The 72,089-nt window shown below is 36.2% G+C and overlaps 1 protein-coding gene across 2 annotated transcripts; it reads right to left on the bottom strand.

Annotated features, from left to right (window-relative positions):
* Positions 1 to 32,384: 32,384 nt before the first annotated feature.
* LOC131072574 (eukaryotic translation initiation factor 3 subunit I) lies at positions 32,385 to 69,136 on the bottom strand. 2 transcript variants are annotated; one of them, XM_058008761.2, is made up of 9 exons: positions 68,939 to 69,136; positions 68,362 to 68,549; positions 58,583 to 58,798; positions 55,243 to 55,370; positions 46,719 to 46,838; positions 46,539 to 46,628; positions 46,307 to 46,393; positions 33,313 to 33,392; positions 32,385 to 32,825 (listed from the first exon to the last, which is right to left on the bottom strand). In XM_058008761.2, the coding sequence occupies exons 2-9, from the start codon at positions 68,543 to 68,545 to the stop codon at positions 32,750 to 32,752; spliced, it is 981 nt and encodes a 326-aa protein (XP_057864744.2). In that variant the 5' UTR covers positions 68,546 to 68,549; positions 68,939 to 69,136; the 3' UTR covers positions 32,385 to 32,749. The 2 variants fall into 2 exon arrangements, with proteins under 2 accessions (XP_057864744.2, XP_057864743.2); XM_058008760.2 differs by lacking the exon at positions 68,939 to 69,136 and adding an exon at positions 68,713 to 68,932.
* Between the last annotated feature and the right edge of the window lie 2,953 nt (positions 69,137 to 72,089).

Genomic DNA, 72,089 nt, shown 5'->3' with positions numbered 1-72,089 from the left:
CCCGGGCAAGGCCGAAGGTTTTCTCCTCTCCGCTCTTTCCTACCGGCGCTTGCACTGAGTAGAGATTGTAATAAAATTTATTAATAAAATATGGCTTAGGCCTTTTACCGAGCAAAAAAAAAGTAGGAATTTTTTCAATTATTAATATAATCCACTTTGAAATGAAGAATTAAAGTGATTATAGGTGATGAGGCTGGGAGAGGTATAATTACAACTAAATACTTTTTGCATTTTGCAACAACTATCGATTAGATTGATTAAGCACCATCCATCTAATCAAGAAGCATCAATTTCATAATTTCTCCAACCACCATTATAAAGAAAACTCCTTATCACCACTCATATGCTTATACTAGGAAATAATAATCTCTCAATGTTAGGGTCACTCTTAGACCCAGAACTAACCTTGAGGGTTCATTTGTGATGACCCCACCTATGTATCTATTTTTGGAATCAAAGATCTTTGATCTCTTCTTTAATTCGTGACTATTTATTAAGTGTAAGCTTTCAATTTAGTCTAATTACAATAGAATGATATCAAATTGGTATCAAGTGTTGGTTCATATCAATCAATATCAATAATAAGTGTACAAATGCACACAAAACCACATAGGGATCAATTTCATTTCAAAGTCCCAAGTTCACAAGGATTGGATCAAGCATACAACACTTATACACAAGGTGATTGGATTCATACACACATTACAATTATAACAATGATTATATCATATGCACATCACATGTGTAATAGTGACCCGATCATATGCACATCATAAGTATAATAATGACTAGCTCATACACACATCATAATTACAATAGTGATTGACTCATGTGCACATCACAAGTATAATAATGAATAGCTCATATGAACATCATAAGTACAACAATGACTGGCTTAATCATTCATTACATATATCTAGTGTGAATGATCCACACATACAACACATGCTTACATAAAGAACTATTGGCAACATGGAACAGATGCAATCTATCACATGCATCATCCCATTATATGTTTTACTAACACATAAGCTCATAAGTAGATCCCCTCTTAAAAAAGAATGTTTATGCATCCAATACTACACCCTTGATCAAGAGATAGCTAAATAGATAAAGAAGGAGATAGGAGAAATTGATATAGAAAGAGCAATATATATATATATAGGTAAATGTAGGTGTGTGTGTGTGTGTGTGTGTGTGTTTGTGTGTGTGTGGGTGTGTGTGTGTGTGTGTGAGAGAGAGAGAGAGAGAGTAATGGAGCTTGATTATTCTCGTAATTTAGAGGTTTTGTTTCAATTGTGTTTGGATCTTAGTTCTTGATAGGGTTGTAAGGAGTACTTCCCCTCCCACTTATGTTGATAAGGGGTCCAAGGGGTTGACAAAAAATTTTAGAGCCTCCCACATGGAGGTTAAGAGGTAGTGCTCTTAAAGAAAATTTTAAACAATAAATTCCTTGTAAAATACAATAACGACTATGTAAAATTGATAGACAAAGAGAGATGAAGAGATAGAGAGGAAGAGAAGAAAATGGAGAGTGAGAGATAGAGAGAGATATATAGAGGATGAGATGGAATAACAACTATGTATTATTTTTTATGATGACATAACACAAGTGTGTTAAAACATGCTTACAATAATACCAAGCCATAATGTGAGTCTATTGTAACAAGCTCATGTTATGCCATAGATGGACCAAAAAGGTGGTCTCCATCTTTCTACACATACTCAATGAAAATGTTTGATTTTAGAAGACTTGGAATTAAATAGGCGGGAAAAGAGAGTGGTGCCTATCTATTGGACTATAGAGTCACATATAGCAAGAAAGAAAACCATGGAGGAAGTATAAAAGAAATGATCTAGGAATACATGTCATTAAAGAAAACATGACACAATAAACATACTTATTTAAATCGAACTTCATGATTAATCCGTATGAAAGCACCAAATGACTATTACAAAGCTTATAAAACATTAGAATTTTGTCACATTATCAAATGTTTATCATATCCACAGCCAACAAGTATGGCAAGATAATACCTTCACAACTATTGAATATTTTCTAAGAGAAATAAAAATAACAATGGAGACGTTCACTATATATCATCTGTAAATGTATTTTATTCTTCACATGCTCCACAAATCTGTAGTCTTTCAACAATCGGACATGGCTTGATTTGGAACCATAGACAATTCTTTGCACATGCAGACCCTCTGGTAGCTACCAAGAAGAACCGACCTCCTTTTGAATGAGAAAAAAATCACAACATATACACCTAGGCGCCCAACCCTAATTAGCAACATTGTAACATTATGAAATTAATGGCCAAGGAATCAGTCATGCCTAAAACGAGTACCATGTATTTAAGGAGGATGTTTAGTAGTAATGTTGTTCATTAGGGAGACCATCACCACTAATGTGGGTAGATGTATAGTAGGATGGCGAGATAGAAATTCATGGGCCCCAAAAATTCCAAAAACATATCATACGCCTATAGTGTCATAAATTGTAACCCCTTTATAATTTCACACTCCTTTGTTGGCCCTCTCTTCAGTTTTCTCTCCCATAGTTCATTTTAAACCTATTTCCAACCTTGTCACATCCAATGTGTCAACATATGATTATTTAGTGACTAGATCATATGTTGTAGGACCTTCTGCTCTACAACCATCCTTCTCTACTCCTTTTGAAGGTGGACTAGGGCACCTAGCGCTATAGTCCCTTTAAAAAAGGGTTCAAAATCAAACATGTGTGAGTCTCGATTCCACCTTTTGTGATCTAATCCCAATATTTTGATATGATCATTGAAAGTCAGCCTAAAGTAGGAAATACCTTGTGAACCCTATATAAAGGCATCATTTCTAATTAATTTTGATCCTAAGCACACTCTAGCATTATAATTCCTATTGAGAAATTATCTTCAAACTTTGAGCATTATGGAGAACCAATCTACAACAATCTACATTGAAGTATTCTTTTGTGATTGATCTTGTCATGTCATGTTACTGTATCACAACTTGAAGGACTTACCTTAAAAGCATTACATCACCACCATTATCAATTCCTAAGGTAATATCATTTCATTTCAGATTTAACCTCTACCCTACTAGGGGTGAGCTCTCTTTCTCATCATCATAGTTGTTCTGGAGGTATGTTTTGACTTATGCAAGACCCTTCTCTCTCTCTCTCTCTCTCTCTCTCTCTCTCTCCAAGTTACAGAGCCAATTGAAAGTGACAAAATTGTGCAGAGCAGACTAAGACACAGTTCTAGATTTTGAACAGGTAAAAACCCTAGGACTAATTTGATTAGTTACACATAGTTTAATGTTGTTTGGCTGAATTTTAAAGAGAGTGATCCACACAACCTCCTAATTCGAGATCTAAAGCCTTAGATGACAAGGATGCCTATATGACTAAGGCATCTAGCTCCATATCCTGGCATTTTCAGGCTCAAATTTCAGCTACAGGTTCCTCTCTATATCTCATCCCTAGATTTGTACTTTTGAGTTGACTTCTAGTTTTGTATCTATCTATTTATACTATTTATTGTCAATTTTGCATCATTTCTCATCATAATCATACCCAGTCAAAACTAAATTAAAAAAAAAAAAAAGGGAACAATTAACCAAAGTGATAAGCTCTTCTTGAGGACTTAACTTGAGCCTTAATTGATTGTTCCCTAATAAAAAGTGGAAATAATGATTTAATAATTTCTTGGTTTACATCTTAGGCTATGACTCCTATTTCTTCACCATTTCATTTTGGTGAACCCAACATGTGTTATACTTTCATTAATTCTGATTTTTCTTTTCAAAACTATTTTTTAGTTATGGATCCTACACAATTGATTACATTGATAATTAGGTACATTTATTAAAAGGAGACTTATTTCACTTCATGTTTCTTTCATTGATTCATTGCATCTTAATGTATTTCATATTGTTTTATTGTGATGTTTTCAAATATGTTAACATGTTTTTCTTTCATAAAATAATTATTGGATGTTTCATGTTTCACCTTAGATACCCCTCCTTCAAATGATGTTAAGACAAATCATGCTTATACTACCTCTCCTAGAGTTTCTCTTAGCCATGAGAAAATAATGAAGAATTCTATCAATGATCTCTTTACTAGAGATGAAGCATTGAAAAGTAATGATGAATCGTCTTCCCATAAGGTTACTTTGGTACAAGAGGGGCATGCTTTAAACATTGATAATAAAGCTCTAAACACATCTATAACCTTAGATTACACTTATTCTCATAGAGCTTATCTTAACTATCAACATGAATTGAGACAATATGATGTTGTGTTTCCTTAATGATATGTCACCTAACATTACATTGAGTAGAAATTAAACATCAAATGATGAAATAACTTCCTCTCAACCCAACAACTTAATGTAAAAAGACTCTCTTACCTCCCAAGTGGACATGAATGATGCTAATAAAGATGTGCATCTTCCTACAAGGATCCATCCTCGTTCATTTGTCCATCTCTTTGGTGCTTCAAAATATGCTTACACTATAAATTTCAATGAGGTCTATGATAAAATGCCATCCCCATCAAATTTGCAAACAAATTACAAACATGACTTTGACATGATTTCTAAATAAGGAAATAGAGGACATGCTCTTGGATGTATGGAACAAGGAATCAAGGTTCCTATAGACCCCTCATCGCAATACACTAGAGAAGGCATGGGATTCCATACTCCTTCCTTACCAATTCATTCATCAAAGCCTAATCTTTCCCTCCCATAATAGAGAAGGCTTATCCCCTTGGATACTAGTTTAACTCTAGTAGAAAGATCTTTATTTAAATTATAAATGATAGAAAGAATGATCCTAATGATAATTCTTAAATATTTTATGTTTAATTTCTCTTGGCTTTTTGCCTTTAAGTTTCTTTATATTAAGTTGTGTGCCTCTTTGACTCTTAAGACAATAATAACAACAAAAAATATGAATTATAGCTCACCATTGTAGCTTTGAATTAACGACTAGAGTATGCTACACAATAATCTCATAAAAAGATAGACACAACCTTTTTGTTGCATGAGGAGAAAATTATTCAACTACAAACCTCCTCCAAAAAGAAAGACCAAAACCCATATAAATATATTCACTCTCCTATAGCCATGAAGAAAATAGACTTGATTTAGTATCCAAAAGAAAATAACCAAATCAACCTTTTCAACACTATATAAAAAGTTTTAAATATATTTGGTTTGCAAATTAAAGTAAAAAAAAATGAACTTGGGTTTTAAAAAATTGTACTTTAGCTTTTGTGGAAAATGAAGTGAAATAAAATAGCAAAACTTCCTTTATTAAATTAGATTATAATAATTTATCCTAGTATTCACAGTAGTTCAATTGTTAAGTTTTGTCATTTCCTAGTGATAACATAGAGAAATTTCTATGATATTAACTTGCGTTTAAAGCCAGGAGGGGCTCTATGTTAAGACACTCATAAAACTATGGGAAATAAAGTTGGATGCAAGTTTATTGATGTTTTTCCATATTATAAAGAATAATATAACAATTCAACTGTACAAATCCATAATAGCTAAATGATATTTGAATAGGAATGATGAGTGAGAGAAAGAATAATTTTGATTAAGGAAGAAGTGGGAAGCTACAAGATGTCTCGACCAATGGAAATGATGATGATGATGATGATGAAGAAGAATATAATCAGCATTGCAATTGAGTTTTAGAGGATAAGGATGAAACCTTGTGGAATTTGTGGCTAGAGGTTTAACAACTTGTGAAAGAGTGTTAGGTGGTCATCACTCCATCAAGGCCTAATTTGAGGAAGTTTTTTGAGTATTTTGTTTCAAAGGAATCTCTATTTAATAGTTTCATCCTCTCCCTTGTATTGTCCAGTTGTCATTTTAATTTGATGCAAGGATCTTAAAAGAGGCTTGCCTTTCTTGTGGTTGTTAAGTTTGATTCTATGGAGGATTTTATAGGAGCTTCAAAGAGTGATTCTTCATTAGGGTTGTGTAGGGGTTTTCATTAGGTTTGAAATGGTTTTTCCCTACAGTGAGAATCTCTTGGTTGTTGAGGGAGCTATTAGTGTGGTTGGGAGCCATAGCATGTTAGGGAGCCCTATTGGGATAGTGAGAAGGAAGGATATTTCCCTACCATTGAGCTTGGGGATGCATCTAGGAGGCTTTGGTTCCTCTTTGGTGACACCTCCTTCTCTTGGTAGTGGCAAGCTTGCAAATTCAAGTCCCCCTTTTGTTCCAACTTTGCAAGCTTATAGGCTTAGATGTTGTGCAAGTTGGGGTTTCTTTAGTGGAGTCATCAATGGGAGGTCCATCTTTGTTTCAACCTTGCATACTTTTAATTTGAGCTTGATAGAAGATTTTTTTTCCTTGAATAGATCATTTACTATTTTGAAGGTACAAGATGTAGTCATAGATAGATCTACTACTTGCATGAGGAATTTCCTCATTGGAAAATTCTTGAGCTTTCATTTGAATATTGATGTTGTCTTTAATGTGAGGTTCTAAAAAGTGGCAAGTGAGTGTTCAAGTTGTTTCTATGACTATTAGTTATTTCTTATTCTCTTTTCAAACCCTTGTGGATAGTACTAGGATCCCTATGGGAGGTCCATAGTTCCTTGGTAAATCTAGGCATTTTTTGAAAAGATGGTCTACTAGATTTGATGTTGCCAAGGAATGTTTTAGCAAGATCTATGTTTGTGGTAGGCTTTGATGGCTTAAATTATAATACCAGGATGAAGAGATATTTTGATGTTTAGCCAATTCTCTTGGCCAATTTCTTATAATTAACAAAGTCATAAACATGTAAAACAATTAACCTTTGCTAGATTTTTTTTAAGTGTTGAAATTGATAAGGTGATTCCAACTACCATCAAATTGTGTTCCAAACTTGGGGTTTGGGAGCAAAGAATCTACTAGGACTCATCCTTGCATGTTTTTCTTCATTACCATAAAGTTGGGCACTTCTCACATTCATGTCAAATCATTAAGAAGAAATATCATATTCAAACAAGAAGTATCATTCCCACCCTTGATCATGGAAAAGAGATTTAGAATGTTCAAAATGCTTTAGAGTAAAGAGCACTCTAATATGAGGAATGAGGAGAAACATTTTAATAATGCAATTGTGGGGGTCATAGGGAATGCATGAGAGGCTCTCATTAAGGACAAGAGGGACCTAGATGTTGAGTGTAGTACATGCCTATATCTTCAAACAAAAAAGGCAAGATGGTTCCCCCTAGGGGCCAAATTTTGTCTCCACTTCAAATTTCTTTGGTGAGATTTGTATTCAAACTTCCATGATTATTATTTTCCTTGTCTCTTTGTTATAAGTTTGTTGTTATTTTCTTAGGGACCTTTTAATTTTAAGGTTCATTTCATTGTATGTTTTGGTCTCATGTTGTTTTAGCTCTTTTTTTGTTGTATAATGTTTTTGGGTTCTTTCAATGCCCTATTCTAGCTCATAGATTTCAATCAAAAATGTTTATCAAATAAAAACCTAAATGATATTTGGCTAGGATTTAATGTGATATTTAAATATATAATAAATTCATCTAAACACGTTGAAGGAGTCATAAGAGATTGTGAACGCGTTAAGAACATAAACTAATTCTAAACCTCTTCCTACAATAATGAAGCCATTAAACCCACTGGATATATGGTGAAGTTGTGATGTAATTAACATAGGGTACATTCCAGTGGAACCTAAATATTAAAATTTTGAAGATGTGGTGTAAGATTACTTCATTTTGCAACAAAGACAATTGATGATCTCACCCAAGATTTACTAAGTTAATATTACAGACAGTGGAAATTTAATCTTTAATTAGTACCCTTCATCGGAGGAAATTATGGACAATGCCAAACAGTCAAAAGAAGGGTCAAGCTTTCAAAAAGATTAGTAGACTTGGCCTTCCTAAAAAGATGCCACGACTCTTTTGTTAATTGATTGCCCCTCTTCCCTTCTAGCTTATTGGTTCTTGCCCCCTCTATATATTTAGATTGGATTGCTAATAAATATTACAATTCTCTTCTCATATTATCTATATTCTAATGACGGACCATAGAATATGATCTGAAACGTAAATAAATATACACAAAAAAAAGTAAACAGTTATTGTAATCTTGATAAAAATATCCTTTGTACATTAAAATAACTCTGGATTATAAGTCGTTGTCATTGCATGTTATCTATATTTGCTGTCAAAGATCCTGAGCAAAAATTGTAGTTTGAAGTGGACATCGCACAAACTTTAAGCTTTAAGGCTTTTACAGGTTAGCAGTAATAGTACCATGGCATCCAACTGGTCATGGGTTGACTGGTTGCAACACCAAAATCTTGTCCAACAAGCACAGGGAAATCTAAATCTTGAAATTGGGTACAATGCAATTAATCTTAGGGGACCAAAAAGAGCATTCAAAGAGAAAGCATAGTTCCAATTGAATCTGGCAGAATAACAGAGGACAAAACAAAAGTTCAAAACTTAGGTGAGAACCAAGAGTTACAGTTAGTCTTTGTGCAGGCAAAGCTTGTAATTAACAACTTTCCTGACAGAATATAAAGCTAATCTCCTCCCTTTTCAGAAAATCAACTGCTTTATCAAAAGCCTTGGCATTGAAGAGCTGTTCACCTGCCAACCAGTTTGTTGATGGCTGCTTTCTGGTCACTGCAAAGCATTTTTTGTAAATCAAATAAAGTCCACAATATAATGTAAAGGAAACAAATACACCAAGATCTTTTAGTACGAGTACCGAGCTGATAGCTGCCAGACAAAACGATCAAAATTAATAAACAATAGGTTATATGTTTAAAAAATATCAACAGTCCAATAGACAAATTACACATAGATCCCTTCTCTCATATTAGAAGAACCAATATAAGTGCTACCATGAATGATGTGATATTTATAAATCTAGTAATATAAAATTAACATTATATGCTCCTAAAAACATCAGCTAAACAATTACCCCAATAACAACCTAAATTTGTATTCCTACCTTAGAAACTGAACCATTGCCCCTCATCCAATACAAGGACATATAAGACTTAGGCAACGCATATAATGCCCCATGGTTCAACCTTTCTAAAATGAGTGTCTCTTTGATAATAGGTTACTTTATATTATTTCTATAGTATCTAATATAACATCTAATTGAAATAAGGTAGATTCTTGAAGATTGATGATCCCACGACTACCATTAGTCATTCCACCTTAGCCCGCATTTTAATCAGCATTGACATCTCGATTCCTCTCCTTGGGGATGTGGTTCTTATGGTTGGGGATAGGCCATGGACTCAATCGTTGGATTATGAAGGCCTCCCCTTTCGCTGTCAGAGATGCTTCTCAACGAGTCACTTAGCTTCGGATTGTTCTCTCTTATGCCACAAAGGTGTTGCTACTTGGTTGAAAGGCATTACTACTAATCACTTGACTGATAAAGCTTTTGATTTTGATGTTTCTAGTGATTCCTCTCAAGAGGATGATGACTCCTCCTGGGATGAGGTTGTGCCTCTTACTATTGTTGAGGCCTTTGTTGGCCCTCTTGTTGCTACTAATGTGGCCTCCTTTGGCCACGAGGTTCCTTTGAACCTGCTGCTCTCGCTTTGCAACATCAATATGCTCCTAGTGAATCTGCTCTTGCTCCGGACAGAAACTCTGTGGGGATCTCCCTTCTTGATTCTTCTTATGATGTTGCTAATAATAATATTGCTTGGACTGTTGTTTGTCATAGGTGGAAGAGTAAGTCTTCCCCCCCAACTCCTCTGTGTCAAGTTTTGGGTGTTTTTTATTATAAAAACACAGCCCAAAGGCAGTAAAAGAAACAACAAAATAGGGGTACGAACCCCAAAGGAACCAAGGTCAGACCGGTGAGAAGTTCACCTATCAAACCTGCAGCAACCCAAAACCCCACTCAAAGATTGGGAGAATCATCCGAGCCAAGGCAAATTTGGCGGAGAGGGAAGATTTTCCCTTCCGCCTGCGATGAACCACAGTCCAGGAAATACTATCATTAAGGCCATCAAAAGAAGGATTGGGCGGGGAGGGCCCCGTAGAGTTAGAGACAGCATCTGCAGTAGGCTGCTACAATAGAATGGCAGTAGGTTGTTGTGGCAAAACATTAGCAGGATGCTGCAACAGAACAACATCAGGAGCAAATTCAACAAGAGTGGATCGATGATGTAGAACAGTAGCAGCAATCCTAAGGCCAGAGGAGGCCAAGTTAGTAGCACCGAGGGGTTCAACAAGAGCTTCAACAACAGTAAGAGGCACAACCTCATCCCGGGAGGAGTCGTCATCCGCCTAAGAGAAGTCATCAGTATCGGCAGTATTGATCGTCAAATGATCAGCAGTAGCATCCTTCCACCAAGTAGCAAAGCATTTGTGTCGAGAGAGAGAAAGAGCAAGTCAAAGCCAAATGACCCGTAGAGAAGCACCTTCGACAGTGGAAGGGAATGCCCTCATAGTCCAATGATTGAGTCCAAGGCTTGTCCCCAACCATAAGAACGACATCCCTAGGGAGAGGCTTGGAAATGTCAATGTCGATTAAAATGCAGGCAAAGGTAGAATGACCCATGGAGGATGTGGCATGATCAACCTTCAAGAATCGGCCAATAGAGTTACCAATGGCCTCATAATAGGAGTGCTCCCAAAAATGAAGAGGAAGATTAGGTAGGCGAACCCAAATTGAACGCACATTGAGTGGTTTGGTAAGGGGGTTAAAGGAAGTTGTTCAGGGTTTGGTAGAGAGAGAGTGATCTCCCCAAGCCCACAGCTTTCCCAACACCAAATCACAATCATGGGAAGAAGCGAAATCAGCAATGAAAAAGCCTTTAGCACAAGGGAAAAGCTCAATGCTACAGGCAACCAAAGGTTTCCAGGAAACACTCACCCAACGATGGAGATCCGGGAGAGAAGGCCAGAAACCCATAAATCTGCATACCAATGCAGTCTGTTGGTAGTAATCAATATTCTCAACAACTTCCAGACCACAGACCACCACAGGAGAGGCCTTGGCACAAGGAAATTGTAGATCCCCTTGGCAGGATGAGCAGCAGATCAAGCCACACGAGCAAAGCTACGCCCACCTGCAAAAGGTCTAGAAAAACCCGCAACATTGGCAGCAGCAATGGTATCAAACAAAGCAACTCCAGTTTCCACCACAACATCCTCAGCAGAATGGGAGGGGGCATGCAAGCCATCCAAAGCATCACCAGAACTAGGGTCGACGACATCCCTGGCAGACCAGAGGGAAGCAATGTCAACGGCAACAGGCACATCAACCACGACATCCCCAACAGAAGGGAGGGCAGTAGCGAGAGCAGGGCAGTTCAAAATTTCCAGCGCGGGAGAGTCGTTGAGGGAGCAACAGCGGCAATTTCTCCCCACTCTTGAGTCAAGTTTTTTTGGGTTATTGCTAGTTTGGCAGGCTTTTAACAATGGTCTTTTGGCTTGCTATTAAAGACCTATCCTACCTAGGTTTGCTAAGGGTTAGCACCCTTGTTGTGCTGCATTTCTTTTTTGCCACCTATAGGCTATTTGTATATAGGAACAACACCCTTGTTTTGCTACTTATTTTAATAAAAACCATTGTCACATCCCACATTTTTCTTCCCCCATAAATCGAAAATAAAGATATATGTTATCTGGCATATCCAAATTAATGAGGCAGGGATTGCGTATGGGCCTACTATGTAGGTATTTATTGTGAGAAAAGGAGGAGACCTGATTTCCATTGGTGGAAAATAATGTACGAAGGATGATTGACCAATGACCCCAATAAAGGAGTATGGTGCCAAGAAAGGGTACGAGGAGGCAAATTTATGGCGTAAGTATGGGTGATTCTTATTTTCCATTAAGAAAGAATGGGCACAATGGAGTGAAGGGAAGTCATGCCATTATTACGGTAAGGAGACCATTTATTTGGCAAGGAAACAATCGATTAGTAGAAAAAAAAAAGGGGGGCAACTTACAGGACAATACTGGCAACGGACGCGTCTATTCTGACTCTAAAATGGTAGTACGGAGTGACATGCGTTTTACACCGTTGATTTTGCAATAAACGACTGCGATTGACTAACACGTTGCTATCACACTGTACGAAAGGTCTGTTTTGGAACCAGAATAGCTTCGACCCTCAACAACCATGTGAGCATCCTCCCTGTTGCTGCAAAAAAAAAAAGAAAAGAAAGAGCATTGAATGGGCTACGCATGCCATTCAAAAGCATCAAGAGGAAGGAATTTTGTTGAATGTTGAAGAGGCAACTGCGTTGGTAGACACATATGCAAAATGTGAAAGCACAGACCAAGCACATAAACTGCTGGACAAAATACTTGGAAGTTTTGTAAGCCACTTCAACAGATCCATTAGGTGTGTTCCCTGTAGTCGTTGCAATAAGCAAATAATGGAGGCCATCACAGAGAGCGGAGGAAACAACACAAACATCCATCCATTCAACAAGGCAATAATGTCGTAGAGAAGAGCGATAGAAGTGAGTTGTGAATTCATCGCCCCCTTAATGGCCGATTTCTTCTATTTGAGGGACATGTTTTAGTGTGAAAGACCAGTGGAGGGGCTTGAGAGTATATAGAGAGCAGGCCAGAGGAAATTTTCCCAAATAGCGGCAATAGAGCATATTTCAGCGCACACATTAGACTTATCTCCTTATTTAGAGCTAAGTACCCTTATCATACACTTCTTCCTAAATAGTTGTTAATTTTGATTTATCGATTTCCATAGCTGGAAAATAATTAATCTAGGATTATTTAGACATATGGGTATGGGCAGGTGTCATATACATTCAACACATGGTGTGCCTCATGTATGTTACTCATTCTAAGAGCATCTATCAAAATAGATCAAGTGCAGAACATAAGTCTGGTATTTCTTGAATTACTCAGTCAGCAATTTGTTTTAGTTGCCATGATTTTATAAATGAATTGGGTCGTTGGGTTTTGTTTTAGTATGGTTCATTTTGGACCCATGTTGTCAAGGTTCAGTTTGGATAGTTTTAGAAACTAATACATATATTGATATAAGGACTATGAGAATCTTCGGTTTGAAATTAATTAGATTGATTTACTAGTAACTATGGATTTTGGAATTCAAATCTTTTGTATTGTATAGAGGTAATTGGCAATATTTTAACAGAATACATAAGATTATTCCACTCATATCCTTGACACAAGTGAAATGACAAGGTATCATTATCACACCCAACATCAGATGTATGAAATATAGTTTTATCATAATTATATATGACAAAATCATAAACATTTGTACTTGGATAAGAGCTTGGCATGATTTGATTGCATGATATTATAATAAACGGGAAATAATTATTTTAACTTACTATTAACTTTGTTGAGTTAAAGATTCTCGCTATACAGTAAACCATTATTGAGGAAGTTTGATAAACTTTGTAAGGGATTATGCTTCATGTCTCATCACGATCATAGACCTAAATGGAGTATATGGGCATGGTGTCAATATGTTATCCATGAGCCAAGAACGTCTTTGAGAAATTCATCAAACATTGACTACACTATGTTGTTGCTATGGTAACTTGTTATACCAATAAATATTATTGACCCAATATTATGGTGGGAGGTAATTGGAACCTAAATGCTTGATTGACAATAGTCTCATACCTTACTACCTTATATCATGACAATTATTGTTATTGTCATATCTTGTATTAGGGTATTAATGAATCACTTGAGGATGGTGTAAGTTGATAAAGGGTCTCCTTTAGAAGGCCTAGGATGATTAGATTAAATAAAAGAATGGTAGCATTAATTCAAATATATAATTCCTTGACATCGTAGGAACATGTTAATAAAATTGTTGACCCGTGTTATGTAGTAGAACATCTTCATAAGAGCCATTTGAAGCTTTGCATAATTATTATGTTTCATAATCGAATATGTTCAAACCATATAATGTTGATTATGATGTTCTATATTCCCATATATGATTATATTTTAATAATGATAGATGATGATTGTATAAGTTGGGTGGCAATGAACTTGAATTTTATTTGGTGAATTGAAGATAAGTAGAAATTAGGGTTTCTTGAGATAAGTTATCTAGATTATTAACCTTATGTAATCATGCTATGAAACTTCTCTTGATACCTTATTGTTGACCATCAAGGTCGTATTAAGAATTCAAATGATTAAGTATGAATAAATTATCTCATCTATAAGCTAGAGTATCATAATAATAAGGGGTTATACCATAGGGCTAGGGTAAAGGAAAATTAGAGAGTTAAGAATATTATTATTCCTATTATTGAGTATACATCTTCATACGATGACATAAATGATATAGTGGATGTTATATATATCTTGTTATGGCTTAGGCACTAATCACACTTAATTAGAGCAGTAAGGGACCTCGACTCTATAATATTGTATTCCAAAGGGTGACCTAGTCTATTAAACCTCACATGATTTTCCCCAAGATATAACTCTTTGGATGTAGTAAGTGGGTAAATATGGCTATATTAGTGTAAATCTTGTTTATGCTCCAATTATGGAATGGTGTCTTGGTCCAGTGATAAGTGTAGTTTATATGAACAAAGGGAATTAGGAAATCACCCAACCTTTTTGTTAAGGAAGTGAACCTATAAGAGATTTAGAATACTCATGTTGAGTAATGGATTAGGTTTAAGTTGACATAATTACCCACGAGGATGGAAGATGATGTAATATGGGTTGCCAAATGGTGAACTACTTATGATTACCTAACTAAAGATAACTATTATTAGTCAAAGGGAAACATTAGCAAGTATTGGTTATGGGTACCCGAGTGTAGGTGACCTTGAGATACCTTAAGGAGAACCCGTTTGGAATCGGGAATGTAAGCAGTCCTTGGGCGAAGGATGCCCCTGTGACCTCAAGTTCGTATGGGTAGGGTCTGGGGGGGGGGGGAATAACTCCAAGGTTTGGGGTTGTTCCTAACTTGTCAACCCTTCCTCTTTAGTAGGCTCAAGGAGGCCAAATAGGCATTAGAAGAATATGAAAGAGTTAAGAAAGTGTTAAAACTCAGATTTAATATATATCATGTTTTGAATGATTAGTTGATAAAATGAAAGGGTAGACCACCTTATGGTTAATTTGTTTATCTATTGAGTGAAGGAAATCTTATGATGGGTTAAGTAATCTTAGGCGAATGTGTAGTTTAATCCTAGACCTATTATACTTTGTGTATACTCCTAGATTAGTCAATTATGATCTATCTGTACCGAATTAGAAACCTCTCTTCCAGTTATAGTGCTAAGTCATGTAAAGGTGTTGACCTTTACAGCTACAAATGGAGTAAGGGCCCTATGAGGGCATAGGTAGAGGTTGTATACCTCAATGCATAGGCTACCCTTCTCAATCTAAGGTGATCGTCGATGGAAATCCTATGGCCCACATAAGATAGGCATATCCGTTCAAGATTGACAATAGTCAAGGAGCGTACTATGTTGGTAGACTATCAGTCGTACCCCCTAGTTAGCAGATGGTTATCGCTAGTTGCATACAGGCAAGGGATGCCCCACTTGGATCTAGGCTTTTGGACAGATTCTACCAGGAGCATGTGGGTCTTGGGGCCAGCAACATGTCGGCGATGGATGTCCTTGTTGCTTAGTCATCCGATGGACTGTAGGGAAGAGAATTTCTAATGAAGAATAGTTAGGTAATAATTGAACCAAACCTTGTATAATTTGGGCATATATTTTTGTGGAAGTGGTATACTTGACTTGTTAGGATGACGATAGACACCCGGTATGGTATGGGATACATCAAACCTTGTTCCCACTTGCTCGTTGGTGCAAAAGACTAGACAGAAGAATGTGACCCACGGTGTAGTGTGCAGTGCACTAACATTTCTTTTATCTGGGATGCACTATGGGAAAGTGGTAGCTACTTGTTATGGATATGTTCGTTCCGCACTGTGTAAATACTAGTCACCAAGTATGTGATGCCTACTGAAGCAATTCACTATTTACAAGATATGTATATTGAAGCTAGTCCCTATGGAAAATGGGATGTATGCTAGAGCTAGTCACTTGTATATGTGATGTAAGTTAGAGCTAGTCAACATGTGTGTGATGTGTACAAGCTAGTCACCTTATTTTTATCAGAAGAATGCTTGAGTCACTTTCTATGGAATTGGGAATCTTGGAAGGGTAATAACGCATGTGTAATTGTGTATGTGGGTAAGCTACTTGAAGGAAATTAGATATTGTTTTATTATTGTTGGTCTAATTTTAATAAATAGTCCTGGTTCAAAGAGAGAGATCAAATATCTCATATGTGAGGAGAGAATGATTTCCCTCTAGACTTGAAGAACGAACTATGTAGCCTCTAACTTCCCTCGAAGGAATATGTAGGCAGGGTCATTTTGGAATGAACTCTCAAGGCTTAAGTCTAGGTCCAATAGGGATCTTGGCCTTAAGAGCTTACCACCTTGAGTGCAAGCATAAGTGGTGGTGTAGAACTTAACGACTAAGGCAATTGAAGAAATTAAGAAGTTGACTTTTCTAAGATTGAAAAGTTTGTTTAATTAAGTTGGTACTTGTAAAAACAAAATTGTAGTGACCAAGGGGTGGATATTACAAACATCTAAATGAAATAATGTAGAAATACAAATTTGTAGTTGATTTCAACATTCATATTCACCATTTTTTGTTGTAGAAGTTGGTTGATCCAATTTAATTGTGTTTAAGTTTAGTTATTTGCCTTGTCATTTGTGTCTTATTTTACGATGTTACCATGAAAGAGTTCCTTATATAAAACTTCTTAGAACTTAATATTGGTTCATTAATATTTTTAATGTAGTAGTGACATTTTAGAAAATATTTCTACAAATATCTCAATTAATGATAATAAAGTTCTAGATTGAAACCTAGGAGTGTTATAAGTTGCAATCTATAATGAGTCAATTTAAATTTTTTTTGTATCAATCAAAGTTCAATTACAATAGAGTGAGTAGCTTAAAATGTTGCAAAGAATCAAAAGTCCAAAAAAAATTGTCTATGACTAAATAAGAAAGAGCATATAATGTTCACAAATAAAACAAGATGAGTATATGAAACTATATAAACACTTTGGTTTACATAATTCTTCTATTCTTAATGTATCGATTAATTTAGAATTTACTGATTTTAATTTGTTCCACCTAATGGCCAATATCCTTGTTAATCGTTAGCATTAAATAATCTTCTTATATCTCCTTATTTAACTTAAATGTTTTTTATTTGGTAAAATGGTTTTGAGGGTACCATTAATTTATACAATAGATGTAACAACTCATAGCATACACAACATACCCAAAAGGGAGGACAATACAATGACAACCAAGCTACCAAGCGAAAACTAATACAACAACAACCAAGTTGTGAGGCCCAGAGGATTCATCCTAAACAACGCTAGGTGGAACCCTATTCAATCTCACGCCCTCCATTCTACTGTGTGATTGGGAGATAGCTTCAAGAAGACCTTTCTTCCACCTTTACACAATAGTTCATGATAAGTTATCAAGTCAAACCTAGGAGAAGTAGGGTGGTGGGAAGGGTGGAGGATGTTGATGGGTTTCCCTTAAAAAATATCATCTATGGGAGCAAAAATATTATAGGAGTATCCACTAGATGATGTCAAGGAGTATTTCAAGAGAAAACAAATGTAATACCAAAGTTGAGGGTATTACAGGAGCAACAAAAATGGAGCACTAAGAATTTAGAGTTGACAAAGTGTGGGCCTCACTAATACGAGTTGAAGGAACTAAAGGGTTGGAATTTCCCTAAAACATGACTCATTATAAGGGGAAATGGGGAGAGAAGATGTGGCATCCTAAGAAGACTCATCATCTTGAGAAGAAGCATTAATATTTAAGCGATCTTCATGAGCATTCATCCACCGTGTGGTTGTATGCTTACACCAAGAGAGTGAACAATCAGAAGCTAGGTAGCAAGTGGGAAAACATCATTTGCATCTTAAGGAGAGACCCCCATAGTCAAGTAATTAAGTCCAAGGCCCATCACTCACTATTCAAATAATATCTCGATGAAGATCCTTGGAGATATATACATCCACCAAGATACTGACAAACATGAAGTAACCCATATAAGTAATGGAGTCAACCTTCAAAAAATGACTAAAGAGGAAGGTTTAAAAGTTGAACCCAAACACACTAAACATCAAAAGGTCCAAAGAGCAGGTTGAAGGAAGTGGTCCAAGGCTTCACCGAGAGAGAGTGCTTTCTCTACATCCATTATTTGTCATTAAACACAAAGTCTCATTCCTTTGAGGAGGAAAATGTCACAATGCAAAAGCCCTTAGCACGAACGAAAAGCTCAATATTTTTCCTTTTATTTAATCACCAAATTAATAGATTTTTAACATAAAAAGTGCAAGAATTTTTTAGTTTCATGGTTTATAATTTACTTAAGTTAGTTTTAAGAATGTAAAATAAACCTAAATTTTGTTTCATTGAGAAGGGCTTTGATCAATTTATTCTTAATCTTACTATGAAATAGTTATACCATATTTGTCGTGTAATGGTTTTCCCATAATAGTTGTCATTATTATACCCACGAGTATAAATAATTGTTAATGACTATTGAAAACGCATGTGAATAAGTTCCTTAATTACAATATGGCACCTATTAAATGGTAAAGGAAATTCAAAATATTTATTTAGGTAGGTCACATTGTCTTTCAAATTTAATACTCATTGAAGATTAGTGAACTTCAAGACAAATTAAAATGTCATGGCCCATTTTCAATTATCCATTTTTAGTACCCATTTTTATGATTCACACACACACACACACACACACACACACACACACACACAGATATATATATATATATAGAGAGAGAGAGAGAACTTTGACTATTGGTACCATATTTTATTATTTAATTGATAGTCTATTGTATATATAGAAATCATTTAATAATAGATTATTTTATGATATCGAAGTTACTATATCCCACCTTAGATTAGTGAAGAGCATGAAATATTCCAAGCGAATAAAGTTAGTAAATGTTTAGAGAAGTTACATTTATATTAAGGTGAGATATCTTTATCATTTTATCAATTTATGTTGGTAATATGAAGATGGTAACAAAAAAGGTGGTTGTTGATCACTTGACAGTCAATGCTTATGATGTTGATTCAGTTGACTCCTCCCAGGAGGATGTCACTTCTACCTGTGATGAGGTGGTGCCTCTTACTGATGTTGATGCTTCTCTCGACCCTCTTGTCGTTGCTGTTGTGGCCTCCTCTATTCCTGAGGCTTTAGCTCCTGTCCTGCAGCCCCGATCTTCTTCTACTAATTCCGCTCCTAATGTTGTTCTACAGCAGCCACCTGTTGTTGTCTCTGATAGAATCCTTATGGGGACCTCCTTGCTTGATTCTTCTTTTGATGGTCCTAATGATTTATCACCCGGATTGTGGTTTGTGGCAAGTTGGGGGAAGTCCTCCCCCCTCCCCCAAACCCCTCCTTTCCAAGGCTTGGGTGTCTCTCCCCGTCCTTGAGTTGGGTTTGGCTTGTTGCAAGTTTGACAAGTTTTTTCCTTTTTCACCTATTCAACCTTGTTTTTCAGGGATTACTCCCCTATTTCTTTGTATCTCTTATTGCCTATGGATCATTGTATTAAGGGTCAACACCCTTGTTTCTTGTTGCTTTCTTAATCAAAAACAAAAAAGGTGGTTGTGAGACCTTACATGACAATTTACGTTATAAATTTATCATTTGCTTAGGTTTAAGAGACTTGGACAATTGTTGATAAACATGAGGGTGTAGTTAATTATTTTGTGAAAAAAAAAAATTGATAAATATGTGTGAAAGAATCCATTTAACCAAAGCTAATAACCATAATTATGCTCTTAATTTTAGGATGCTCAAAAAAAACCTATGATAATACAAGGACCACAAAACACCTAGTCAATTAGAAAGACCTATTAGCATCCACACCATACCCCTATAAATTCTTGCTTACTCTATCTTTACACAGCTTTGATTAACTCATTCCTATGTGATGAATAATTGTTTTGGTCATAAATACTCATAAATATATATTGCTTCTAAACAATCCATGTCAAGAAGAAAATTTTAACAATGTTTCAATGAGTTGGCCATTTTTGTGTGGTATTTGTAAGATATTGTGAAGATTGTTAAATATTTGTGAAGGAATCCATGTTGGTGAAATCCATTAGTATTGTTTGTCATGAGAGGTCTTTGAATATTTTTTATTCTTTTCAAGAGTATATCATAGGCTTTCCATGATGAGAACGCTCTAAATAATCAATCCCATCTCTCCCTAATATAAAAATTGTATCAAGCGGAAGACCATTATTTTCAAGTGCACTACATCTTAACCCATTTTCTAAAGTAGTTTTCATAAAAATCATTTGTATTATTCTTAAATGACATAAGCTTGGGAGGAGGAGGAGGACCATGATCACCATTAGTGTGGTACTCAAATTGATCAACATGGTCACCATTGACATGTTCAATAATAAGAACACTATCAATAATTATGAAAATGGTCACCATCATATGAACACGATTAGTGTGAACACAATAATTTTCTTCAATAACACAAGTCAAAATCTCATCACTGGAGTTAGGAACACCAACAATGTCATAATCAATATAGGTGGAAACATTGAGACAATTCCTTTTATGCATCGTGGTATCTCTGTTTGTCTTCATTAATTTAGCAAGATCCTTTACAATCCATAGATTTAGTTGCCACGACCATTTATCCATTTTCTCTAAATTAAACATCATGATCAAGCACTTCCAACACAAAAAATAGCTCTTGCACACCATCCAATATTTGAAATAAAATTAAGATTTAGATAAAATATGGATCAATAAAATGTCAGTATCATACTCCTCTTGGTTAATACAAACCTTGTAAATCTTGAAAGGAGGATTTTCAAGTCCCATACAATATTCAACACAAAACCATGGACCTCAAAACAATATAAATAGAAGATTCAAAGAACTTAAAAATTGTCTTGATAACATAGATGGTCATTGAAATATTCTCCATAATATGAGAAACTAGGACCATAAAATAATCTTGCAAGTTCAAATTAAATTATATTGCTATGAAGAACATGAAACTGGCTTTTAGAAATTCAAATATGGACTCAAAGAAGTTCTACATAAGAAAGTTATGGCCTTTAGAAGATCATCTCAAAAATTTCAAATGATGTTGCAATGAATGTCAAATTTAACGTCACTTTTGTGTACTTACAACATCCTCTATGATTGATTTTTTTTGCATGATATGACTACCCATTTCCCATGTTCATGATAGTTCTTTTCATCCTCAATGTGATCACTTGCTATCCCTATAGGGTGTCATTCTTGTCATAGCTTTGGAGCAATAATGACTAGATTGTTTTCAATGAATTGGAAATGGACCTTTCCCATATTTTTTTAAAGGAGGCCAAATATTTATTCAAATTTGAGCCATGATTCGCTTAAATAGGGTTTCCTTTTGAAAACCCTAATCACCTTTGTTACTCTAAAGATCCTCATAAATATAATCTTCTATGAATTATTTGCACTTAAGACTCTAAACTCCAAAAAAAAATACAATTTAGGATCTTCATTGAATAAATTGTTGGATCTCATTCAAAATCATGCTTTACTCATTAACAATTAGGATTGAAATTGAAAGCCCAATGCTCCATAGTTGCAGTTGATGCCATAAAGAAAATTAGTCACGAGTTTATGACATCGAGAAAAGAAATTTGAACTAAACACACAATTAGATTGCTAGATAAAGTTATATAGTTAGTGGCACCTTAGCTAGGGAATATAAGGGGCATGTATTGAACAAGAGGGATCATGTGAAAATATGAAAGGTCATATGCAAAACATGAGAGGATTGTTATAGGTGTTTTTTATAGTGTATATTCATTGTATTGTATTTAATATTAAGGTAAAACAATATTATTTGTTTTCAACATTTGATATTGAATGTTTCAAGAGAAACCAACATTAAAGAACAATGTCCCTAGTAAACACTCTTTCTTTGAATGAATTTGTATACTTTTAGAAATATCCAAAAAATAGTTTGAATGCTTTCAACATTTTGATAATTTGTTTAACCTTGGTAATGTTAAAATACATAAAGAAAATATATGTATTGCCTTGATATGTTCTTCATCATATTCATGAGATAATCTTGTTATGACCATTAATAGCACATCATTTAAATTAAAAGCTTTAGGAAGTATTTGTAGCCCTATTATTAAAAGAAATGGACCAAAACCCTATAGAAGGTCTTAAAAAATAAATGCATTGCTTGTGAGATTTTTCTTAATAAATAAATAAAAACAATTTATTGAATAGATAGTCAAATTATAGAGGTAAATCTCAATGTCTTGGAAGACTTTTGAAAATGGGAGAATTACAATAAAGTTTAGCATTTCAAAAATCAAGGAAAACTTTAGAAGATTGAGAAGACACCTAATGATTTTCATAAACAAAGACCTCCATGGATGTGGCAAGGGATGTATATTTGATGACTTAAAGTACATAATCATGTTTACAATGTGTGGTTTATCAATTTGGGTGCTCCTCATATGAATCCACATAAGGAACTAATTTGTGAATTGATTGTTCTAATGGAGATGTAAAAGAGTCAAGGTGTCAAGGTAATGTTTAAACATGAAAGAGCTAAAATTTCGCTCAAGTTATGCATATTCCAAGGTTGACTAGAAATTTAATATCTATATGTATGGTTAGCAATACAAATTTGCACTAAGCATTTAACAAAGATAGTTGCATTGTGCTTCGAGGAATAGTATTGTGAAGATGAGTCTACACTAGAACACGTTTAAATCTTAAAGCAATCACTATTGAGTGATGGCTGCAATAGTTCACGTTTCCTAAGTTGTAACTTCTATGTTGCATGCAAAAAAAAGTTTGATACCTTGGATACAATAGCTCATGTTTAATAAGTTGGGACCTCTATGTTTGTTTTTTAAATGATGCATCTTACTAGAATGCACATTGATTCTTGCCAAAAAAGAAATAGGATCATACTTTGTGGATTATTAACATCATAAATATAATTCTAGTTGTCGGTCTTTGACATCTAATGTCAACAGATATTATTTTTTATTAAAAAAAGCAATAAAACAAGGGTGTTGACCCTGTATACAAACAGCCCATAGACAACTTAAAAATAAACAACAAAACAAGGGTGCTAACCTTATGTAAATTCAGGTCAAATGAACCATTAACAGCGTGTCACAAGACCAGTGTGTAAAACAAAGGCTAAACAAACCTTCAAAAACACACTAGCAATACAACTAGGAACCCTACTCGAGAGTGGGAAGAAATGCCCACAACTTGAGGAAGACTATTGGGAGATTTACCTTTTCGCCTACGACAAACAACAGTCCAAGCAATAATATTATTAGGAGCATCATTACAAGTGGAATCAAGTGGAGAAATCCCTTTAGAAGGTGTGTCAACGCTTGAAGCATAAGGTTGCTACTGAACAGGAGCAACAGGAGTAAAAACCACAAGGCGTGAGGAAGCCACACCAGTAACAAGAGGGGAGTAAGATCCATAGGGACAGGGGAGTCCACAACAGCAGTAAGAGGCACAACCTCATCTTGGGAAGAGTCATCATAATCAGAAGCCATGATAGTCAAATGATCACCATTAGCTTCCTTCCACCAAGTAGCAGCACTTTTACAATGTGTAGCTAAGTGACTAGTTGAGAAGCATCTACGAAAATGAAAGGGGAGGCCCTTGTAATCCAACAATTGAGTCAATGGCCTACCCCCAACCATAAGAGCTATGTCCCCAAGGAGAAGCATAGAGATGTCGATGTCAATTAGAATGCAAGCAAAAGTAGAATGATCCATGAAGGAAGTGCTATGATCAACCTTCAAGAAGCGACCGATAGAGTTGCTAGTGGCCTCATAGCAAGAATGCTCCCAAAAATGAAGAGGAAGATTGGGAAGACAAACCCACATTGGACGCACATTGAGTGCTTCAATAAGAGGGTTAAAAGAAGGTTGTCCAAGGTTTGACCGAAGGAGAGTCAACTCCCAAACCAAGCAAAGCTTCGCCCACCAGTGGTAGAAAAAGGTCTAGGAGAGACTCCAACACCCGCAACAACCTTGGCAAGACCACCATCACCAACATGTAGCCCACCCACAGCCCAGGGGGCATGTGGAGGACAGGACCCTAGCATTTAGGCACACACAACTGGGCCCTTTGAAGAGTAACCCATCTTGTATCACAAAATTTTCATAGTCCTTATGAAATGAACCTTGAAATTGCTGGCATACTTTAAAAGCATCACTGAAATCTACATCAGTAGCATACATACCTCTAAAACTGTCTATTCCCACACTTTGGAGTTGCACTTCTTATACTAGTCCTACTCTTCTACACAATGCATCAGCTACTTTGTTGGCTTGACCTTTCTTATGTTTGATGGTGAATGTATAAGCCTAAAGATATTCTACCCATTTCATGTGTCTATGACTTAGTTTCTCTTGGTAGTTAAGAAAACTCAAAGCATGATTATCAGTGAATACTACAAACTCCTTAGGTAGAAGGTAATGTCTCCATTTTTTAAGTGCTTGTACCATGGCATAAAGCTCCAAATCATATGATGAATATTTCTTTTTGGATTCATTTAGTTTTTCACTAAAGAATGCAATTGGTTTTCCTTCCTGACTTAATACTGCCCCTGTTGCAAAGCCACTAACATCACACTCAATAGTAAATACTTTACCAAAATTAGGGAGTGTAAGGATTGGCTGTTGTGATACCTTTTTCTTCAAGAATTCAAAACTTTGGTCTATTTCCATATCCTTTTCTCCCCCTTAATGGTGTCAATCATTGGTGCTACAATATGACTGAAATTTTTGAAAATTTTTCGGTAAAAACTTGTCAAACCATGGAAACTCCTAACTTCTCCAACTATCCTAGGTGTAGGCCAACTGATTATCGCTTCCACTTTGGTGGGGTCCATCCTCAAAGTTCCTTGGGAGATTACAAATCCTAAATAGACAAGTTCCCCTTTCATCCACTCACACTTCTTGAGGTTGATCATTAGCCTTTCCTCATTCAATCTCCTTAACACCTTGTCCAAGTGTTTCAAGTGTTCTTCTTTTGTCTTTTTGTAGACTAAAATGCCATCCACGTACACTACTACAAACTTATTGATAAAATCCCTCAAGACCTCATTCATAAGTCTCATGAGTGTACTAGGGGCATTAGATAACCCAAAGGGCATCACTAACCATTCATAGAGGATTTCATTGGTTTTGAATGTTGTTTTCCACTCATCACGTTCTCTTACCCTTATCTGATGATAACCACTCCTTCAATCTATCTTTGAAAAATACCTTGCACCTGCTAGGTTGTCCATGAGGTCTTCTATCTAAGGTATAGGAAATCTATACCTAGTTGTGATTTTTTGTATAGCCCTGGAGTCTATGCAAAGTCTCCACTTCCCATCCTTTTTGGATGCCAAAACAGTTGGCACAACACATGGACTTAGCTCTTTCTTACTAAACCTTTATCCAGCAACTCCTGCACCTGATTTTTTATCTCCTCATTTTGTTGAGGTGTCATCTTATATGTTGCCTTATTGGGCAGACTTGCACCAGGTATTAAGTCAATGTGATGACTTACATCTCGGACTGGAGGCAAAGCATTTGGTAACTCATCCACTACTATATTCTCATACTTGTCAAGTAGACCCTGCACTTCATTTGGGACTTCTTCCTTGTCACTAGTTGCAGTATTGCAGATTGGCTTAGCTACAATGGCATATCCACATCCTTTCTCCTCAAGGTCCTTCAAAAACCCCTTTTCCTTCACCACCATGACACTAGGTCCTTCATGAGTTGCACCCATATCTTCTTGTAGTAGTTCAAAGGTATAAGACACTCCATCCTTCTCAATAACATAAATGTTTTTATGTCCATCATGTTGGGCTCTCCTATCAAATTGTTAAGGCCTTCCAAGAAGAAGGTGGCACACATCCATTAGAACAATATCACAAAGAACTTTATCCTTGTAAGGACCCATATTAAACTCTACCCATGCCTTCTCATTCACAAATACTTGTTGTCCCTTATTAAGCCATGATATCTTATAAGCGTTTTGATGAGGGATTCTCTTTGCTCATCTTTTGTTCCTATCTTTTGGAACATTCTTGTTTGGAGGCTTCTTAGTCCTTCACTTGAACTTTCATCTCTTCTTGGAGAGGAGTTTTGTTCCCATAGGGTTTTCTCTTTTTTCTCCATTTTACAAAGATTTCAGTGTACTTGGATACCTCATGAAGCCTTGTTGTCGGGACCCATTTTTTGGCTTTCATGCATCTAGTCCTTAGTTGTTTTTTAGCTTCTCCCTATCTTCATCTTAGGGGGGGGGGGGTGTTAGAGTAAAGGTATTAGTTTACTTGATTAAATAAATCATATTGATTTAATAATTAAGTCACCTTTTCTCTACTTCACTTAAGCTAAATTTAGGAAGCTAAACTTAGGAATATTAATAATTTATTTATTATTAATTATTAATTGCTTTTAAGGTTTTCCATTTTGAAGTTTGATTTCCTTTTATAAGGATTGATCCCTTTTGTAATTCATTAATCTGATTATCATTATTGCATGTTCTTGCTCTGGTTTTCAAAGCAATCTTTGTGTTTTGTGAATCTTCCATTGTTGTAACGGGTTATTTGCATACAGGTTTTCATTGGGTTCTGTGAGGTTGTATTTCACAACTTTTACAGACACTATATTATCTGTTGAACCTGAATCAACTATAACTTTGCATACCTTGCCTTGAGATTTGCAGGTTGTTCAAAACAAAGCTTTCCTTTGTGGAGGCTCCTTGATGGTTGGTACTTTTATTTGTGTCCTTTTAATCATCAGAGATTCTCCTGTCTCCGAAGTGACATGAACAGAAGGAGAGTTCACACTCCATCCTCCTCTCGCACTAATTGATTCCTCTTTTCTCTATCATAAGAACTTGTACCTGCTTTATCGGGACACTTCCATGTTGGATATCCAATTTAATTGCAGTTATAGCACTTTCCTAAGAATGTATTAGAAACCCTTCCTGGTCCATTGAATCTTCCTCTGCACGTCGGTCTCCTACCTCTAAAATTGCCTCTTGAATCACCATTAGACTTTTTGTTTGTATTCTTCTCACCTGGGTCCTTTTGTGGTCCTCTTCCACTATGATTTCCTCTGCCTCTAAAATTTCTTCCCCTACCTCTTCCTTGTTGTTCTTGCTTTCTCTTAATCTTTTATTCAGCCTTACAAGCAAGTTGATAGCATTCTTCCATAGTCCTTGGGGTGGCGAAGCTCAATTCATCATGTATGTTGAATCTCAACCCATTGAGATATCTTGCAATCTTCTCCACTTTATCTTCATGGTGTCTGAATCTCAAAGTTAGTTTGTGGAATTCTTCAATATTAGGACATAACATCCATATCCTTCTGCTTCAGATTTTGAAGTTTCCTAAATGTCTCCACAACATAATCAACTAGTAGTATCTGGCCTTGAGTTTTGAGACCATTTTGTCCCATGACATTATCTTTGGTTTACTTTCTTTCACCCTCTCTTCTTGAACAAAATTCCACCAAGTGAGTGATGGACCTTTCAACTTTGTTTTGGCATACCTTACCTTCTTGATATCCTCAACCTCCTCAAATTCAAAGAAATTGTCAAGTGCATCTATCCATGCTAGGAGCTCTTCACTATCTCTTTTTCCTCCATACATGGGCACTTCAACCTTCGCCATGGAAACACTATCCCCTTTTATAGCCTTGTGCATCCTTATCATTCTCAACTCTTCAGGTCCATTGGTGGCTCTGGCACATGCTGACCCACAACTGGAGAGTTGTTACCATCACCCCCTTTCTCCTCCTCATCACTTTAGTCACCACTGACCATTCCTCTTCTTTGATTATTTTCCAAAGTTGTTAATCGGACCAAGGTTGCTTCTTGAGATTCTTTGAAAAGTCTTTCCTTCAAGAGCATCTGATCTTTCAACTCCTGAATCTCCCTAACTGCAAAATAAGTTTTTGGAGGCATCTTGGTCTTCAACATACTAGCACCTAGTTTCATTCACTTCCCTCTTTTGATCTACAGTCGTGCTCTGATACCACTTGATGTAATAGAGGGTGAAATTATCTCTCTCTCACCATTCACCTATCCTTCTCATAGGGTCTTCTGACTTAACAGACAACAGTAAATTTCCTAACTTAGCACATGAAGATGTTAGGTCTATCTTTGAAGGGAGTCAATTCCCTCTCCACCATCTGCTGCAGAACACAAAACTACCATTAAAACTACTCTATCATTACCCATTCCACCCGGTTATATCCTACAGCAAGGTGGAATGGTAGACATTCACATCTTAGACTCTCAACCTCTTAAACTACTTTGGCTCAAACACTTCCTGTCACATAAATGACAGTAACTACTAATTTCCTTACCCTCGAAACTCCCGCAGAATCAAATGAACATTAATCCATCACACGATTAACCAAACTAAGATTCAAATCTGTAACAGACCGTACAGGTTGTGCAAGCCAAAGAAAAGAACACAGAACAACATTTTAAGCAGCAGAAAATGAAAAGCTTCTATTCGTTCCCCCTTCAATCTTTCAACAGCAATGTAACATTCAACAACCCTGCCTCATAGCTTTCGAGACATATAAAAACTACAGTTTCTGGACACCAACAGTCATGATTGTTGGTGTTCCAGTTACAATCGATTGAGCATCTTTATATTCCCTTTTATTATCATTGACACAAAACCAACCCTACAAGAAACAAAATGGTCACCATGGACCTTTATTCAAACCAAAATAAATCAAAACCCCTAAAACTCCTAAGTCACACTTAGACCAAAAATGCTAAGTTGGTGCTCCTGCACCACAACCATTATTGAAAGTTTTATTGAATAGGTTTTATTTTGAATGATGCAAATTGTGTATAGTCAAACATTGATATTTTATTACTTCCATATGTGGATGACTAATCTTAAGTATAAATTAAAATTTAGACATGAATAATTATTTTGGCAATGTCTCTTTTCTTTATATATATATATATATATATATATATATAAGGGAGGAAGAGTATCATCAAAGAGAGGATTGTAGACTTTGGAAGAGACCAAATTTACCATCAAAACTAGAGTCTTTGGATAAGTTGTTAAAAGTTTATCATCACCTTGCCTTTTAAGGTAGTCGTCCTGCCTTGTCAATCAGTAGGTGGTCGATCTTATCCTTTTATTGTCTTTGTGAGTTGTGTGTTGTTTTTCTTAGGCTTAATAAATTTAATAATATTTGAAATTGGATTGTTCTTGATTATCTAATGTATAGCGATACTATATATATATATATATATATATATATATATATATATATATATATATATATATATATATATATATATATATATATATATATATATCATAGTAGGCTGCATTGAAAGCGGTATCGCTATCAATAGCCATGACTATATGGTGATGTCGGGTTGGATCTAAAAAAGAGGCTTAACCAAACATGTTGATGTTGATGTACGTATAAATACGCATCTATGCGTATATGTACATCCAAATCATTAGGAAGTGATGTACGGATAAATACGTGTATATACATACGGATGTATCAAATATAACTCATACATGAATATATGTATACATATATAATTTCATTGATTTAAACATTTGAAGGAGATATGATATCGACTATGTACGTCGAAGCTTTGCTTATCAATTCGGTGGAGACATTACTTCCTCTCTCCCTGCCACCTCCCGAGTCTTCCTTGTTAGTAACCATCGATCAAGATGGTAGATGTTTTCCATGGGTGGATTTTTTGGTGGACTTCACATTCAATATCGTGAAGGCATTATCTTGAGCAGGGGGTTCAATCTTTCACGTTATCACTATTGCATCATGACTTCTTTTTGTTAAGCGAAATTCATCTGCTATCTCTGCAATCTTTCTTTTGGCATGTTTCATTTGGGGAGTATATAGCAATAGCCTTTCGGCTTAAGTCTAAGGAAATCTTGTTGGGAACATTGTGGAAGTCTGCTCTAGTGCGACGATAGAATGTCTATCAAGAGCCAGCATTCCTTACCAATTTTGCCATAGCTCAGGCATGTTACATTTCTTTCAATCTAAGTTAGAAACAGAAGTATCGAATATGTTCTAGTTTTGATAATAATGATATGAATTTTTGAATGTGTTTAATCATCGAATAGTACATTGTTTATGAGATTATCCCATCTTCTTAAAAAAGGATTGAGAGCAAAACAAAGATCTGTCTATATACCCTGTTAATGGTATGAAAGAGCAGTGAACTCGTAGTCTCTGAATTAATTAAATCTTAATCAAAGTGTATATATATAATCTCTATGTGGATCATCTTTATTGCATTAATATCATTACGTATTGTTCAGTCGATTGCTTGAGTGCATCTTTTGTAAACATTGAAGCGAGTTTTCTGTTCAACCTCTTTGTCAGATCGTGAGACCAATGAGGGAGCTTCATCATTAAGTAGATACTAGCCTTAAGGTGCAAAGATCAAAATGCCTAATCTGAATTATTAATGAATTGTTCTTTAACTTAGAAGTACCTCAGTAGGAACCGATTCTCTGTTTCAATTGAGGTGTTTTTAAGAGAATCTTTGTTGATCGTGGGTCAGTATGAGTCGGATTTACAGCAAAGGTTGTACTATATGTGTCATTGATCCTTAAAGGTCATATAGACTGTTATTGACAACTGTCAAAGAACTAAAGGTTTAATTGATGTGATATTGTGGTTCAGTTGTACCTATTGTTGAGAAACTTATATGTGGAAATGAACTCCAATGTGAACAAGGGTGGTGAACTTTGGCAGCACTCGTGTGCACATTAAACAAAACCTTGACCAAGGTGGTGATGCTTAAAGCATTTGACCGTTAGTTCACAAGAACCAGATACACCTAGTCAGATGGTCATACAAATTGGTGATTACTTATAGTGTTTGACCGACTCGGTTCATGTAAGTTCTAAACACTAGGTTCAAATGGCAAGATGAAAACTACGTCTAATCCTTAGTTTGTTACCTCGTGAAGGGTAGAGCCTTTTCCAATTGGAATGGGTGCAGGAAACTACCAAATCCATGGTTGGGTGGAAAAACCCTTGATTATGCTCCCCCTCTTTTAGACTATGTCAAGGCTTGTTACAAAGTTTTCAAAATGAAGCTTTTAATGATTGTATTCCCTGGACTTTTATCTTTCCTTCCAAAAAGAAAACTACTTTCTTATTAATAGCTAACGAAGCATGTTCTTTTAGAGTGCTCTATTATGGTTAAACTACTTTTTTCACTTGAATTAGTTATTTTCATGTTTGATGAAAAATAGTTAGATAGTTAGTTAAGTTCCTTATCAGCCAAAGTTGTAAGTTTGTTGCAAACTCATATTCCAATTAATAAGGTAGTTCGTTGTTCTATTTTTATAGATTAGTGGTTGTTACATACAAGTTTGTTGCAAACACAAATTCAAATTAATAAGACAGACCGCTGTTTTCTTTTTATAGATTAGTGGTTGTTACAGATATGATTAATTCTTGAGTTTTAGTTTACAAGGGCTTGAAAAATTGTTGTTGGCATGATGTCAGTTATAGGGTTTATCGTTGGTTCTAAAGGTGTATATACAAAATACCATGACGAGAACCATTTTTCCTTTCACGTCTTCCATGTCTTCATCTACATTCTAGGTAAAGAACAGGGTTTCATATTTCAATGTAGGACTAAAGAAATTTCTGAAGTTGAAGTATGGGTTATCATTATCTCCATTCAAACTCTGTTAGTATTCAGGACTAGCAAGTTTACATTTATTAATGAATATAAGGATTTGATTCATCATCGATAGTTGTGGAAAAAAAATATAAATGACATTTTGAATGTTTGTTAGATTGAAATTATGATTTAGAATCTCTAAGGATGTGTTAACATCGTATAAATGACGATATCACTCTATGGTGCCCTTGAAAAAGGTTTTAGTAAAATATTTGCAAGCAAGATGAAAGTTTGTCTAAATCTGTAGATAAAAGAAATTCTTAATGCAATATACATGGTCCCCATAGCCAGTTGTAGAAAATATATTCCCATTGTATATAAGATTGCATTTAGTTTACTTTCAGGCATCTTCCACATGGAAACAGCCGTGGATTGAAATGCCCTCCATGTGTAATGTTATATCTTCTGAAGCTTTTAAAGTTGGCACACCCTATCAACCTCGTGTGGGGTGGCTATGAAATATTAAAAAATGTTGCACCATAAATTTTAATTTCAAGCAGTGGAATGAAAGAGACATAAAATAAATTATCCTTCTTTATAAATAAAGATAAAACACTTCAACTGGAACATTTAGCATAAGAATAATTTCGCCTGACTTGTCACACTAGATTGCATTTTGATGTTATTGGAGAGGGCTCGGGTACAGTTGAAGTGTACATACAATGGTGCTTTGAATAACCTAACTGTTTTCATTGCAAAAGCTGATTTAGTAGAACACCTAACCTCACTCAAAAAGCTGATTTAGTACAACACCTAACTCCGGGCTACAAATTATATTTGCTTAGCTTGCACTCTGATTAGCTCTTAATAAGAAAAAGACCTTTTAGCTTTGCACTCTGGCTAGCTCTCAATATGAAAAAAACCTTTCTTTTAAAACCAAATTACATCTTGATATGGAAGTAATCAGGATCAAAATGATGCAATCTTACATAACCATCCTCTCCACCACTCGCAAAACTGCAATTTTTTATCAAATTATAGACTTATAATCAGTTACTGTAAAAACAGATTTGAAAAATAGATTTTAGAAAGAAAGCTACGTATAAAGTAAAATAACAGAATAGTTCTTAAAGTAGCAAATAATGAAGCAAGTTCTGCAGGAAATATCATGTTATCTTGTAAAATAACAGAATAGTTGTAGCAGCAAACAGTGAACCAAGTTCTGCTAAAAGTATTATCTATTAGATTAAAATTATAAACAAGAAAAAGGAGTAGAGGTAATTGGATTTAATAAAACACAGGGTAGAAGATAGATGACAAAGGACACGAACATGCATCCAAGAACTTGTAAAAACAAGGAAAGATACTTTCAATATGAATTGAACTTCATAAAGGGCAGATCCAGTACTAGTTATCTATATCAAATCAATGAAACTTTCATCTAACAATGTATCCCATTCTAAAAATTATTAGAGAAAAGAAGATAAGGGACTAGAGTAGAAACCTTCTTCCATCGGGATTGAAGGCCAATGCATTTATAGGTCCAAAGTGTCCCTTCACACCACCAATTTCTTCTTCAAGAATCTGCAGAAATAGAGAATATTATTTTTTGTGTCGCAGTGAGAAATATAGAATACCACTGAAAACAAAAAAAGTATAATATGCTTCAAGCATATCACATGCAAAATATCAGTATCCAATTAGGATACCAGAGATTGTTACACAGATCTAAAAAGTATCTTTCCTCAAGGTGGCCAGAAAGCATTACACTAGTTAGGCATTTTAGGACAAATACAAGGAATTCAGAGGCTGCCAAACATGTACTAAGTATATTTGACAGTCCCAGAGAATCGATATAGCCATCCGTTGGTGGACGTTTTATCATCTACCAAACACTTAGAATAAAATACCACAAGGATACTCTATCCTCTCCTCAACAAAACACTACTTGTGCCAAGATTGCAAAAAAGACCACAAGGCAACTCCAGGTCTATATGTGCGAACAAGCGACTTTAGTGGAATAGCTTCTCGGGTAGTATATGCTGAAAATCTCAAGGGGGACTTACACTTATCGACTGGTATCATTCACGAGTTGAACTTAGGCAGATTTGACAATTTATGCTCTATGTTTTTGGATTTTCTGGTTTAGGACTAAAAAAAAGATAAAGAGGATGAGGGTTTAGGGATTCTATGCTACTTCTAAGCTATTCCTATGAATTCAAGAGACGGTAAATATTAGGTGAAATTGGTAACTACGCTTTGTTTCGCCACACCCGGACAACTACGCAAAGCGGGTGCAATCTTCTAAGGTTATCCTTAAGATTTTCACACTTAGGAAGAATACCAACAATTGAACAATATCATTCCAAGTAAAAGTTAAACATCCATATTAAAAGCTCGGGCTAACTTTACACATTGAAAGGAAATCATCCATCCAACAAAAGTATGAGCAAGATTTCACCAATCAATACTTATCAGATCTATCATTCATCTAACAACTTAAAAACAAATTACTTAAGCAAATCTAATCTAATTGTTGAAGGGGAATATGCAACCATTTAGCAATAAAAAGATTTCAAAACAATACTCAAAGAGAATATTTTATTACTCAAATAGCTTTGTGCAACAATTTCATAAATTTCTCCACAACACAATGAAATGAGAGAATGAGAGTTTATATATAGAGTTTTTGAAAGCACAGTAAACGGCCGAGATCAATCTAAGATCGATGGCCAAGATTTAAACAACACAACCCTAATTAGGGTTTCCCATAATAAAATCTATGATTAACTGCACATGAGACAAGTGGCACGAGATGCTATATTTTAGGATTGCACCCCCTTCTTCTGATATTCGATAAATCTGGCCGCAATCTGGTCAACCTCATCCATGGAGACATGTAGCAATATGTTGACCCTGAATTCTAATCCTTCCAAGTCATCGGCGCACAAAGCAAAGGTGATCACCCAATCCAATTCCTGTTTGTGAAAGGCATCTTTAATGGACATGAGGCTTGACGCCTTAGCCAGGTTATTCTTCAAGACTGGTCCTGTGATGGCAAAGAAGATGTCTCGAACTCTGATCTTTAAATTCTCCAACTGCATATCACTCTCCCAAAGGGTATCTTTCCCAATCATTTATGTAACTACAAGGAAGATCTTGTCTTGAATCGCCTTTATTTGTCCTTCTATTCTATCAGAATCATCTTTCGCCTTTTCCAAGACCTCATTCTGTGCAACCAATGTCCAGTGCCAACTGTTGAAATCATAAGCAGCCCCTGCTTCAATTATCTTCTAATTAACCAAGTCTTGAGATGAGATTCCTTTCAGCTCTCTAAGGGATGGAATGATTCTATCTTGGACATCCTGGAAGTTAGCCCATATGTCTGCCATATTCTCAATCCTGGAAAGCAAAGAAGAAGTTTGATCATATGCTGATGCAATTCCTTCTATGAACTTGGTTGCTTCTTCTTTTATACTTTCTATCCAATCTTTAGTTTCTCTAGTTGATATTGCATCTTCCTCGAAACTTTTGACTACTTGTTGGGAGTCCAAAAGTGGGAAAACCTCTGGATTGGCTTGGTCAAGTGGTTTAGTAGTCAACTACCGAATATACTTTCAAGCGCTCTACTTCTCTCTTATGCTCATTCTTCTTTTATGTCTCCTCATCCAATTTTGCCTTTATGGAAGCAACGGAATTATCTAAGTCATCTTTTGCTTGGGTCTTTGTGCTTGGGCCTAAGTCAAAAGTGGTGATCTCATACTCATGAGGATCAAGGTCTCCCTTTGCTTTGTTCACCTTAGGCACAGCTATCTGCACTGTGCGCTTACCTGTCTCATCTCTCTGGATGATAGAAAATCTCTTGGCTGGTTTCTTCACGGGAGTTTGCTCTAATCTAGCCAAGAAAACTGCCATGTCATCCTCTTCTTGTTCTTCTACTACCAGTGTGTTCATCTTCAATCTCTCCTTCAACCATTCAGTAACAGTGGGTTGCTCGATGCCTTCTACCTCTTGGTGATCCTTTGTTTCTGTCAAGTGCAATACCATGGAGAGCAGAAATCATCCCTTCTTGAAACTCTTCCTCTTCAATATCTATGTCATGCTCTGATTCCAAGATTTTTGTGCCAGTAGGAGATGGTTGTTCATCTTCCTGATGGACCGATTCTGCATTTTCTTCATGAACTAAAGAAGGAATTTCTATTTCAGCCAATGATTTATCAATATTTAATATGTATTTCTCATTCCTTAATGTGGCGGAACGAGTTGGTTATATCCTCTACTTCTTCTGAGCAGGTTCCTCATTCTCAACTGCCTTCCCCTTCCTTTTAGCACTCTCGCTTGGTCTGGCATTTTGTGTTGCTTCTTCATTTGAAGAATATCCTTCTGCTACTCCCATCAGATTATAAGTCAAAGTTATATTCTTCTGCTTCAGCTTGTGACATTGTTGATTAACCCACCACCTAGTATATTTCATGACTAGTCGCATTAGGGTGGTTAAGTCTGCATGATCTGGCTCTGACCACTTGATAGGAGGAAGAGGTGCATGCCCATCAAAACCAGGTTGAGTATGCTCTCCATTATCTTCTAACCGATCTGGTACGAGAAAAGGTTGAGTTTCTCTGATGAAATTTACAGATAGCCTGGAATATAACCTTTTCCTGATTTCATACTCATCAACAGCATTTGCCCAAAAATCTTCTATATCTACTTTATGTCTGAATCTTTCCTCTTTCATTGATCCGATGTTATTGTGAGGATCATAATTGGTTCTGGATTGGTAGAAGGTAAAAGGATACCACTGCATCTCAATCCTGGCACTCTCAGTTGCTTGCACAGTTGAACAAGATTCTTCCATATTTCCAATGAAGAATGAAAAAGATATGGCTGCCTTCTGCCTTAATCTTTTGAAATTCTGATATGTTTCCAACTGTCTGAGAACTTCCAACAGGACCATCCTATTGTTTGGGTAGATTGGCAATCAGTAAGGACGGCCAATGAAACCTTGGATTCTGATATAAGTGAACTTCGGAAACTGGATAAACCAAGATCCATATCGACTGATTAGACTTTTTGATTCATGAGAAAGTCTGTTGTGGGTACCTCCTTGCAATGTTCTTGTGACGTACATCAGGAATGCATCATGGGCTCAGAAACTTTTGTCCTTAAGCTGCAGCCGAGGATAACAATCATATGATCGGAATTCATTCTCACCACCTCCTACTATGCCTTTGCAAATCAATCCTAAATATCTGTAAGTTGCAGCCAATAGATAAATTATGTAAGAACTCATGTGGAATATCTTTGTCCTTTCCAAGTTTATCAACTATTCATGAAGGTTATCACTGATTATGCAAGACCAATTGAATAACTTGGTTCCTGAGGTGATTTCATCCATGAAATAATACGTCCATGTTTCGAATAGTTGACCCTTAGAGCTGCCCATTACTCTATTCAATATTAGGATGATATCACCATACTCTTCCTTGAAGAATGGACGCAACAAATACTTCAGCACTTTTCCTTGAGGTCTTTTCTTCTCAAGCCAAGACTTGTTTACATTCGCAACACAAAGTTCAGACTGACTATCATAGACTCTTATAGGTGGTTTTACTGTGCTTTGGTATGTTGGTGATATTCTTCCATTTGAATTTGATTTTGGACTTCAGTTGTGCTACTTCATTGCTACCTGTAAAAACACATGAAAACTTCATGTTATTTTCAGAATTTAATTCTGATTTTAAATTCTTTTTTCTGAAGATTTTACTTTCAGCCTGTTAAAAGGTTAAGTCTTTGAAGGGTTTGGTCAAGAAATTGATGAAAAATAAGACAGAAAGATGAGGAAATTCAGTCAAATTGAGTTTTTGAATCCTCTTTATGACTGAAATTTACCTCTGATTCTGAAAATCTGCCTTAAAATCAGAGAAAAGTACTTAATTTCTAGACCTTTAACACTTAGAAGAATTTTCTTCTGGAGAATTCTTCTTTAAAAAATCCAAAACATATAAAAAATTGAGAGAACTTCTCTTCAATGCTCTCCAAAATTTTCAACCTGAATAATGAATTGTGAAAGTGAATTGGTTAAAAACATATAGAGTTTAGGGTTCTTAAATTTAGAAGTTTTTGATTTGTTTTTTTGTTTTTTTGTTATTTTTTAAATAATTTTTATTGTTTTTTTGTTTTGTTTTTTTTGTTTTAATCTTTCCAAAATGGAAAATTTTATTTCTTCTCTCAAAAATTTGATTTTATCCAAGAATCTTCTAGAACTTTCTAGAAATTTTGAACTTTGACAAAATTTTCCAAGTGTTGAGAATTATTTTGGGTTTTGGAAAATAATCAAAAATATTTCATGTGACAAATTTATTTCCCGTCATGTTGGTCTGATTTTATGTGAATTGTAATCAGAATTTCATCTTTCTGGCATGGCAAATTTGGTCTCAATTTTAAGTCTTTGGTTAGGTATCTTCACATATTCCATTTATGCCTAGATGATCAATGTGTCAGTGTATGATTAACTTGCAAGGGTTTGGACAACTTCTTCATGCCTTATGGTTTGCGATTTTGGAAGGAATTTATTTCAATTTGCACATCCTATGTCTTGGCATGTTTCATGTCAATTGGACAATCATCTTTCAATTTGTTTTGACTTTCTTTTTCCTTAGGCGAACTTGAATCTTGTTTGTCTTGCCATTTCATGTCTTGGATTGTGTTGGATCGGTTCTTGGAAGAACTTTTGGACAGTTACCTTTGGGTGAATCTTCATCCATCATATCTTGGTGAGTTTGAATAGAATTTGGACAGTCCTACATCCTTTTGTCATGAGCAGATTTAGGAATCAGACCATCTGATCTTATTTGGACAAAATTTGAACCATCCTTCTTGTACTTAGCGAATTTTGGGAGTTGTTTTTGATATTGTGCTTGTTGTCCATGGTGAATTTCAATATTGATCAGATAGTTTGTCTTTCTTTCTATCATATCCTTTTTGGCAAAGTTTATTTTATCTTCATGTGAGGCTTTATTTGTCCAACCCTAGGCGGACTTGAATGAGAATATGTTAAGCCATGTTTTGTGAGACAAATTTCCAACTTGAATGCCTTCTTTCTTGGCGGAATTTACATTTTATGGACAGGTTCGTATTATGCTTGGAAGGTCATGTGGATCAAACTTGAGTAATCTTTTCTTTCCAAGGCAGATTTGGATGACTTTTAAAGCTTCAATCTGCTATCTTCAACCTTGCTAATCATGGCAAATTGGGATGCAGCAGTTAGACGATTTTATTTAGCTTTCAAACCCTTGAATATGTGAATTCAGATTACTTTCTCCTTAACAGGGCAGAGTTTACCCTTCCTTAGACAAGTTCGTTTTATACTTGGAAGATCATCAAGGAATCTGTTAGAAGTTTTTCTTTATAGCAGACAAAGCGAATCTTGAATATGATAAGTTGTGAAAGCTTTATCTTTAGCAAACCTTCAATTTGCTGTGTATGATGATCTAGGATGAATCTTGGGTATGTATCTTCCACCAAATTTGTCTTGCTTTCTTATCAAGGGCGGATTTGGTAGTGTTCTGAACAAGGTGAAGTGCAGATTTGGAAGATTTCTAGGGAGACTATGTGCAGATTTTATTGATCTTTCTCTCCTTAGGCGGATTCAAGAAGTGCAGCATATCCTGATCAAACATTGGAGCTGCTTCTTTGGCAATTCATATCATCTTCATTTTATGCTATCTTCAATGGGCCCTACATCGTCTTAGACATTCTTTCTCAAGCTTTGTTCATATTTGCCAAGTGCAACCTTGCCTAGGTGGATTTTGAAGGCCTAAAACCAAGGGCGGACTTTGAAATGCTTTGGACACCTTTGTTTATGCCTTGGCGGACTTGGATGAGTCGTTGCCCTCTTTATTTCATGCCAAGGTAGGGCGGACTTAGAAGTTATTGTGCCAAGGCAGAGTTTGAGTCATATATGCTTTGACATACCCTCTAGGCGAAATTTATATTCCTTGTGCCATGTTTTATCAAGGTGGACTTGGATCAACCTTAGGACATGTGCACACTTTCTTAGGCGAACTTGGTACAGTGTTTAGGCATGTCATTCTAGCTTGAACTTGACCACATGTAAGAGTTTGCTTGACTTTCACCATGAGTTAGTTAACCCTTGGTAGGAGTTTTCCATCTGTTGGACAATTTTAGCTTGGCCATGAGGTGTACTTAGAAGATTGTCAGACATTCTTGAGTACGAATAAGCTTAACCCTAGGCAGAAGTTTGAGTAATTCTTGCCATGAGTTAATTAACCCTCGGTAGGAGTTTAACATTTGTCGGACAATTTTACTTGGACAATTCTCATATACCTTGGCAAACATTGATTCTACTTAAACATCTTCCATGCTTGACACCCTTGGACGATTTTGATTGATCATCTGCCATTCCACTTGCCTAACCTTGAGCCTTGCCCAACTTATCTACCATTTTTACTTCCTCAACTTGGTCGAAATTTTCAATGTGCCATTTCCAATCCCTTCCTTTTGACTTGATCGACAGTATTCAATCCATGTTCATATTTAGCTGGTTCATCTGGAATAGAAACCCTAATTAGGGTTCCTACTCTGCTTTTTGCACTTGGAAACCTCATTTTTGAAATCTGAGAACATGGTTACTGTTAATATGGCTCATCTTCTTGAACAAAACCCTAATAATACAAGTTGTTGCCATATAAAGTCTCTCTGTAGCTTCACATCCACATGAGATTTTTTCTGTAAATTCTCAACATGTGAATGAATGTGTATTGAGATAGATATTTCATATGAGCATAGGAATTGCAAAAGGATGGGAAAATGGAAACAAGAATTGGCTTATGTAATTGTCATAGTATACATCATAGTATACATCGCATATGTCATACTTATGGTCTTAGAGAAGCTTCATGCCCGCCAAAGCAGAGAACTTGTAAGGGATTGTATGTTAAAATTTAGTAATACAATACTCAAGAGTCATTAAGTAGTCTACATCTGTATTTACACTATTACGCTATGTATGTTCACGTTAGGCAACAATTAAATTTGTATAAAGTTTGGCAAGGGGAAAGAAAAAAAAATCATGATTAAATATAAGTAATAAAATTATAATAACTTTAAAAATTATATAATATAAATGTCTAAAAATTATTTAAATATTATTAATAAATATATTATAATTTAAAAATATTAATTTGAATATTTAATATATTGAATTTAAGAAATAATTTTTTAAAACAAAATAGGTTGTAATTTGCAATTATAATTGTGAGGTCGATTCCTTGATCTCATTGCTTCAATTGTGCAGGCACCGTCCTGATTCATTAAACCCTACTCAAACTCCGCATGGTGACTCTTTTTCATTCTGAGATACCAAACAACCACAGTAAATAAGCCCCTTCCATTAAGTTCATCCCTGTAACGAATGATGGGATGGCATGAGACAATGAACAGTGAGTAGATGAAAGAGAAATCCCCCAATTCAGTCAATCTGATTCAGAATCAGCAGGCCTAAATATTAAAAGTGGTAAGCCCTTATTTGTACAAATATTAGGGCGAACGAGAATGGATTTTAAGATTTTTTTGATGTTTGCTGAATTCAAATTTGGCAAACCTTTGAAAGTGTTATTTTGTAGTGGACATTTCAAATAAACAAGATAGCTTAACAATTCCTAGCACTAGAAGACTGTTTGTGAGGTAACCATTACTGCAACAATGAAATCATTAATAATAGCCATGATATCACATCAACTCCTGTATGAATTAAGTTTCTAAAGCAAAATTCTCTTTCACATTGAAGATCATTGGAAGATTCGTGCGTCAATAAGACCTCAAGCAATAAATTCTTCATATTTGTGTGGGTGCACATTGAAATGTGTGAGATTTTGCCAAGATCAAGAGGCAATGGAAAGCACAAATAAGAGAGACAAAATAAATTATAGGAATAAACTATATTCTATCAAGATGAAAATACTGATCAACTGGATCATCAATAGATGTTGTTGTTTACAATGTAGATGAGCCTTCTTATATAAGTAAGGCTATATGGATATGTGAGCACACAAACATGACATGTGGCTCAATAAGAAACAAGGGTAGGTAGGAAATAGGTGTGTGTAGGTAGGAGAAATACTATAATATTACACATGAGGTGGATCACCCACTGAATGTGGAGTGTAACAACAAGATCACACCATAAAAGGTGGAATTTCTCCTACACACACTATCCCAATGTGGCACAAACACCCAAGTGTCTCATACCCAAACTACTATAAAATGCATGTACCTAAGTAAACTTAAGTAAGGTGTAATAATATCCAAGATGAATAATTATTTACACCAACACCCCCCCTTAAGTGCAACTTAGGGAAATGCACTTAAGTCTACAATGCAACTAAACAATGCAAGATGGGTCCCGGCTACGAGGCCATGTTAGGTGCCCATGTACAAATGCAAATGCATGAAAACCAATGCAAGGAAATCTCTCACAAAGTGGGGAAAGAGAGAAAAACCCAATGGGAAAAAACCCTCCCCCAAAAGAGAGATGAAAACTAGATACAAAGAACTCTCATAGAAGTATGTGAAGGACAAAACCCCATGTGAGGAAAAAGTCCCCCCCCATATGAGAGAAGAAGAAGAGAGACTAGGAAGCCCCCCCTCAATTTGGAATCTGCACCAATGATAGAAGCTCGAAGATGAATGAAGAAACTGCTCCATGAATGTCGAACCACGTTCCTCCCCTTAGGAAGAAACAACACCAAAGGTGTATCCAAAAAGTCTCCCCAACCATGGAAGGAAGATGGAGAAAAAATACTCATGATGAAAGGAATCTCTGAAAACAGCTCAAGTGTCCCCATGTCGATGCTGAAAGTTACCCCCTCCAAAGGTGGTAAACTGTGCCACACTGCTGAAAAAGGCACTCCAAGATCTAGTGGAGATGAATGTAGAACAATATCCAAAGACTCATATGTCTCCTCAAAAGATAAAAAGACCTCCTCCAAGTGTTGTACAAAAGTATCCACAATCATGTCAACCTCTAAAGATTGATCATGTAGAGAATGCACAAGAGGGTCAGAATGAGCCCTCACAACAATCAAAGAAGGATCATCTTCATCAAAGAGAAGATGAATGTCATCAATGGTGTCTCCCAAATCTGTAATGTAGGAGTCCACAAACAAACCTGCAATGTCTATCAAGTAGGCATCCCAATCAACTGACGCTAGAAGACATGAAATATCCTGTTGCACTGAATCATTAGAAGGCAAAACTGTCGCACTAGCTGCATCATCAGGTGCAATAGGTGGTGTGATATCAAGAGAAGGAGATGAAATGCAAGGCTCAAGAACGGGGTTACATGTGAGATTCCCCAAGTTCAAATGCCCAAAGTTCTCCTGAAAAACTAAATCATCAACATAGGAAGAACCAACCTTATCAATAGGACCAAAATCTGAAAAAGAGTACAACCGAGATGCATGATCAACCACCCCAGTCGCAATGATAGCTCCACTCTCCAAGTCTCTAATGATAACAGAATCAGGTGTGAACTCCACAGTTTTCCTAGTTGCCCCATGTGTGATTTGATAGATGGAAAGAAGATTATTTGTCAAGTGGGGTACACACAACACATCATTGAAGGAGTTATCCCCAATGGCAATAGATCCTTTCCCAATCACATCCATGTATGTATGATTGCCCATCAAAATCTGTGGCATGTGGCAAGGCTCAAATGTAGAAAACATAGACTGCGAAGATGCCATATGATGAGAAGCCCCTGAATCTAGAAGCCATCTCCCTGAATCATGACTTGTAATAGCACAAAGAGCTTGTCCCTTTCTTTTATCTGTCCCAAAAAAGTGATCATTTCCTTTATCCTTGGAAGAAGAAGCCGATGTAGACATTCTAGAAGGTAGGTTGATTCTATTATTCTCAAGAAGATTCTTCAACTCATCAATATCCTTCTTATAACAATGATGTTCATCATGTCCTGACTTCAAAAAAAATTGTCCTTGTATGATTTCCTCTTAGGTGAGAATGGTGAATCACCTTGTTGTGGAGAGGAAGATTGTGCTCCATCTTGATGTGGTTTTGACTTAGGTTGCTTTTGATTCTTGCCTTTTCCTTGATTACTTTGATTCCCTTTATTAGCCACCAAAGCTTGTGACTTTGAAGATTTGAGAATCCCCATTTTGGTCAACTTAGATTGCTCAAGTATCAACATCTCCGTGAATGAATCAAATGAGGGAGAAGTGTAGGAGGAACCTTGAGCTAACCTATAGGTGTGAAAGCTAGATGCAAAGGCTGCATACTCTGAAGGAAGCTTGTCCAACAAGTTATAAACCAATTGAGCATCCTTTTTGTCAATTCCACAATCCTTTAGCTTTGCTCTTAACTCAGTTGCTTTTGTGACATAATCTTGGATTGTATCAAAATCCTTGAGATCCAAAGTTGTGAGTTCACTATCAAGCTTGTAACCCTTAATCTCATCAACTTGACCATACAATTTCTTAAAAATATCCCAAGCCTCTTTAATTGTTGTACACTTATCAATGTGAAAAATGAGGTCATCTGATACATACTTTCTAAGAGTTCCAAGTGCCATAGAATTCTTAGTAAGCCATTCAATTTGAGCATTAGCATCAGCCTTAAGATCAGGTGGTGTTGTAATAGTTTCATTTGCATAATGAATGAGTCCTTTTTCCATTATAGTTTACTCCATGCTTTAATCTTCCATGATGCATAATTATGAGGAGTTAAAAGTGGAAATTTAGGAGAACCCATAGCACCAAAATGAAAAAACACAAGATAGAGAGAGGCACAATCACACAAGACACCCCCCCAAAATACTCAATCAAGAAATCCCCCCAAAATGATGATTTTGGCACTTTATATTTAGTGCATATACAATGGGCCACTTGCAAAACAAGGCAAAGTGGACTTCTGATCTCAATTTACAACTTCTCAAAATGAGATCTAAGAGACTTCAACAAATACTGCTAGTGATCTAAACTGAGATCCAAGCAAAATGCAAGTACCAAATATGTCAAAAATGGCAAATACTGAAAGTACAATTTCTACTTAAAATCACTGCAAACAGATGGCAGATTATGAAAGTAGATGAAAAAATATGCACTTACAAAAAAAACGACACCTGAAAAGGAGTCCATATGAGCCCAAACGAAGCCTCCAAAGTTGTAAAAATCGGGATTTCACGATTTCCAAAAAACCTGTATTCGAAAATCAGAAAACTCCTGCACCATTGTACAGATCACGAAATTCTAGCCCAAAACAAAAAAAAATTCTCGAAAAAATGAGTCCGGATGAGTGAGATATTGCTATTTGAAAAATGTCTGCAAAATTATAATCTCTGAAAAATTTCCGTCGCAGCGTCAAACTTCAAATGCCTCTAGATTTGGCCTCCGAAGTCCGATTTGGATGAAACAAAAGTCAAAACTAACTTTCTTGGACCTCCTCAATCCAATGGTGACCTCAGATTTGACCCATAAAGCTTCAATAATAACCTGCAATAGAAAGATCCAAAATGCAAAACCCCAAATTTCTCTCAATTGGCAAACCAATGACACTCTAATGGCTCTGATACCATGTGAGATTTTGCCAAGATCAAGAGGCAATGGAAAACACAAATAAAAGAGACAAAATAAATTATAGGAATAAACTGTATTCTATCAAGATGAAAATACTAATCAACTGGATCATCAATCGATGTTGTTGTTTACAATGTAGATGAGCCTTCTTATATAGGTAAGGCTATATGGATATGTGAGCACACAAACATGACATGTGGCTCAATAAGAAACAAGGGTAGGTAGGAAATAGGTGTGGGTAGGTAGGAGAAATAATATAATATTCCACATGAGGTGGATCACCCACTGAATGTGGAGTGTAACAACAAGATCACACCATAAAAGGTGGAATTTCTCCTACACACACTATCCCAATGTGGCACAAACACCCAAGTGTCGCATACCCAAACTACTATGAAATGCATGTACCTGAGTAAACTTAAGTAAGGTGTAATAATATCCAAGATAAATAATTATTTACACCAACAAAATGGATATATCATTAAAGCCCTAGAGTTTGAAAGAAATCATACTCCATTTTGAATCAAAATTTTAGCACCAAGATTAGGCTGATGCAAATTTCATATTTAGATGCTATTGTTCATAATCCATAGATATTTAGCAGCGATCAATATATAGTCCGACTATTACTTTTAAGAAAGTAACTCTAATATTTGGGCCCAATGCAAAAGATTAGCAATGAATCAAGAAATTGGTATCACCACCAAGTAAAGCAACAAAACAACCGTAAAGATATACAAAATCAAAAGCCTTCAAAACAATTTTTTTCTTACAATAAATAATTTGTAATCACAAATGAATATTAAAAAATAACAGCAAAACTAGAGCCTCAGAACTATAAAAAGATAATAACAATTACTTCTAAACACAAAACATATATCAGCATACCATATGAAAGAATTTTGCTTCAAATTTTCCTGCACGTCTATCTGTGGTGGTGACATCAGATGCACTTTGACCTCCACCAATTACAACCTGTCATAATTAATTTTGCAGATTTGAGATGATACTCAATATTGCTATGTATATATTCTAACTTAAACAGGAAACGTAAACTATAATAGCTTCAAAACTCAATAGTACATAGTTTCAGAAATGTTGTCAAATGACGAGCACTTACATGATCAAAAATGGGAGAAATGGCAACTGCATTTACAGGGCGCTCAGTCACGTACGTTTTTATAAGTGTTAAGGTCCTGATGTCCCATAGCTATTATTCACCAAGGAAATAAAGAACATAAGTTCAGCAACTAATAGTAATTTTACAGTTTTATACATTTTAACTTATAAGTAACAGTACCTTTGCTGATTTATCTGAAGCTCCTGTGAGGAAGAAGGTACCATCTGCAGACTTAGCCAAAGAAGTTATACCCTTTTGATGGCCCTTTTCTGGATCACTTTCCTTGAGCAGCTTTCCTGTCTGCAGTTAATACCAGAAACAGAATAAGCAACAAATTACAAATACAATCCTCCAGTAATCCAGAAATTAACATATTCATTATCACTTTATGTATTTGTCTTCTGGACTTAGTGATAGCATGTTATGATATACAGCCAAAACATGATGTAGCTTATAAAACTTAACAAAAATTCTGAACAAGAGTGTAGTTTCTGGATTCGATTGTGTGTAAGATTTTTGCATCAACGTTTCGGATCACAGAGTCAGGATGAAGAGAGTGATGATGGATCACGGAGTGTGATCCGAAACATTGATGCAAAAATCTTACACACGATCAAATCCAGAAACTACACTCTTGTATATGATGGATTGTGGAAATCTCTTAGAACTGAAAAACTCTGAAACCAAATTGGCACGGGAATCTGAAAGGGAACAAAAAAATCTGAAACCGAGATCTCTAAGAAATTTGAAACAGATGTTAAGCCTAAAAGATGAAAATTGGTTCTCTATGACTGAAAACTGTAACTTCTAGCAAAAATCTGAAATCTGTAGTTGCTGAGAAATCCAAATCAAACTCATTTCTAAAATTGGAAAAGAAAACAGAATTTTAGTATTTACTGAAATACTTAAATATATCATGCAGTTTATTAAAATATAAAAAACATAGATGATATAGACACGAGCATAATGATGTCTGGCTAAAACAATAATTGTATTTATGCCCTATTTATAATTACCTTCTCTTTATGACTTCTTCAATTTATGCTTGTGGGTTGATTAACTTTTATGCGTAGAGCTTCACTCTTGCAAAACTCAGTACACTAACAAAAGAACTAACATACAACATTGCAAACTACGTAAAGATAAAGAACAATCAAATTTCCAAGAACCTAGGAAACTGAAGAGCATTAAGATTTGATATCTAGCTAAAATATTTCAGATGTCCTTAGAGAAAAATTTTGAAAAGGGAAAACCTATTGGTACTGACATAAATGAGATTTTTATCAAAGAAACTGATAAAAAATCAAAAATATAAACAGATTAGACAAAATTAATAAAATAATAAAACCAAAAGATGCATCTCTTTGGAAAAGCAGGTATTTCCTATAAAGACTGCCTACAGATGATATGGAAGCAATCAATAAATAAAAAAAAGTAACTAGAATTCTGCATATACAAATTATACATGATTTTATCAAACTGTCACGTATTCTATAATCTTTCATAGTAGTATTTGTACTATACTGCCAATATGACCAGTGTTTGGTACAAAATATAAATTTAATCTCACTACAGTAAGAACTGAGCAAAAATGCTATTACCACTAGTGGCAATGAGGCAACTAATTAGTTCAAAATAGTCATATAGCATCTGTTTAATAATTAATGTTCAAAATATAAAATTGAGCTTAACTTAGGTGTTGAGCAATGCTTTACATAATTGGCACAGCATTACAAACTGGCAAAACAGATTAGCAGCATATCAGTGATAAATGGAAACAACAAAATGTTCTCTTTTAATTTCAAATGGACGAGTCACATATTCATCAATTGCCTACTGTACTAAACTTTTAACACAGAATTGTTCGAAGCTCTGACAGATTTAGCATTTCAAATATTGTATGGTCAAAATTTGCAATTACCTGCCTATAGGCAGTATTATTAATATTATGGAACTTAAATTTTTGGATTTAATCATTAATGTTTAAAATAAAAAATGGAGCTTTATTCAGGTGTTGAATAATGCTTACACAATTGGCACAGAATTACAAACTGGCAAAACAGATTAGCAGCATATCAGTTATAAAAGGAAACAACAAAATGTCTTTTGTAATTCTAAATAGACGAAACACAAATTCGTCAATTGCCTACTGTCCTAAATTTTAACACAGAATTGTTTGAAGCTGACAGATTTGGCATCTGAAATACTGTAAGGTCGACATTTGTCATTGGCTGCCTATACCCAGCATTATTGATATTATCATTTTGAGATGATCCAATATGAATTGAAAATTTGTATTTAAATATAAAACTAGATTTCATGTCTGTGTTAGCCACTCCTCTACAAAACAAAGAGAAGCATGTAGACATTCAATGCATGGAAGGCTATTTGCATTCATTGCTAAACTTACTAAGGTACAATACACTATGAAGCATTCAGGGGTAGCTGTTTCCTCCAGCTCCGGGTGATAGTTAATAGAAGATAATTTTGGGTAATTCATTAATTGGTAGTTTCAAACCTTAGACTATTTTCTATAAATCCATGGTGGACATCAATTAATTTCATTAAAAAACCTATGAAAATCAATTTATTAAGCAAAGTGATATTCTGCGAGGGGCTTCATATATAATTCAGAAGTACAATAAAATAATGCATTCACGCCAAACATTAAAGGAAAGAAAACCAAAGAAAATAGAATAGCCTAAAATCAAAAAATTTAAGTGCAAGATTCAGATTAAGCACTTGCCATAGTCATTTGAGATTCTCTGTCTGCCGGGTATGCAGTAAGATACTACACAAAAAAGTCATATATAATGTATACTACACAAAAAAGTCATACTCAGTTTCAAGAAGGTGATTATTTTGAAATAATGCAGTTACAAAAATAAGGTTGAGAATCTTAAAAACTAGCACGTTCCAAAAATATTTATTATACAATGCCCAATTGATATTCACAAGAATCTGCACTGATAAGAGCTACAATCACAAGACACCGCTCACAAAAATGTGTAAATGGTTCCAACAAGCCTTATTTTGTAGCAGAAGTCAAGACCAGCTTCATAAATATATTCACTGATGTGTTGATAATGAGATCAGTTCATGTTGTGCATAAGGCAGCAGTAGCACAGGAGTTTGCAGCTCTCATGGAAATGGAAATAGAGAAGAAATAATTTCCACAATGTTTGAGATGCCACAGTGGATGGCAAGGCAGGCATAAGCATGTCTAGAGGAGTCACAACTTCTCTCCTGTCACCTATGACTCTAATTGTTGCTCAGTACATGATTAGCTTGGTAACAGCTTCTCTCAGGGTACTATCACAGAATCCATTGTAATGCCATCAGCTCTAGCCTTTTCGTTGTATGTAGGGCACTCTCCCAAACTCTACTTTTATGCTACCTATAGCCATAACAGGCATGGAAATTTAGGCATTTTTGCTTAGCTCAGAATTGTTGTCATGATACCTTAAGTCACGGCAGTGACCCCATGTTAAAAGTTTTTGTTATAGGAGAAATCAAATCTTTGGTTCTATCACTGTGTTGATGTGTTTTTTATGCACATGTGAACACAGAATAAAATACCCAAAAGTATCTTATCCTCTCTTGAACAAAATCTCTCAAATGCTGAAGATTAGCTTAAGGATCACTGGAGAAGACTCCAAGGTTCATGAATGTAGGGTCACTACGTGTAGATAAGCTCTGCCGGTTGATGTGATTATGCTGGAATCACAAGGGTACTTACGTTTGAATGCCTGAATGCTTGATTTGCTGGAACTTAGATCATCTGATGTTACGATCTTGTGATGCTTCTTATCCTAGACTAACTTGAATTGAAAAAAAAAAGGGCAAAAGATGAAAGAAAGGTTGAGAAAGCCTATTCTAAGACCTAGAATGTAAGAAGATAGTTGAATGATCAGATGGAATCCTACTGAGCGAGGTCTCAACATCAACTTGAACAATTTGACACAAGCTCAGTGCAATCTTCTAAGGGCATTCCAAAGATGTTCGAATCAATACCATCAAACATTGATCACCATTCAAGTTAATGCATAAGCAATGAATGTAGAACGATTCGAAGTTAAGCTCATATCATTCCAGTTGACCATGCAAGGCACACTTACAGTCAATAAGAGGCTAGTGGTATGGACAAAACGGATTCCACACGAATAAATTCAACAAATCCCTCCACTCAATTTAATCAACATGAAAGCAAATTGACAAGCAAAGACCATGCGATTTGTTGAAATAACAAATCAAATTCACCATAACTTCAATGAAATCAATTGTTCTTTACAACAAAGTTTAGCAACAATCTTTGCCTTCTCCTACTCTAACTTATATTCTAATCTGGCTATTCTTCTAAGTTATCTATTATTCTATTCTATTCACTATTAGCCAACTATTAACTATTAACCAATTATTAACCTTTACAAATGAAGAGTTTGAGCTTTTATAGAGAGATCATTTACAATGAATGGCCAGGATTGAATCTCCATTAATGGCCAAGATTTTACAATGAAAACCCTAATTAGGGTTTGTTACAACCAATTCTCCTTAGCCAATGAGAAAATTACATTCAATGAGCGTGAACCAATAAATATCAAGGGTAGGTACATCGGAGTTTGTGCATCCATGGGTGAGCTTGGTTCATTGAATCAAGACACGTCGATGTGGACCTCTCTGATTGGTGGAGGTAGTGACTAGGACGATGACTAGGATTCCGCCTCAATCTTGCACTTGTAAACTTGATTTGATTCATCATCATGAAGGGATGTTAAGAGATATCTCTTGATACTCAACATTATTTAGTTGCTCAATGTGATGATTGATGAGAAGCGGACTTTGATTAACTCTTTTGAAACTATCTGCTTCTTCAATCGTGCTCGATGTAGGTCTTGTGATGACTTCGGTTGATCCTCCTCTTACTCATGATATGCTTGATGAATGGTGTACCTGATTGAATGTAACTCTTCAATGTACTGACTTCGATTCTTGGATTCCCGAAGGGAATTCAAGATTGCAAAACAACCTTCCATCATGTAGGTTACCCTTCTTTCATGTTCTAGTGTTTGCTGATGAAGTTTCCTCTTGATCTTGCATGGTGGTGATAGGAAGTACATGTCATGGTCAAGTCATTCCTTCATCTTTTGATTACTCATCTTGCCTCGAAGTAGTATCATCTTCCTTACATATCTGCAAAACAAAGCATGTATAGTATCAAATACATAACATATGATCTTCACACACGTCTTGTTTTAAATTGACCTCTCACTCTGATTTTATGTGGTTTTTCACTAAATCTGATCAAGAGGAGGCTAATAATAATCAATGAATTCACTGTATGGAAGACAGATTTAATGTCTAAGGGTAAATCTGGGCTGTCTAATGATGAAGTCCACTAGTTGATATGTCTCCCAGTTGGGTACACTCGCTCCCTCTTGCTGTATGATGAATTCGCCTTCCTATAACATCAGATCTGTATCTTTAATGTCTTATTTCACCCTTGAGCTGCAGCAGCTCAGCTATGTTTTGATGAAATTCACTCATGTATTGACAAAATTTGATGCCTAGCTGAAGAAGTTCACTAAATCTGTTCCCAATTTCGCATTTGGAGAGAAGAAAATGCTTGAGTCAATGATTAAAATGAATGTTCTAACTTCTCCTTTATATGCGCTTAGGGTAAAAGTCATGTCTTTTGGGGTGCAAGGCCGACTTGGTTTAATAAAAACAAAAAGATAAATTGCCTCTTTCACGCCAGCTGACTTGATAGATTAGAACTCTCCCTTTTATCAATTTGAATTTAAATAAGTTTTAGCGCCAAAATGCTTGTCTTTTATGAATTCGCTCTTGGACCTTAGGGAGGTACACGACCTTGGAATAAGTTCACTCTATGTCCTTAGCAAGGACATGACTTGGTAAGTTTTGCTCTATGTCCATAGCAAGGACATGACTTAAAAATAAAATTCGCTCTGTGTCCTCTCCAAGGACAAGACTTGGATGAAAAAATCACTCTATGTCCTTTCTAAGGTACATGACATTGTATTGAAATTCGCTGCAAGACCTTCGGGAGGTACATAAATTGGAAATAATTCGCTCTAGAACCTTGGTAGGGACACGATGAAATTCATTCTCTAACCTTGGCAAGGACAAGACCTAAAATAAAATTTTCTCTCTATCCTTCAAAGGGTACATGATGAAATTCGCTCTAGGACCTCTCCAAGGACAAGACCTAAAATAAAATTCGCTCTCTGTCCTTCGGAGGGTACGCACATGATTCTAGACAAAACTCGCTCTAAGACTTCTCCAAGGTGCACATATTCAAATTCGCTCTAGACACTTAGCAAGGACATGAAAATTTCGCTCTGAATCCTTTGGAAGGACATGACTCAAAATGAAAATCACTCTCTGTCCTCTCCAAGGGCAAGGTCAAGGTGAAAAAGTTTGCTCTATGTCCTTTGGAAAGACAAAGTCAAGGTGAAAGAGTTTGCTCTATGTCCTTTGGAAAGACAAGGTCAAGGTGAAAGAGTTCGCTCTATGTCCTTTGAAAGGACAAGGTCAAGGTGAAAAAGTTCGCTCTATGTCCTTCGGAAGGACAAGACTTAAAATTCGCTCCAAGACCTCTCCAAGGTACACATTCAAATTCGCTCTAGGACTTTCAGGAGGTACACAACCTTGTGAAAGAATTCGCTCAACCCTTGGCAAGGTACAAGAGCTAAATGCAAAAATTCGCTCTAGAAGGTACCTGACTCCAAAATTCTCTTTCACTTGGTTGGTTTTGACCTTAAGTTTCCCAATCTTTCCACATGAAAGCATCATCAATTCGACCCTTAAGAACACCTATAGAGGAAATTCGCTTTGTGACCTTTGGAAGGTACATCCCTTGGTGAAGAAATTCTGCTCTCAGACCTCAGCTAGGACAGGACATCAAAATTTTGCTCTAGGACCTTTGTGAGGTACATGCCTTGATAAAAATTTCGCTTTAGGACCTTTACAAGGTACGGGAGTCTATGTCCTTAGCAAGGTACGGGGTCAAGTTACTTGGGCAAATTTCGCTCCAGGGAGGGAGCAAGGTACACATCCTTAGGAAAGAATCTTGACTTAGTCCCTTTCACCTGACTTTGCTCAGTTTGTTCAATCCTCAAGTCTTTCACCCATAAATCATTCTTGCCACATGCTTGATGACTTACTTCACTCCACTCAGGAGACCAACCTGACATGATGACCCTCTAGATACTTGAGAAACTCTATCCCTTCAATGCAAAGACTAATAGCAAAGACTCTAAGACAACCTAGAAAGCAAAAAGTGGGGATCCCCATTTGCAATGGGGCGATGTGTGAATACCTCACAACACACCACCTATTTTTTATGCTATTTCTGCATATAACTCAATTGCGGTATTTTTGGTCTTCCTGGTTTGTACTGTTCAACTCTATTAGTATCATGGCAGTAGCATCGTACTAAATGCCTATTCAAGGTAAGATGAAATTTAGCTATGGTTGTATAAGACCATCTCCTTATGGTTTTTGGATTTTGTAAGATTCATGGGATCCCCCATGATAGCAACTGATAATATTTTTGTATAGATTTTATATGATATATAAATTTTATTTTTACAGAAAACTTGTCCTTCTGCTCAGTACAATCATTTATTGATAAAGAAAATGTCACAACAATTAATGGAAGATGAAAAATTTGCTTAGAAAAGATGAAACTAAAGAAGCTATCACACTGAATCCACTTTACAACTCAACATTCTTAAGTTTATAGGCAAAATCAACCATTTCATTGTTTTCCCAATATAAATGTGAGATCTCGAATTTAACCATGGATATTCAGAAAGGCCATGACCACCTTGCAGCACCTTGTGCATCAGGTTGTCCTGGGATCCATTCAATGATTTCATGTAATAGCTACATAGAAAATATGCCAGAGACAATGCAATAATACATATTTGTATTTGGCAAAGGCAATCTGGAAAACACATATCCACAATGTTCTCAGAAAACACAAGGTCTCCCAAAATCACATGCAAATTTGTGGTATTTACAAGTTATTACTTATAGGCAGCAAAGGCAAATTTTAATAACAGTAATTACCTAATGGCTAGACTTTCAACCAATCATAAGCATTTTTGACTCATTTATATTTATTTACAATCCATACTATAGACATTCTTTGGAAATAATCCTTCCAAATACCTCTCTACTAAGAGCATTATTTATAAAATCAAATGTTAGTTAAATGAGATTTCATTTCCAGCCACTTTAATGTACACGTACACCCAGAATAATTAAGATTCAGAAAAGAGAGCATTTTCAAACCAAAGGAATGAAGAAGAAACTCAAATGCAAGATAAACATCACGGTTCCGATGCCATGTGTAGCATTTGCATCCTATTTCCCACACCAGGTATAGCAATTTTACTCCGACAATACTGCCAAGAATGGACATAAAGATGTCCTGGAGCACAGAAAATATCTAACTAATCATAACGTTTCATGGACAAAAAAGTCACTCAAAAGCATTCTTGGCGATGCCAAATCAATCTGTCCTGTATTAGAGATGGATTTCTAATACTATTACTGTGATTTAATATCATAAAGATTTATTAAATATAGCCATCATACCATCTGTATGATCTTAAATAATTACTATACTATTTCAAAGTTCAGAAACAGAAATTAACAGCGAATATCCATCACACACCTCTGAATCCCAAAGACGTACAACAGCATCTTCTCCGGCACTGATTATTGTCCTGTTTAGGGGACCCCAAACAGCTCTGTTTATCCTGCCTTTAGACCCAGGTATCGTGAGTACAGACTCAGAATCCTCTGCATTATAGAGCAAGGTAGTATAATTGTAAGACATACAGACCATAAACATTTACAACACTCTACCTTTAGAAGAAAGAGAGATCAACAAAGGATACACAATATAGAAAACAATTAAACTAACCATAGCACAATGCAGAGTCAATTTTCTTTTTCCTATTTTCTGTGTTGAACTAACTTCACTAAGAATTTGGCAATGTCATTACCAATTGCCATGTCCCTCAGCTTAAGATGGTCAAAGGAAGCCTTATTGCTCACTATCCTTCAAGTCATAAAGCTTTCCAGTATGATAGTTGATGTTTGAATCATCAGTCTACCCCCATCTCGGTTTCAGTGCCTGGGATCTTAATCTACCTTTGTCAAGATGCTTTCTCCAGGTCAATTTAGTATACTTCAAGTTGTTAACTTGCGTCTATTTCAAAGCCTACAATAAGGAGATATTTGTTTCAAGCACTACAACAGAAACTTGGTTGACGATTACTCATGATTTGCATTAAGATGGACTGGCCTTGAAATGCTAGGATCAAGATTCAAGATCCATCCCTCACTTAGAAGCTCATGCATTCACACCAATGCCAATATTAAAATATCTATTCACAATGAAACTGCAGTATCGGGATACAGAAATGAAAGTTTTTGTAAAGAAACCATGCTGTGATACAACTTGGGCACACATATATATCAATAGAGAGATTGAGTATCTAAATACTTTTTCATGAATATAACTCCAACATCTTACAAGATATTATCTATCTTTTTAGCATATGTTTGTATGAAACATATTATCCAGCACTGGTACATTTTTAACTCCAATGCTCTTCCTTGTTTTACAGAATTGGAAACTTTAAAAAGGATTCAGATATTTGTGCTACAAAGAAATTTTAGAAATTTGTGTTACAAGGCATATTTAGATTTCTGTATTAAAATTATTAAAAGGTTTCACCCTGCAGGCAACAATATGGAAAGGAATATGTAGCGCTCAAAGTCACACATTTTATTTAGTCTCATAAACCAGCAACTTGACACAACTCCAGATCACACAAAGGGAGCCTGTCCTTGTTTCAAACAGTTAACATTAGCTCCACTTCCCCAGAAATGAAAACTCACTCTCGCTTGCATGCATTGATGCACATACATCCAGCTGATGTACACAGGAAGGCTTAGGAAAAGGAGAAAAATGAACACAAAAATTGTTCTGGAGTAGATAAAAGAAAATTTCTAGGCAAATGGAAGGCCAGCATCAGTTCAACCCTCCAATAAAAAAGAAAAAGTTAAATGTTGGTAAATCTAGAAAGAAGAACTGAGAGTCTATATCAATCTGCATTCAAACAGACTGCAGGATGACTCTGAAGGGCTCCTCTATTTCAACACATGCTTTACTGTTACTCTGACGAGTTCATGAATGCCTTAATCTTCCAGACTGTCTTTCCCTAATGATATTCTTGCAGGGAGATGTGGATAATTTTAAATAATCCATGCTTGATAAATTCTAATAAAATTATAAAACCATCATCCAATGGAAATGAAATGATTAAATGCTTGGCAAAAGTCTATCACATTTCATTTCTACACCCCATCTAATAAGAGTAGTTTGCAAGCTTCGACAATGCATAGCTGAAGTCAAAATCAGCTTCTGATGCAAATTGATATATCCTTCTCTTGCCATAAACCTACACTTGAGTGAACCAATGAGTAGACCAATTTCTCACAACACGTATGTATGTATGTTTCAGAGTAAGTGACCAATGGGAAACCAATAATTCCACACTTTTCCTTGGCAACGGATCTGTATTAAAATTTCTAACAGGAAATAGAAATTAGTGATTTTATTGTTTTGTCTCTCCAAATTCAAAAAAACCTCTAAACAATTAGCTTTTTCCCTATTACTCACAAATTATAAGGCCAAAATACATCTTTGACTGAGTATATTATGTTCATCTTAGATGATTGTTCAAGCAAAAAATATCCATGTCTATCTAATTGGGCAAAATTCCTTCTATGTATTTTCTAAGTTTAAAGACATTTTCTAATTTTATTTGTTCAAAAGCCCAAATTGAGATATACAGCTATTCTTTGAACATGGCATACCTTGAAAACTCGTATTTTCTGACTGTTAGCTTTTCTGTCAATGATTGAAGACATGAATAAAGGTATTTCACAAGGAGAATTATATAGCAACCAGATTTACAATGACAAAAAAGTACCAACGAATCACAGCACCAAACAGACATAAGTCATGGCAATCTTTAAATAAAAACACCTGTTCACTCACACAGTGGCAAACTGGAAAAAAAAAGTCACTGCAAAACCTAGGGTGTGGACAAAATAGAAGCACACCATGACTGCACCCCACAAAGTCAATAATTTTCCCACAGAAACTAGACAGAGAAAAAAAAAATGTAAAAATTGCAGCTAAAAACCATACTGAAAATCACGAATAAAAACCCTCCAAAAATCACAATTATACTCATAAAAAAATTGCCATTTCACAATTTTCATGATTTATGCTTCTATGATCTTAACTACTTTAACTTCCATTTTTTATCTTAAATTTTAGATAAAGAAAATAAAACTCTATAATCAGATTTAATTGCAAATGATTTTCAAATATATATTTATCAAACTAAGAAACAATGTCAAACCTTGGGACGCGACAACAATTGGGCAAACAGAACATAACAAGATCTATATATAATCGATGTGTGTACCTATTAAGCTATATAGAACTTTTCAAAATTGCAGAAACCAGAGTAAAGCAAAAAAATATAGGCCATTTATGGATGCTCCGAGAATGGGCATCTAATAGAAGAGCGTAAATGAAAAAATAATATAGACAATTTATTGGAGGCCTAAAAACCAAGTTTATACTAGAGAAGCACAAACTATAGGAAAAAGATAGGTAATTCATTGGATGCTTGAAAAACACAGATATAATAGAGGAGCACAAACTGAAGGAAAAAGATAGGCAATTCATTGTATGCTCTGGAAACAAGGATAGAATAGAGGAACACAAACACACCATCCTCGATTTGTAGTAGCTCATCATTTTTCTGATCAGAGTTCATATATTTGGTAAGTAATCTAAAAGTAAAAATAACTATTAGGTTACCATGTATGAAAAACTGTGACATCTTCATTAACAGACTGCAACAAAAATTCTCAATATCATGCATCAACAATCTCAAGAACCAAGAATGAATTTATCCACTTACGCCTTGACAGATCCTTCTCGATTCGCTTTACATGAATGGCTGATCTCAACTCCATGAATGGATCAGTGGTGATTAAAGCAAGCTTATCTCCTTCTGAGAAGTCCACAGATCTAGCTGGAGAATCAAATTTGAAAGAAAATAACTGTGTTCCATTCTCCACTTTCCATAACTTGACAGTCTGATCTGCACTACCAGTTATTAAACGTGTGGAATCCCCTGCATCATAAACCCACGTGAGTTAAACATTCAAAAACATGTTCTCACCAAGCTCTGAGAAATTATCTATGATTTCACCTAAAATAAATAAAATAATGATAGCGAGACTATCACTAAAAAGTAATACAGTTCATGTCAACTCTAGAACACTTTTAACTAGTAGTGTGATGTAAATGTTGTGTAAATCTGGTCACTTGGATTTTAACTTTTCATGGCTTGTTGCCTTCTTTGAAGCCTGTCATCAGAAACAGGTAATAATAAATTAAGATTGAGGGTTAACATGACATACTAACTATAAGATGCCTCTGATCCATGTTGGATTTAGAATTAGTTAAATATCCATAACCCAAACCCACGGAGAAAATCCTTCACAAAGTACGAAAGCCATCGTTATACACAAAGCCTCTCCACAATTAGGTCAGGATTTGACATTTGGACAATGATTGATAAGAACAAAATATTTTCTTGTATACTCCCTGCTTGGTTCAACTACAGAATTGCAGTCCAGATAGGTTTCTACGTATGAAGTTTTGGATCACAAAGACAAATTTGACGTCCCAGACTCAACAAAAATTATAGGAAGAATTATGGATGATTGACAAACCCTTGCCTATATAAACATCTTACTTTATGTTACCAATTTGCTTCTGTAACTTAGCAGATCCGGAACCTGGTCCAGTGAGGGCAGAGGTGCAGCCAGAATTTGCACTTCTGCCTATGGAATTCATCCCAGATACACCTGAGAGAAACATGAAAAACATTGACCTCTTTTTGCAGAACCCATGGCAAATCAGCACAAAGTGACATTATTTTTGAAAATTGGCTTTTTTATTGTTTACAACATTTAACTTGAAGCATCCTGATCATGCATTGCCCTCCTGATAACAAAATTTATTCATACAACCATGGCAAAATAGGCCTGCAGAGGAGAGTTCACAGCCAGAGAGGGTCCGGCTTGCATGTAGAATTGAAAAAAAAGCAGAGTGTCAAGTCGGCCAATTCCATTTCAATCAAACGTGAGTGCCAGTTTGAGTGCTGGCTAGCATAGCCAATGTTTAACCTTCTGTAATTTTTTGTTTTGTGATTGAAACTTGTGTGTTGTGTGATGCTTTTCCTCACTGAGTAGCTAGTTTTTTTGTTTTGAATTTTATTTATTTATGTAATTTATATACCATGGAGAAATAATAAATACATGACGAGAATAGCACCCAGTTAAGTAAGAGAAGGAAGATGCATACACTGCATGCACCAACCTCATCCTCTTCCAGAGTTAGAATGCTTTTACTTTTTTTCAGTTATACATGCGAAGGTGCATTCAGAGTTAGAACTTAGAAGTCTAAGTTTAGACTTTTTGCTCTTTCGCTTTTCACTATTATGCTTTTTAGTTTTTAGCAGTTTGCTTGCCCATCTGTAGCTGCAGTATTCTTTTCAGCTAAAGCGCAAAAGTTAAATTTTCAGTTTATTAATTATAGGCAGTTTGATTCATGTGAGGTAAGGTGCGCTTCCAGTGTCCAGCAATCTTCATCTATAAAAGAAACACGGGTGTGAGTGATTTATTAATTCCAGTTTTGCACTAGTGCAATGTTGTATTTGAAGATTAAATGAGAAAATAGGTGCAGGTTTGACTGTTCAATACTGTGTATTTGCTATTAATATTTCAGTTTGATGTGTTTGCAGATTCTGGTATTCGGAACAGCAGTTTTGATAGAAGTCATCGAGTCTAAGTTTCCTAGCATTTAGGGTTTAATTTTCTGAGTGCAGAATCTGCTTACCATGGTTCGAAAAATTAACTTTTCCACCCTCCCAGAGTGGATTCTCAGTCGAACAGTTGGCGACTCCTTTTTCTTAGGGCTTCTCGTTTAGTACTTACAGACCTCCTTCTCCCATTACAGTAGTTGATGCAGGAGCATCCATGTGTGAGATTATTTAGGAGGCAGATTTTCAAGTAAAACAAATTTTTAAAAATGCCATTCTTGGCATGGATTTTGGGCAGTTCAGCTTGTACCAACTCATCAATTCACTCCTTAATAGTAGCAATTCAAAATGGGCACCTAAGAAGAGTTGTTTGATTTTTTCTATTTCAGGAGTCTGCTGAGTGGAGATAATGACAAAGTTGAATTGTCATTTTTGACATGTTGGGTGGAGTTGTAAAATGCCTTTTTGAAATTTAATGCAATTTCTAAATGGAAATAAGCTTTCCTCATGGTTTTGGTGTCATTTTCAGGAAGGTTACCAAATATGAGTTTTGGTAACTATGGTGGTGTTGATGTGTTTTTCATGCACATGCGAACACAGAATAAAATACTAAAGTATCTTATCCTCTCTTGAACAAAGTTAGCCGAATGCTGAAGATTTGTCTAAGGATCAATCAAAATAACTCCAAGGTTCTTATATGTAGGGTCTCTACGTGTGGATAAGCTCAATTTGGTCTGATGTGATTATGCTAGAATCACAAGGGGACTTACATTCAAATGCCCGAGCGTCTGATTTGTTGGAACTCAAGTCCTATCTACTCACTGGATAATAAAGAAATAGCAAAAGATGTAGGGTTTAGAGAATCTAATCTAAGACCTAGAATGTAAGAAGGTAGATGAAGGACTAGGTGGAGTCCTACTGGGTTGAGTCTCACCATCAAGTTGAACAATCAGACACCAACTCAGTGCAATCTTCTAAGGGATGCTTCAAATATGTTCAAATTGTTACACCATCAAACACTGATCACCATTCAAGTTAATGCATGAACAATGTAAGTATAACAATTCAAGATTAAGCTCATTCAATACCAGTTGACCACACAAGGCAAACTTACAATCAGTAAGAGGCTAGTGGTTTGGACTAGGCGGATTCCATGCGAGTGCATTCAGTAACTTCCTTCATTCAATCTAATCATTTACCATCTAAAATGAAGAATAAACAAGAAACCATGCATATTGCAAAGAAACAACACACTTCACCACAACTTCGATGAAAATGGAGTTCATTTACAATCAAGGCAACAATTTCTTGCCTTCTCTTCCTAATCTACTCTAATTGCTATCTAAGCTTCTATACTAGCTACTAACTCTTGACTATTAGTTGTTCTCTTATTATTCACTATTAACTAACTATTAACCTTTACAAATGAAGAGCTAGAACTTTATATAGAGAGCTCTTTACATTTCAATGGCTCTGATTGATTTACAATCAATGGCTAGGATTACAAGATGAAAACCCTAATTAGAGTTTGTTACAACAAACTCCTTTAGCCAATGAAAAAATTACATTTCATGAATGTGGACCAATAAGAAATTGGGGTAGGTGCCTCAAAATTTGTGCCATCACTGGTGAGTCAGGTACATTGAATCTAGACATGCTAATGTGGACCTATCTGACTGGAGGAACAGTGACCGGGATGCCACCTTGTTTGGTACTTGCTTTTGTGATGACCTTGGTCGATCCTCCTCCATCCTTGATATACTTGATGAACGATGTACCCTTCCTTGACTCTCTTGTATTTGCCTATGATATCCTCTTGAAGAGGTCTTCCTTTGACCTTGATGCCGAAATATCATTCTTGAGATCCTCGTTCCGATATTCCCTCCAACCTGGTCCTTCTTATTTCTTTCTTTTCCTTGATGAACTTCAACTTGTGGAGATTGTTGTCTTGTAATTGACAAATATGGAATTCACTCCTTTAACTGTTGGTGGATCTCGTTCTTTAAGTTCACTTTTTTTGAATCAGGTCTAAGCTGGAGACATGTTGATCCTTTTGTGAGGATTCGCCTGTTGATCCTTTCTTGAGGATTCCCCTCTTGACTATTGAAGTTCGCTCTTCAAATCTGATCTTGAATTCGCCTTTTAGGAAGATAAGATGTCTTGAAATGAATGATGGATAACTAAGAATCAACCTCCTTTAAATAGGCGCCTTCACCTCTTTCTCTAAAAGCCGACTTGCTTTGGATAAATAAATTTAATTGCATCAACCTTAAACTGGCTGACTTTCACATTGTAAATTCAAATTAGTCTTTGGCGCCAAAAGGTGAAATTGGTTTTGTTAATGCATTAATTCTCATAGGCCGACTTGCTTGCTTTTAGTCTTCTCTCCAGCCGGTCTTCCAATGCAAAGCACTTGCTCTTCACCTGATTTCACTCTTGTACCTTCAAGAGGTACAGGTCCCTAATAAAATTTTGCCTTGGTACCTTAGAAAGGGACGTGAGCAAATTGAGAAAATGATGAAGTTTTTACCATTATTTGATTGAGGCATGTTTAATTCTTATGATTTTTAGGACGTTTGGCCACTTCAAATTACCTTGAAGAAATCCTTTAACACGCCTTTATTAGCAAATCATTCACCATTAATGCATTTCGCTTTGGTGCCTGAGAGGGACACAAGCGAATTTTGTTCCTAGCTGAATTCACACTCAATTCCTCCTTTATCTTGCCTTAGACTTGATTTCTTAATTCCTTTCTCACCATGATCAAGTTAATTCGCCTCCGTCTTATAGCTTAAAACAAGATCTTCTTAGTGCATTAAGTGAGATAGGGGGTCCTTTGCTCCTTTATCTTGCCTTAGACTTATTTATTAATTCCTTTCTCACCATGATCAAGTCAATTCGCCTCCGTCTTATAGCTTAAAACAAGATCTTCTTAGTGCATTAAGTGAAATAGGGGGTCCTTCTAAGAAGTTCGCTCCTGTACCTTTGAAAGGGTCGGGAGCAAAGTTCTTTTTTATTCAAACACTTCATATTCCTTCAATTTTGCTCTTAAACTTAGTTTTTGAGTCCTTCTTCCACCTTGATCAAGTCAATCTGCCCTCAACCTAGCTCATAATAGGATCCATTTAATTGTTTGAGTGAGCAATTAAGGCCATTTAAGGATTTCGCTCATGTACCCTTGGTAGGGTCAGGAACGAATTTGAGGTATTAGGCTCAATTCATGCTTCAACTTGTTCTCATTGCCTTGATCTTTGATTTTCAATTCCTCTCCTATGAAAACAACATCAATTAATCCTCAAAAGGCTCAAAGATAAGAATTCGCTCAAGACCATGGGCAAGGTATAGGGCTCATGGAGAATTCGCTCCTGTCCCTCTGAGAGGTACATGAGCGATTTAGCTTCTTTACTAACTAAATTCACTTATTGCCTTCTTTTCATCAATTTAGGCTTAGATTCCAATTCTTCCATATGAAAATATCATCATTTTGACCCCCAGGAAGGCCTAGAAGAGATTTCGCTGAGATTTCGCTTGGGTACCTTTGGAAGGTACACGACCTCAAAGAAATCGCTTGGGTACCTTTGGAAGGTACATGACCTCAAAGAAAATTCGCTCCTGTACCTTTGGAAGGGTCAGGAGCGAATTTGTCAAATTTGCACAAATTCTTTGCTTTTTCATCGCTCAATTTTGAATTCACTTACTTCAAGGGCATGTACAAGTCAATTCCTTCTCTTTGTCCATTCTTTCTCCAATCCTGTCTTCTTGATCTTAGCAAGGTAAATGAGCTTGAATGACTTCGCTCCTGTCCTTTTGGAAGGTACAGGAGCGAATCAGGAAATTCACTCAAGCGTTCAAATGAAGTTGAAATCCAAACTTGAAATTTAATACATCCTTTGCCCACTCCTTTCATTTCATCCATTCAAGTGCCTACATCGCTCCCAACTAGAGCAATGGAAGCAGATTTTACTCCAATCAGGGAGCACTTCCTTTCAACCTGCTTCTCAATGTAAGTGTGATCAGATCTCTTGAATGGTGGAGGAAGTTATTTCTGAATAATTATCTTCCAGATTGATGCTGTCGTGACTTGTCCTCCATGCTTCCTTGGGTGCTCATCTTTCTCTTTTCTTCTATCTTCATATCAAACATCAAATCAGAACCTTGGAAAATGATCTGGAATTCCTTTGAAATCCGCCCCTTTGCCTTTGTATCAAACTCCAATTCTGTTTAAGGGGTTGAATATCCTGCATTCAGCTCTGTAAGTGCATAGTAATGGTCTGATCCATCTTCTTCATGTGATTGAATTTTGATATTGTCTCTTTTCAGATGTGGATATTGATGTGCGAGTCCTTGAATTCAATTTGCCTGAGTGTAGTCTGAAACCATCTCTTTATCAGCTTCCGATCATCCTATCAAAACCTGAAAGACATATAATGAATCAAGAAAGATGCAAACAAAACAATTCTCCACACCCTTAATGCATCATTAATTCAAATCTGGGAAATAACAATCAGAAATTTTGGAAATAACAATCAGTTCTGATCTAAATTTTGATCAATTCTGATCTGAATTTTGATCCTCAAATTTGTAGCTCTGCCTCGCTGTCTGCTGCAACTTGCCTTAAACTCAAATTTGTTCCAATCCTCCTTGTCGACGTATGTTTGATCGATGAAATTATCAATCATTTTATCCAGAGCAGATTGTATAGATTGCTTTGATCGATGCCTTAGAATGAGGATGAGTGTCTTCTTATATAGCCGGTGGAAGTTAAAGGGTCTGTACCTTTTCAATGCAAAGGTTCATAGCAAAAGACTCAACACTAACCAGAACTAAGCTAAGAGGACTAATCCTAGAAAGCGAAAAGTAGGGGTCCCCATTTGCAATGGGGCGATGTGTGAATACATCACAACAGGTGGTTAAAAGGTAGGTTTCAACAAAAATTTGAGGGTCCCAATTTTCAGATTTTTGGAAAGTTTGAGGGGAAGAAGAAATTGAGGGATTGAAGATGAAGATGAAGATGAAGAAGAAGAAGAAGTTGTTGCAGGTTTAAGGATGGAGGAAGGTGCTTATGGCAGATTTTGAACTTGAAGATTGGAAGAATTCCATGGTAGTTCTTGCCTGTAGGTGGATTGATTTTCAAAGTCAGATTTCATGTTTGTATGTGAAGCCAATAGGCTCAACATTTGTAATCAGATTTGTAATGTAATTTTGATCAAGAAATCAATAGATAGCTTGCATGTTCCTTATCTATTTTTATGTGTGACATTGCTGATTTATTTTGAATTTTTGAGTATGGATTGCGAGAGAAATTCTACTTTGCATCAGTAGTTCTCATCCAACTCTATTGGAAGGGAAAAAAAAAATCAGGCCTAAAAGTTTGCGCACTGTAGCATTAACCTTCTTCACAGTTAAGAAAAACCTCAACCATGACGCAAATTTACCACTAAGTCAAGGTCCTCAAATGAGAGGCAGGCAGTCTAAAAAGGAAAAGCTTGATGCTGTTCACCTTCACATCTTCTTTTCTGTCAATGTAAATGGTGAAATCCAAAACCTTACATGCCCATTTTGATGGAGTGAATGTACAGTGTAGCTTAAGTGGATGATGGTTGGTCCTGGCCAGATTGTGGGTAGGCAAAATGCATTTAGCATGGCTCAAAGATTGAACTGTACCAATATGCTTTCCAGTTCTTCAGGTTCCTTTCTATTATGTGAGGAACACTCTTAACATTGAAAAAACAGTCATACTCTGAGGATTGAAGCAGCTAACATACTTACATTATCATGGATGACCTCTGCTCAATGATGCAGGGAAATAAAGAGATTGCAGCTAGAATCCAACAGAAACTAACAACAAAGACCAGTCCCTTCAGCTATGCTTCCTCTTCAGGTGATGAATCTAGGAAGACATCCAGATATTTGAAAAAATGGAGTGAATGATGACAAATGTAAGCTAAGTGGTTTCGATGTAACTATTTAACAGTAAGATAATCAATTTATATGGTGCATACAATTACTATAAATTAGCAGATGTGATTTGCTAATCCCAGCCGGATGACCACTCAAACTGCAATACCATACTCCTTTTAGACACTGATACTTAAAACCAATGGAAAGATATTGAGGATAATTTTGTTCTCTTGGCTGAGAATGGATGACTTAGTTGGGTGGAAAGAGTAACGGGAATAATCATTATCTTCTGATTTATGTGAATCTCTACTCTAGATTATGAAGAACGAGAATGGAATTGATAGAAAAGTGTAGTCTTGATAATTCAAAGATGATTATTCTTAGCTCATAGATGATATCTGTGAGCAGAAGTGGTATGGTGGAGAGGTCAAGCACAGACGCGGTTGTCCTGTCAATCAATTACCTGGGTTCTATTTTGCATTTCGAACACATAAAATCATACATGTAAGCTGTGAAGTGCAAAGGGTTTGAGAGCTTCAAAATTTTCTGTCTTATCTTTTCTCTATTCTTGTCTTGGTTAGTATGGTAGCAGAAGTGGTATGGTGGAGAGGTCAAGCACAGACACGGTTGTCCTGACAATCAATTACCTGGGTTCTATTTTGCATTTCAAACACAGAAAATTATACATGGAAGCTGTGAAGTGCAAAGGGTTTGAGAGCTTCTAAATTTTCTGTCTTGTCTTTTCTCTATTCTTGTCTTGGTTGGTATGGTAGTAGCAAGGCCACAGGTAGGCAAGTCGCAAAGAATATAAAATCCAGAGTGAAAATTTTCTGGTGTTAGAAACTTTGTTGATGGAAGCTGAGATTGAATTTTTGGTTAGATTAAATTCGGAAAAGAGAAAATGGGAATGGCACATTACTAATCTAATATATAGGTATTGAACTCCTCTGATCCATGCTTAATGCTCTTGACTGCTTCTGTTTTTGTTAAAAAATTATAATTTTCTGCATCCTTGGATTCCCCCTCTAATTGTCCCTGTGTTTTAAACAACTGTTTTATTCCGTGAGAGTGCAATGCCTGAGAATAAATGAAAGCAAAGGAGAAGACTGAGGGATTGCGAGCTATTCATTTACGTGTGACTGTGATTGAAATATATAAATCATGGCAACAATCTGAACTAACATTTTAAATATGAAACAATTTGTGAATTCTGATTAAAAGACAATGAGATTAAGACCTCAGTGAAGATGATGCTTTTAAACTTTTTAAATATTTTCTTCATCCATTTGCTTACATGACTAGACCACAAAATTAAATTCATCTGGTTGTAAGCAGTGTTTTACGACATAGTGGTGACACTGACAGAGTGGCTCTGAGTTGTTTGACATGAATTTTGAGTCTGAAGCACGATAGTGCTGCCTTTCCCTGGTTTTTGATCTTGAGAGTGGGCTTTCTAGCCTGATTGTTAATGTGCATAGGCTTCTTGGCCCAAGTTGGCGAAGAAGTCATCCATCAATCTTGATCCCTGAAACAAGTTATCCTTACCCAAAAAAAATGGAAGTGAAACCAAACCCCAGGAGCTTTTATACATATAACAGAATTATCTATGTTAGGAGCCCTTGCATGCAAACTTGACCCATCACTATGGCAAGCAATTAGAGCTGATATTTTCACTTAATTTTACTTTTGTCCAGATATAGTGTCCCCGATCCTACAGTTATCTTCTTCCGAAAAAAAAAAACTGAAAAATAAACCCCAGGAGCTCGTGTATTTGTGCTTAGTAAGCTATATATGGAGGCATGCATTCTTAACAGATCACTCACTCATCCTGATGATGGATCAGAAAGCCCCGTCACATTCTTACATTGCAATGTTCTTTTAATTCAAAAAGCATCGTTTCAAAAGCTCATTAGAAAACATAAACCCTAAAAATGGAAATGGGATAGACAAGGAGGGAAAAGGCTTACTTGAGACATCGCAGCACCAGACAGCACCGTTGTGGCCCTGATACGTCCCAAGGCGTTCGCCGTTGTGAGCATACCACACAGTGGGTGTATGATCCTTCGCGCAGGAGAACAACAAGTCCCCGTCTCTATTGTATTTGAGAAACGTCAGAGGCCTCTCGTGCCCCTTCAATAGAATCGGCCTCATCTAACTGTTCAAAAGAAAGTATGACAGAATTAAAAACTATATATATAATCTTGCTGAAACAAAAGCCCTAACAGACGAAAACACTCGCACAAAACGAGTAAAACTAAGAAAAAACAGAGAGACTGTAAAGAAAGAAGAGGAACAAAACAAAAGGCAATTAAACGAACCAGTTTGAATGAATGGATTAAAGCCGTCTGTTTATCAAGAAAAGAGGAAGAAAATAAGAGACGGACTGCGATCTAAAATCTTTTCCCAGGGTTTTAGTAAGATGTGTTTTAGAATTATTTCGGCTTTTCAAAGTTTTTTATTCACAGTTTTATACAGCTCGGAATGCATTTTCTAGAGCTCGTAGTGCCGGTACATTGTGTAATAATAAGTAACTAGCAATCGCACCTTGAAGTATTGCTTTCTGTGTCAAATAGGTTCTCCGAGTTGTTTCTAGTAATGACGTCTAGAAAAGTATTGCTTTGTGTGTCAAATAGGTTCTCCGAGTTGTTTCTAGTAATGACGTCTAGAAAATTCTGTTTCGAAATTGTAATTCTTCCAGCCGAGTCAATAAATCAGTCTCAAACCCTTCTTGTTATGAAAGATTCAAGGCATTTTTGTTGCGAAAAGCATTTGGCCGGTTTGGAAAGTTGTTAAGTCTTACCTTCGCTGGGATGGGTAGGATTTCGTGATGGTCTTTTTTTCAACCAACACAATATTTGGTGCTCACCTCTCATACAAGTCTGAGGGCTTCCTCTTGCCTGTGTTTCTGGAATTTATGCTCTGTATTTTCACAAACGCAGCATTTGCACTCCTCGAGATCTTTTTTTTGTGCCACTATGAGTCTCCGTTCTTGGGAAGATTTGCAAACCCAATTTCGCCTTACTCGACCAAATCGACAAAATGCCTCTGAATATGCTACACAAGCTTGGTATTCATTTTGTGAGGCCTTGGTGAGACTGCCATTGGTTTCCCAACACCATTTTCTGTAATTACAAACCCAAGATGGGCTACCATTGGCTTGTGCCTCATTTTCCTATGGTTCCCATTTTGAATCTCAAATGGCATTTGCAATCTTCACAGAGCACATGGAGTCGCAGATTTCTTACTCTCTAGTCTGCTATTGTTGAGCCTAAAGTGGCTCGTTTTGCCTGGTGTATTCTTTTCCAAGGCTTGCCTTTGGGTTCTCGTCTCAGGCATCTAGGGGTTCTAGACCCTCATTGTCCCATTTGTGGGTTGCTTGAGACCTTGATGCATCTCTTATAGTTTTGCAGAAGAGCTCAATAGTTGTGGACCTGGATACATTATTTTTTTAGGCCTTTTCAACCTGAGCCTTTCTCTTGGCATATGGTTCTGTTGGGAGATTCTCCTTGGCTCCCTTTCAAATTCTCGTAGATATGGTATGCTTTCAGGATGGAAATCCTTTTTAGTTTATGGAAAGATAGAAATGTTGTTTTATTTTCTCACGACTCTCTTGATATTCATGTTTCTTTGTATGCTAAAACTTGTATATGCAATAATGTGATGCTACAAATTCAAGTGTAAGCAAATAAAGTGGCTCTTGAAGTAGCCCACTTGCAAATGCTTATGGATCATTGGGGTAATGCCTCTTGTATGGTTGCCAGGATTATGCTGAACCCTTTTGCCTCCACCGATCGTTCTCCGGTCTGTGGTCGTTGGTGAGGTCGCAGCTCTTTTGTTGGTGGCTCTCGCACGCCTCGCTCTTAGGCTCCTCACTGCCACTCCAGCGGAGAGAGACTTTTCGTGTTGTCGCTCTGCCTCTCCACCTCAGGGTGGCTCTACCTCCAGGTGGTGGTGCTTCTTCAACTCTTGGTGGTTTTGGTTGGTTAGATTCTGGTTGGCCCAGTTCTTCTTAAAGGTTCAATTGGCTTTCTCTCACTATTTCTCCAGTAAGGGAAGATAAATATGAAAAAGAAGAGGATGCTGAGGATGGGTGGTCTCGTCTAGACCCCCCCTGATCCCACAGATGTATGGGGTAAAAAAAATGACATGGATCTGCCTCTTCCTTCTGCTGCTAATACTCTAGCCACTTAGGCTTTTTGTGTTGTATTTAGAATTCTGGGGTGTGCCTGTGTTTTTTGGCTATTTCCAAACTATGCCCATCTGACTCTGGGATAGTGACTCTTTCCTCCCACTTTTTTTGGTGAATAGTGTTCTCTCTTATACTTATATTAATGGAAATGCCTATTCATAAAAAAAAAATTGATAGATTTTTAAACTTAGGGTACTTAAGAGAGCGCCACTAGGGTAAGAACCCTGAAAGTTTTGGCAAGCTGGGAAGAAAAACTAGAACACACCTAGCATAAATCCACTGACCCAAATGTGTTGAGCCTGACGGTTCATGCCCACGATGAACAAAACATAAATTAGGCTACCTTGCAACATTACATTGCATGCATCTGACGATTTTTGCATCAACAAAAAATTGTCGCCCTAAGAAAATGGCTCTGAGTCTTGAAAATCTAAGAGTTTATTGTACAGGGGCCTCGTGTGACTTTATAGGTTTAAACGAATTAATTGTATGTGCTCTAGATTCTAAGAAATGACTCATTAAAGTTTGATAATTTTTTGAACTCGGGGCACTTAAGAGAGCACCGCTTTGATATGGCCTTGAACATTCAAGGTGAGTTGGGATGCAAAAAAGGTGCATGCCTAGCATAAACCCACCTACCTAGACATGTTGGCACTAGCAGTTCATGCCCAAGATGAATAGAACAAAAATGAGGCTACCTTGTAACTTTGCATTGCATGCATTTGATGATTCTTCCATCTGTTGGGATGCTTTTTGATTTTTTTCTACCATAAGGTTTAGGGTTTTTTTTTCGTGTCTCAAAAGGCTTAAGCCTAAAACCCTAAACCCTAAGTCCTAGCCATGTTGCATTCTCTTTTTGATTTATTTCAACGGTGACCCTCGACAACCAATTTCCAATGTTTTAAGTCATCTTTTGAGCCCTTTATATCGTTCTGGTGACCAGCCCCTTGGTGTTATCCATCCAGTTCACCTTTTATCGTGGGCTTCATATTTATTGTGCACCTTTGCCAAGATCAACAGTTGTGATAGTTGTGCGATTGTACGATTGTATCAACCTACGCGACAGGACTAACTCAGCAATGTCGTCGTAGACGTGGCATGGGATGACGTGACAATGACAGGCTAAGTTGGTCGCCTGAATGGTCCGTGTTGGAACCCACATGGCACATGGGCCCAACTCAAATGCACCAAAAAAGGGCAGGTCTTTATGGACCCGATGCAGTACTATTGAAACAATTTGAACAAGATCAATGGCCAAAGTGATCTCGCAATTGCGTGATTAATCGAAGATGCATCCAAAGTCCAATTCTGCAATGTCGGTGCAGATGTGGCATGTGGGACCCATGAAGGCTGACGGTAGATGCTCTAAACAATGAGACAAGGACACATATACCACTAAGCCACACAATAAGAACGTGGGACCTATGCCTTCATTTTCTAAGAACAATAAATGGAGACACTTTCACAGGAGATCAACGGTTAAGATTGTTGCGCGATTGCGTGATT

This window comes from Cryptomeria japonica, chromosome 10 (assembly GCF_030272615.1).
Source record: "Cryptomeria japonica chromosome 10, Sugi_1.0, whole genome shotgun sequence".
Taxonomy (NCBI): domain Eukaryota; kingdom Viridiplantae; phylum Streptophyta; class Pinopsida; order Cupressales; family Cupressaceae; genus Cryptomeria; species Cryptomeria japonica.
The sequence above is the reverse complement of the archived record's forward strand: the minus strand, read 5'-3'. Positions and strand labels throughout refer to the sequence as shown.

Excerpts from the sequence above, each read along its gene's own strand:
- LOC131072574 (XM_058008761.2), bottom strand. The coding sequence starts at position 68,545 with ATGAGGCCGATTCTATTGAAGGGGCACGAGAGGCCTCTGACGTTTCTC. Across the intron at positions 33,393-46,306 it reads AAGCAAAATTCTTTCATATG|ATTCTTGAAGAAGAAATTGG; the intron begins GTATGCTGATAT and ends CTATTTCTGCAG. Across the intron at positions 32,826-33,312 it reads TTCAATCCCGATGGAAGAAG|TTTTGCGAGTGGTGGAGAGG; the intron begins GTTTCTACTCTA and ends AAAAAATTGCAG.